The 60,948-nt window shown below is 39.0% G+C and overlaps 2 protein-coding genes across 2 annotated transcripts; one reads left to right on the plus strand and one right to left on the minus strand.

Moving 5' to 3' along the window:
- Nucleotides 1-1,069: 1,069 nt before the first annotated feature.
- GYS2 (glycogen synthase 2) lies at nt 1,070-50,037 on the plus strand (the record flags this gene model as incomplete). Its single annotated transcript, XM_079714735.1, has 16 exons — nt 1,070-1,187; nt 10,952-11,133; nt 15,408-15,599; nt 18,036-18,218; nt 23,386-23,530; nt 27,752-27,869; nt 28,052-28,172; nt 30,047-30,153; nt 31,194-31,253; nt 32,693-32,771; nt 33,545-33,658; nt 41,677-41,803; nt 44,892-44,987; nt 45,886-46,049; nt 47,354-47,434; nt 49,816-50,037. 16 exons carry the CDS (start codon nt 1,070-1,072, stop codon nt 50,035-50,037), a joined length of 2,109 nt encoding a protein of 702 aa, XP_079570861.1.
- Nucleotides 50,038-54,547: 4,510 nt separating this feature from the next.
- Nucleotides 54,548-59,851, minus strand: SPX (spexin hormone). The gene is made up of 6 exons (XM_079714218.1): nt 59,731-59,851; nt 59,559-59,639; nt 59,278-59,335; nt 58,722-58,784; nt 57,394-57,477; nt 54,548-54,678 (listed from the first exon to the last, which is right to left on the minus strand). The coding sequence occupies exons 2-6, from the start codon at nt 59,583-59,585 to the stop codon at nt 54,620-54,622; spliced, it is 291 nt and encodes a 96-aa protein (XP_079570344.1). The 5' UTR covers nt 59,586-59,639; nt 59,731-59,851; the 3' UTR covers nt 54,548-54,619.
- Nucleotides 59,852-60,948: the final 1,097 nt, after the last annotated feature.

Consider the following 60,948-nt stretch of genomic DNA (forward strand, 5'->3'; position numbering starts at 1 on the left):
AAAACATTCACTTTGTGAATGTCTTTACTCCCTTTAGGAACAGTATAGAGTGTAGCTGTGTGTGTAAATAAATTAGCACATACTTGCTTATATACTTACAAACACATGGGGAAAAAATATATTTATAGCATTTATTGACAGGCTGATCCTGATCATATTTCAGAACCTAATGTCTTTTGCAATTTTCTTCCCATATTTGAACACTTTTACATCCATTGAATTATTTTTTATCAATTTGATAATATTTGAGGTAATTGTACAAATATGACTAAAATTAATTTCTACAACCTCATTAAAATGATAGTCTGATGATAATGGGTCAGTCAAAATTACATTCTTTGTATGTTATACTCAAAGACATCCTAGCATTTTCATAGGGAAATTTTTCAGAAAAGTAATTAAGGAAAGGAGGAACCAAGATCAATGTCTATCATCAAAATTAGATTTCTCAATGTAGAATAAAATAAGTAGAAATAATTTTTCTTAGTGATCTAGAAATGGGAATCAAGAGAAAAAATAATACTTACTTAGGAAACCTAAAGGGATTTAGAGCTTAGAAATACATCCCAGTCAATTCTACGTGTAACGTACAACGGTCTGCAAAATTTATAAGGGGAACTGCTACTCCTGGATCACTTTGGAGGTGAAGAAATAAGTACTGGTGACTGTGTGAGTCTAGGAGTTTGGTCAAGAGGACAAGGGCTAAATGTCCGGACTCACATCATGATCAGCCTGTGAAGATTCCATTATCCCAGAGGGTGCTTACCTAAGCCCCAAACTGGAGGGTTTTACTTGTGATTGCTCTGGGTTGTTTGGGTAGATATTGATCGGAGATAGTGTCCTCACTGGACCTTCCCAGAAAGACTGTAAAAGGCTCCGAGAATTCTGCCTTCCATTGGAAATTCTCTGGGAAGGCCATGAGATTTCTTTCTGCTGGTTTATTCCTATGAGAAGCTACCAAAGCCTGTGATCTACCAGCTCTGAACCTCTGAGTCCCTAACGTGCACCACTCCTAGGATTACAGTTCATTGAAAGAGGAATTCAAAAGTGCCAGAGAACTGAAGGAAGAATGCTCCGAGGCCGATCCCTATCTGTGACATCCCTGGGTGGGCTTCCTCGGTGGGAAGCCGGCCTCCCTGTGGAGGATTTACTGCTCTTTGAAGTCGCTTGGGAAGTGACCAATAAAGGTTTGTACTGCTCCTGAGGTGGTTATTTACCAGACTGCTGAAGAATGTAGATTAGGATTTCACAGAATGCTCTCTAGTAAGAATGCATTGCCAGTGAGTGAGGAAAGTATTCAAACCGAGTATGTTTAGATTACGTTTAACATTGTCTATTTCGACAAGGTTGAAATGAAAGGCAATGAAAACTTAAACTGGGGTATGTGTTGAAGGAAGAGAAAATTGAAAATATTAGTCATGGCCAGAGAATGTGCATTTAAATTAAAATTTGAAATCCGTGTTATGACAAAACAGGAATATAGAGTTAATATTTACCTTTCTGGTCTTATGATTTTTCTCAGCAAAGAAAAGCACAATTTTGTACTTTATTTTAGGAAGAACTGTGCCTGATCAGGACCAATTAGAAACTTTAACCCCACACTCCATGAGCGATTATATGAAATATTTAACAACATTTCTAATAATTCAAGATTAGCTTGGGATTAAAGTTTTAACTTAGAACCAGTTCAGAAGGCATATTATTGAGCTCCTATTAAGAAGAATGCATGTAACTTTTTCTTCAATACTATATAAACATAGAAATTATAAAATAAGAAAGGAAATCAAATTGCCAAAACTAAAACAATTTCCTAATAAGGTATAGTATCACTTATGCTGGATTGGAGATGGCAAGGCAGAGAACTGTGACCTAAATGATTTTTATGATAAAGGTATCTGTAAAATTATTAAAAAAACAATTCCTCATAGATTGATATTGTCTAGTTTAAAAGTGTCAAGACTATTACCACTAATATTGAAGGAATATTGGTAAAGAAAAAGGAACCGGGCTTCCCTGGTGGCGCAGTGGTTGAGAGTCCACCTGCCGATGCAGGGGACACGGGTTCGTGCCCCGGTCTGGGAAGATCCCACATGCCGCAGAGCGGCTGGGCCCGTGAGCCATGGCCGCTGAGCCTGTGCGTCTGCTCCGCAACGAGAGAGACCACAACAGTGAGAGGCCCGCGTACCGCAAAAAAAAAAAAAAAAAAAAAAAAAAAAGGTCAGGGTTTTCTAAGACTAGAAAAAAATCCCTTAAACTGTCTGAATATCAGTTTCTTCATGATAAAATGAATGTAGTATGCTCCAGCCATCTTACAATGTTTTGTGGAAACAAGAAAATGTATTCATATCCAAGAAGACAAAAGATTTCTTAGGGGAAAAAAATTCCTTACTGCCAGAATTTTGCCCATGAACAATGGAAATGTGTAAAATATAACAAACAAGAGAGTCATAGTTAAATTATTGGGTGTTAATTCTCAGACGTCAAAATAACCTTTTCTACTTGTTCACATTAACCTTGAAATTTATTGCTCTTATTCAATAAAGATTCATCAAGTGTCTACTGGGTATCAGACACTGGAAAACTAGGGGCTTAGAATTTAACAATACAGAATAGATTCCCAATCTTCCAGAATTTACGAACTTGTAGGAAGATGGTCATTGAACATGCAATTGTAGTCAAATGTAATGAGTGTAAGAATGAGAACAAGGTGCTCTAGGACTATAAAGGCAGACCTCATTTTATTGTTTCACTTTATTGTACTTAGCCAATGTTGCATTTTTTCTTACAAATTGAAGGTTTGTGGCACCCCTGCATCAAACTTTGTGTCTTTGTGTCACAGTCTCATAATCCTCACAATATATCAAACTTTTTCATTATTAATGTATTTGTTACGGTGATCAGTGATCTTTGATGTTACTACTGCAAAAAGATTACAGCTCGCTGAAGGCTCAGATGATGGGCAGCCTTTTTTAGCAATAAGGTATTTTTAAATTAAGGTATGTACATTATTTTTTTTAGACAAATGCTATTGCACGCTTAACAGATTGCGGTATAGTGCAAACATACCTTTTATAGGCACTGGGAAACCAAAAAATTCATGATTCTCTTTATTGCAACACTCGCTCTATTGGGGTGGTCTGGAGCACAGCCTACGATTATCTCTGAGGTCTGCCTGTAATTTGGTGGGGATGGGGGAGGTTTTTACCTAGTTGGAGGCTTGGGAAGAACCTTTGATGAAAAGACATTTGAGCTGACACCTGAAGGATGAATAGCTGTTGGGTAGACATGAGGAGGTGGTGATAAAGAGGGAACAGAGTTCTATGCGTGGGAACTGTACTTGCCAAGGTGCAGAGGTGAGGAAGTATACTCTGTTCAATGATCTGAGGGAAGCTCAGAGGCAGAAAAGGAGTGGAGCATGAGAGGAGACAAGAGAGACCAGCAAGGGCTGGACTGTGGAGTGTATGGAGAGTTAATAGCCATAAGGAGTTACATTTCCAATCCACGAAGGATGGGAAGCCATTGAAGTTCTAGATAATGGAAAGTGTTAAGGAGTCAGATGTGTTTTTTTTTTTTTTAACTGAATGAAAAATTCTTTAAATTCTAGAGTGCTTTACCGTTTGCAACTTTCACACACATGATTTCATATAATCCTATAATAACTTTTTCCCCCCACCCCTACACTGCTCCTCCCCCCTTCCGTCTCCCCACTGGTAACCACTAATTTGTTCTCTATGTCTGTGAGTCTGCTTCTTTTTGGTTTTATTCACTAGTTTGTTGTATCTTTTAGATTCCACACATAGGTGATATCATACAGGATTTGTCTTTCTCTCTCTGATGAATTTCACTTAACATAATGCCTTCCAAGTCCATCCATGTTGCTGCAAATGGCAAAATTTCATTCTTTTTTCATGGTTGAGTAGCATTCCCTTGTATATATACACCACAAAAAGCACTATTACTAGTTGTGGGACAGGCTAGCAGGAAAGTAACTGTGCCATGGTCCAGGATGGAGAGTTTTGCCCCAATATTGGAAATAAACGTTACTTTCAACTTCTTTGCTACAATCATTTCTTCTATACAAACTTGCCCAAATCATTGTAGATTGTGGACCAATGACCATGTTGAGGATATTTAGGGTCATTAAAAAGAGTTTAATGAATGTTGTCAAAAATAATGTATGCAATCTAATAAATGTGAACACTTCTGAAATTTAGTCACTAAATGGATGCTTCCCTCTAAAAGTTGACTAAAAACAATTTGTTTTAGCACCAAGCCAGTGTCAACTGAAAAAAAGATTGCACAACCTAAAAGTTGAGAACTGTGTTTTATTCAGCAGACTTTCTGAGGACTATAGCCTCTCAGTTCACTCTGAGGGACTGTTCCAAAGAGTTAAGGCAAGAGCCAGGATATATAGCAATTTTTGCTGAAAAACAAAAAAAAATGAACACATAGTCAGACATCAAAAGCTTACTGCTAATTACAAAGACAGACATCTCAAGTTAATGACTTTAAGTATTTTCTATGTTTGGAAAGATGCAAGACTCTGGGCTCATTGAAATCATTCCTTTGAAATGCTTCTTAACTATCTAGGGCCAGTATCCTGTTTTTCTCCATCCTGAATTCCCCTCAGGGGGTGTACCATCGGGGCAGGTGCAGTGGCTGATGACTTTATGCACAAAACATCCTTTGTTTACTGAAATGGCAGGTGACATTCTTTGTCCACACCAGCTTATTGCCTGACATAGTATTTCTTCCTGCTCCCTCCTCAAACTGGACACCATAGGTCTGGGTTACATGGTACAAAAGGCACATGGAATAATTCAGAAAACTACAGTCAGAAAGATGTGGTAGAAACTGATTATGATCAAGCCCAGTACTGCATTCTGAGGCAGGAGTTCTAAAGGTGGAGACCTTGATGAAAGTGAACTTCCAGGAGTTTGCAAACCTTCCAAAATTGTACGTGAAAATTGTGTGCTCATATGTGTACGTGCTTTGTCAGAGAAAAGGACTGAATGATTTCATCAGATTTTCAAAGGCCCCTGTGATTGATGTGAGAACCACTGCTCTAAAGTTCCCTTAACCTTGGGTTCCTTTTTATTTTATTTTATTTTATTTTTTAATTTTTTTGTGGTATGTGGGTCTCTCACTGTTGTGGCCTCTCCCGCTGAGGAGCACAGGCTCCGGATGTACAGGCTCAGCGGCCATGGCTCACGGGCCCAGCCGCTCCGTGGCATGTGGGATCCTCCCGGACCGGGGCACGAACCCGTGTCCCCTGCATCGGCAGGTGGACTCTCAACCACTGTGCCACCAGGGAAGCCCTGGGTTCCTTTATATTAACCCAGAATGTTTAGAGCCAAAACAAAAAAGCTCTTTCCCCTAAGTGCTGTTTTCCAAATGGCCTTTCTCTAGAGCAGAGTAGAAAGGATACCATCCTCCCCAAGACTTAAAGATGCTTATCTCTGTGTGATGCGGCTCACCTCCCTCTGCCCCTCCCACCACCATTTTCAAAGATTCAGTATGTTGTTCAATAGAGTTACAGTCGGCCGGCCGTATCCACGGTTCCACATCTGTGGATTCAACCACCTCTGGATCAAAAATAGTCGAAATAAAATTCCAGAAAGCTCCAAAAAGCAAACCTTGAATTTACCACATACCAGTAAACTATTTACACCCCCATTTACATTGTGTTAGGTGTTATAAGTAACCTGGAGATAATTTAAAGTATATAGGAGGATAGGCATAGATTATATGCAAATACTATGCATATAATGTATGGGACTTGAGCATCCTTGGATTTTGGTATCCACAGTGGTGGTTGGGGAGTGGTGTCCCACAACCAACCTGCTGTGGGTACCAAGGGACAATTATACTTACAATCCTGCTATCTAAAGCTTGTGGGCTCTGGAGTCAGACTGCCTGGATTGTAATCCCAAGTCCATCATTATCTTTGTAATATTGGATCCATCTCATAGCCTCTCTGTGTCTCAGTTTCCCCATCTAAAAATAAAGATAATAATAGCATCTTCCTTAATAGTGTTGTGAAAACTAAAAGAAACACCAACTGTAAATCAGTTAGAACTGTGCTTAGCATCTATTAACACTCTGTTACCTTATTATTATCTCTTATAAAGTTTATTCATAAAATGGGGACGTTGGGTCATTCATTTTCACACTAGCTGTCACTTCGAGCAATTGCATGTTTCTATTTTTAAATGCAAAAGAAGAAAGAGAAAAAAAATACATGGATCAAAGTTACTACAATCATGGGCAACGCTGTAATTAGAGTTTGGGGTTTCCTTGCCTGGTGTGGATATGCAGTGGCCATGTCATGTCAAAAGCATCCTGCACCACACCACATGAAACACGGTCTCTGTCAGAACCATGCTTATCACACACATACCTTCAAGATGAACACTGGTCTCTCCACTTCCCTTTCATCCAGATTGCCATGACTAAGCCCTTCCTGTATAAATTATTCAGAGCTGCCGTTGTGGATGCAATCAGGGTGGAGCATGCTCTTAGTGTATCATCTCCCACTGCCCTGGACTGCGGCTGCTTTGATTTGAACCACAGACCCAGCTGACTGCTAGGCACACAAACATTTGGTGGCCATCATCACCAGTAGCATTTAATGTCTTTCCTACCAAGACCTGCTGCCTCAGAGGATGATGTCTAACTGTGTAATGACTATCCCTGCTTCTGTAACTATGTCTTGGGACAGGAGGGTCAGGTTAGTAGCTATGCACACTGAAATCATAGACTTCTAAATTCTCTTTTAACCATTTAAAAATAGTGAAGAGTCTATATATATATACTTATATTTATATATTATAACATATATCTCCTTTTTTTGGCTGGTGCCCACCTTCCATACTGCCTTGGAATTCTGCTTTTAACAATATCAGCAGTGTTTCTAGATAAAAACTTGAGGTTTTAGCTACTTCATTGACATATATGCTATGATAGCTCATCTTTTCTTTCTGATGAAAGACTTGATACTTTGCCCTCACACTAAAGACAGCTTCCATGTTGTTTCAGGAAAGTAGAGATCAATAAAAGACAAAGTACATGTTTGAAAGTGAAGGGTAAGTCCAAATTCAATGACCTACACTGTGGTAAAACAATAATTCATTAAAAAAATATGTGTTGGTGAACCTTTGGTTTGTACTCCAGATTTGAAAATAGGAATGACCCCATTTCTCAGCTATCATACTCATCTTTAATGAGCATGCTGAGGGAGGAGTTTGGGGTATAAGGTGGTAAATAGAGTGAAAATTAAGGAAAGTCGTTGGCATATAAATCTGGGAAGGAGAGAGAGGGGCTGAAATGGAGCTTGAACATGTGAAATAGCAGTAAGAGGACCTCCCCACAGAAAGACTGTACAGGGAGAAGCCTGGGGCGGGGTGGGGGGAGATTTATTTACAATCAAACCTCAACCAATATGGGACGAAATTTTTAAAAATTTTATGTTTTTATTCCTGATAGACTGAAAGAACAAAGCCATAGTATTTGTAAACACTCTAAGGCTATTTGGGGACTATTTATCTCAAGGTTGAAGGCCTCAAATGGGAAAAAGAAGCAGCAAATTAATTGTGTTTATCTTTGCATTTCAATTCTCAAATCTAACCATATATATTTTTTGAAATAAAAAATTTCTCTTCTCCCTTACATCCTTTAGCAAATAAAAATGTGTTTGCATTAACCCAAGTGTATTTTAATTTGCAACACATAGTCTAACAAACAAGGATGTTTGAAGGTCTCTGGGCAAGGTACACAGTTGCAAATAAAAGAGAGTTTTCAAGACTAGAAATGTGAATAAGACATTTAATAAGGGTATGCTGTCAGAACCCGATAACATAGTCCCCTGGATAATATAAAGATGAAGGAAAATTGTCTACAAAGAGGAGGAATTATTTGCAGATTTTCAATTTTTATTGACAGTGGGCTTGAATAAAGCTTATATAAATATATATATACTTTTAAATATGTTGCTAAGATGTGACTCCAAGACTTTAGAGAAAAGTTCTTTTTAGTTGCTCTTGCAAACTATTTCTCTAATTTTTTTTCCTCTACAAGTGGTTTTGACAGTTCCTAAATTTTTCTGGAATTTGGGGAAATATTTAGGCATCCTTGAAGTTGGCATCAATTTATGTAGACTCAGATTCGTGGTTGAATGGTTAAGTGAATCCTGTCTGTTCTGGTGCAGTCTGAAAGGCTCTGCTTGCAGGTTTGCAGAGCCTCTTCCTGGTCCCGTGCTGTCCCCATCAGCCACCTGAGCTGAGATTGATAGTGTCCTTATTACCAGATTCTGCTCAAGTGACAGTTTAAATTTCTTTTAAGTATGGTCAAAAAGTTTTTTCTGAGCTTCCCTGGTGGCGCAGTGGTTGAGAGTCCACCTGCCGATGCAGGGGACACGGGTTCGTGCCCCAGTCCAGGAGGATCCCACATGCCACAGAGCAGCTGGGCCCGTGAGCCATGGCCACTGAGCCCGCGCGTCTGGAGTCTGTGCTCTGCAGCGGGAGAGGCCACAGCAGTGAGAGGCCCGCGTACCACAAAAAAAAAAAAAAAAAAAGTTTTTTCTTAAAGATCAAGTTTCTAAGGACAATTTTAAAAATTACATGTAATATTTACATTTTGAGAGTTACATTAGCTCTTTTCTTTTATAAATTAATGAACCTGGTTGTATCATGTAATACTATTAACATTTGCCTTTTGTGTCTCACCTCTCAAAAGGCAATTTACCAAAATGTGTTTTTTTTTTTTTTTTTTTTTTTGCGGTACGCGGGCCTCTCACTGTTGTGGCCTCTCCCGTTGAGGAGCACAGGCTCTGGACGCGCAGGCTCAGCGGCCATGGCTCACGGGCCCAACCGCTCTGTGGCATGTGGGATATTCCCCGACTGGGGCACGAACCTGTGTCACCTGCATCGGCAGGCGGACTCTCAACCACTGCGCCACCAGGGAAGCCCCAAAATGTGTATTTTGAGTGATTCAGACTTTTTAAAAAATATGCAAATGGCAATTCTACCTTTTGGCTGTCAGTTATGACTACCAGTAAGATTTATTATTTAAGGTCTAAGTTATTGAAATAAGAAATTTAAGAGATGCAGTAGCTATCAAACCCTACATCCTGAAGAATTGAAATACCTTATGAAAAACCATGATGTAAAATAAGACTTTTTCTTCTTAATATACAAGTAACAAAATTGTCCTTGGAAGTGGAGTTGATGATTGGTGACAGAATCTGTACTGGCTTGGGAATTTTATACAGGATTTCTTGAGTCGTTCCTTTGCCTGTGGTTCATGGACAAAGTAATGCTCAAGAAATTGCTTCACATTGTTTTCATATTCTCATACGAGGTGATTGCTTTGAGCTGGCACGGGAAATATCCTGTCCAGTTTACTGAAGGTCTTTTTCCCCCTGGTCCTCTCTATTCCTCCTACCTGTTTACTGAACCCCTCCTTTTGAAAGCCTAGGACTCTCTGCTTGTACCCTCTGCTCCCAAAATAGAGCCTTGGCTCTGACTGTTCTCTCTGCCTAAAAATTTCTTCCCCATGATATCCACTTGCCTGATTTCCTTACCCTTTTAAGTACTTACTCCAAATATCATCTTTTCAATGAGACCTAATTTTTTTGCCTCTCCCGCTGCGGAGCACAGGCTCAGCGGCCATGGCTCACGGGCCCAGCCACTCCGCGGCATGTGGGATCCTCCCGGACTGGGGCACAAACCCGTGTCTCCTGTATCGGCAGGCAGACTCTCAACCACTGCACCACCAGGGAAGCCCTAGGCCTAATTCTTAATACTGCTGCTCCAACCTGCCCTTCCTCCCCAACTGATGTACTGTTTTAGCCCCCTTGAACAGGTGAGCTAACTGAGCCTTAGGTTACATGAGTTAACTAGTTCAATTTAAGTTGGTTACAATTTTTCACCACCATAATTCTTTAATAAATATCCTTATACACACATCTTCTTATTTTTCCCCCAGGACAGTTTTCCAGATGTAAACATGCTGGGTATAACAGTATGCATATTTTCCAAGAGTATACATATTTTTTGGCTTTGTGTTTTAATAGTGGTAGCAGCAATGCCAGAGAGGCAAAATGAAATACCATATGAAAACTTGGATTTGTGTCATTGGGTTTGACATGAGGAATGGGCCAAGCATCTCCCCTCAAAATCCATCTGCTTCTCCTTGTCAAAAGGTACTTGCTTGAAGGGAAGAGGCTCTTTATCCTGGGAGACTTATAATTTGAGCAGTGGCTGTTACTTGGACCACTGTTGGAGAAGGGGTAAAAAGTGATTACTGCTGCTGAGGGCATGTGTCATGACAATAGCTGTTTATTTCACTTTTGACACTTCCATGTGGATAGAGGTTTAAGCCAAGTACTGCTTTATTCCAATTGTCTTTTCAGGTTTCTTTGAAATATTTGTACTTCTCTGCTGCTGCCAACCTGCTGCTTTCTGACAAGCACCCAGCATGAAATTGAACAAACTAGTAACTCTTTGATAATGTCCCTTAAAATTTTTCTTTTAGGGCTTCCCTGGTGGTGCAGTGGTTTAGAGTCCGCCTGCCGATGCAGGGGACATGGGTTCATGCCCCAGTCCGGGAAGATCCCACATGCCGCGGAGCGACTGGGCCCGTAAGCCATGGCCGCCGAGCCTGCGCGTCCGGAGCCTGTGCTCCGCAACGAGAGAGGCCCCAGCAGTGAGAGGCCCACGTAATGCAAAAAAAAAAAAATTTCTTTTAGAAAGTTAAATAAACCCTTGCGCTTGATGGATCCCAAATCCTAACTTAAAAATGAGTACAAACCCAATATTGTATATCAACTATACCTCAATAAAAAAATGTTGACTTAAGTAACATAGAAAACAATGAAGACTCGTGTCCATTCCTTCATCACTTAAAATGAACTACTAACCTGAATGATAATGGGACCTTTTCTTTTTAACAGTTGGTGGCATCTATACTGTGATTCAGACAAAGGCCAAAACAACAGCAGATGAATGGGGAGACAATTACTTTCTGCTTGGTCCATATTTTGAGCATAATATGAAGACTCAGGTGGAACAATGTGAACCTGTAAATGATGCTGTGAGAAGAGCAGTGGACGTAATGAACAAACATGGCTGCCAGGTAAAGGATACTGTCTGACACTTCATTAAGCAAGCCTTAGTAAACTGTTGTGGGAAAATGCCACCATTTACACGAACTCACAAGAAAAGGCCACTCATCTTCTTAGGGGAAAAGAGTTGGTTTAGAGAAAGATGACGAACTTGATTTTAAATAGGTTACATTTGAGGCACTTTGTGAAAACCATAATATATCCATCTAGAAGTATACTAGGTTTGGAACTCAGCAGAGGGTATAGAATAGAGATGTTTGGGGAAAAGTGATTTGTGTCTAAACTGTAGTTGACATTATGGGTGTTGATAACATTATTCAGTGGAAGATTATAGACTAAGAGCAAAGGTTTTGAGCCAAATCTTGGGCAATGTGAACATGTTAGAATATCTACACAAAAAGAAGTCAGAGACTGCAAAAGCAGAAGTTCAGCTGGTGATTAGAACCAAGGATGTCCAAGTGTTAATCCTCAGAACCTGTGAATATGTTACCTTATAAAGCAGAAGGACTTTGTATTTGTGACTATGTTAAGGTTCTTGAGATGAGAAGATTATCCTGGATTATCTGGGTGGGTCCAATGTAATTACAAGGGTCCTTATAAGAAGGAGGCAGTAGAATTAGAATCAGAGATGAGACGTGACAATGGAAGCAGAAATTGGAGTGATGAGAGCTTTGAGATGGAGGAAGGAAGGGGCCACAAGTCAAGGAATGCAGGTGGCCTCTAGAAGCTGGGAAAGGCTAGAGAACAGATTCTCCCCTAGGGACTGCAAGTGGAATGCAACTCTGCTGACATGTCGGTTTTAACCCTTGAGACCTGTTTCAAAGGACTTGCTCCCAAATCTGTCAGATTACAGATTTGCGTTGTTTTAAGCTACTAGGAAGGCAGTAATTTGTTGCCATCACAACAGGAATAGAGATGTCAAGACAAGGAAGGAGAGAGTTTCAAGTATAGAGGAGGGACTGACTCAACAAAGGATTGAATTGGGGTCAGCTTGGTTTAGCTATATTCAAGCCATTTGTGGTCAGCTTGCTAACTACAGCTTCAGGGGAAAAAGGAGAGTTAAATCAGATTGCAGTAGCTTGAGGAGTGAATGAGTGGTGAGATAAAGGATACAGAAGTGTGGCTATGACATTTTTCTATGAAGAGGAAAGATAATTAAGTTGTTTCAGAGTGACATGGTTTTGAGAGTTGGTATTTTCTTAAATATGAGTGAGCACATTTATATGACAAAAGGAAATATCTAGGGGGGCAGAGAGAAGCTGAAAGTTCAGAAGGAATGGATGATTGAAGAGAGTAAGATCACTGAGGACAGGAGAGGAAACGAGATCCAAAGCGCTACTAAAAGGATCGCTCTTCACTCCTCTCACTCAAACTGGAAACAAAGGATGAATGCAAACAGAGATAAGCTGATGAAGAATTCGGGATGGTCTCACTCAGTGTTTCTGATGATCTTAAGAGCTAAAGGTCATCTTCTGAGAGTCAGGAGGCAAGTGTTAAAATAAGAGAATATGACAAGAAACGTTCAGAAAGTGTTCAAGGAATAGGGAAAAGAATTTCTAGACATTTTTAAGGTTCAGTCGTGACCTTTTTTTTTTTTTTTTTTTTTTAGCTATACAGGCAAGTACTCTCTTCAGAGTATAAAGATTAATCATTTTCTTTTTCTTTTCTTTTTTTTTTTGCGGTACGCGGGCCTCTCACTGTTGTGGCCTCTCCCGTTGCGGAGCACAGGCTCCGGATGCGCAGGCTCAGCGGCCATGGCTCACGGGCCCAGCCGCTCCGTGGCATGTGGGATCTTCCTGGACCGGGGCACGAACCCGTGTCCCCTGCATTGGCAGGCGGACTCTCAACCACTGCTCCCCCAGGGAAGCCCAGTTGTGATTTTTTAATGGCACAAATATACACAACTGTGACTTTCTCCATCAGCTAGAGTGAAAGTGAAGGAAGTAAAATAGTTGGAGATTTGGTGTTGTTTAATTTCAGCATTTGTGCAACGGGGCAAGGTGGCACAAGTCTTAGAGGTAACTGTATGATTGACTGAATTAATTGTTGAGTTGATGAATTGTTAGGTCTGAAATGGATAGGAAAGGAAGGATGAAAGGAGAAAGATGGGGATGATGTAGGAGAAAATGGGAGGTTCCAGAAACTGGAGGTCTTGAAGGGAGGCATACACTGGGAGAAATATAGTGAGAGAAGTGGAAGTATGGTCGTTGTGGTCCAGGGATACAATGCTAAGGTTGAACATTTCAGAGGAGGAACAGCTTGGATTTTGAAAAGGATAAGATTGTCATGAAGTTCTTTGAAGTCAGTAACATCAAATAGCTATGATGTAAGTGTGTAGCATACAATCCTGGATTTTAAAGTTGCCCAGAATAAGGTAGAAAAGTAACCAAGAGATTTGTAGGACAAGGAAAGTAACATTTTGCATAATGAAAATTTCAGAGACGTCTTTATATACGAATAAAGAATAAGGTTTTAAAAGTTTCAGTGTAATTTAAAAAATCCTAACTTTCCTTCCTACTCACCCCAGGAATATAGTTTCTGGGGGTGAAAAAATGAGAAGTTCTTCCTGAGATGTCCATGTGAGTGGTGATGTCTAGGAGATATATACAAGGTTTAAGGTGCAGAATATTTAGTTTAAAGGGGAACTTGAGGTCCCAGAGGGCACCATGGAAGCATATCACCGTGTGAGTAACATCGAGAATTAGGAGAGTAGGGAAGGTTGCATGTTGTACTGTTGGGATGAAATGAGTGAGATGTTAGAAGGGGTTCGCATTTGAAGCACTTGCAAAAGAAGAGGGAGGTGACAGCCATGGTGGAACTGACTGGTCTCAAGATTCTAAATGGATTTCTGATGTAAGGATGTTTCCATGTCAGGGCTGAGAATGCACTGCAAGTCAAGACAAGCTAGCTTACATTCTCTGTTCAGCACTTCACTGTGTCTTAGCTCACTGTATCATATGTCACATATTAGGCAGCCAGTAGCTATTTGTTAACTGAATACATAAATCAATGAGTGTCCCAAAGGGAAAACTATTGAAAGGTTGTTTGGGGCTCAGGAAAAGTCAATCTGAAAGAGTGATAAATACTGAATTACAGTGGAAGCGACTGACACATAGTAAGGGTCTTTCAATGTTGACTGAGGCATGGATGGGAAAGAGACATCACCATACATTCCTGAGTCCCAAGCAAGGGAATGGTGATCAAACGGGTTTTCACGCTCTGTAAAATTCAGCATTGGGTGGAGTCATAATGTCAATGTAAGCAGTGTAGACACATTCAGTTTACTAGAGAGGTCTGGATACCCAATGAGAGAAGCTCTTAGCTTCTGCCAACTTCAAAAAGGGTTTGAAGTGATTTATGGAATTGCCTTGCATGTAATAGGAGAATAAACATAAAATAAAGAGCATGAGTAAATTACTATAGAAAAATAGAGACCAAAGGGGAAGTTAAAACTTGGATATACAAGTGACTAAATAATTACAATTGGAAAAAATTTGAAATAGCTACTGCATTAAAACTTGCACAAGGTAAAACATTTAGGAATAAAAGAATCAATTTGATGAATGTAATAGAATTAGGTCTTGAGCTGCTAGATTAAAGAGAAAATGCATCTTGGGTAATACATTTAGTTGCAACCTCTGGCAGCAACCATATTGGGAAACACTTGGTGTCACATTTTCTTTGATAGGAGGAATAAGGGAAACTATACACATTTGTCTAGAGAAACAACTTTTTTTCTGGCAGGAAATATTGTAAGTCCTGTTGCATAAAGGAAAATAAGTGACATGGTAGACATACCCAACTGTTGTCTAGAGAAACAACTTTTTTTCTGGCAGGAAATATTGTAAGTTCTGTTGCATAAAGGAAAATAAGTGACATGGTAGACATATCCAACTCCAGGTTGTTAAAGATACAGAGCAGTTCACCTTATGACTCTATCATAAAAACATAGACCATAATATTAAATCCTAAAACCATGGGCTCAAGGTCACAGGAGGATAATGAGGGACAGAAGAACAGAGATGACATGATCTAAATACTTCATTTTAAAATAACCAAATTTAATGAAGAGCAGGAGCTTGGAGATTCTAGATGAATGGGTGCCAGCCCATTCCCTCTTCGGGCTCAAACATCAGATGCTCTGTGTTTTCATTATGGTTTCCTATATGGCTTGTGTGATCTGCTTTTGAGTTCTAAATACAGTTTTTAGCTTCTAAACCCAAATACATTGTTCTCCCTTGCGTTGCCTAGTATTACTCCATGGCTGTGTGTTCTTTTATGGCAGGTGCACTTTGGAAGATGGCTCATAGAAGGGAGTCCTTATGTGGTGCTCTTTGACATAGGCTATTCGGCTTGGAACCTGGACAAGTGGAAAGGTGACCTCTGGGAAGCATGCAATGTTGGTATCCCTTATCACGACCAGGAAGCCAATGAAATGCTGATATTTGGATCGCTAACTGCCTGGTTCTTGAAAGAGGTACTGTTTACTGTAGAGTCGTACAACAGAGGAGAAGCACAGTTGCTCTCTGTGCCCAGCCATGATCCTCTAAACTTTAAGCCAATTTTGAGATGATGCCGTTATTAATTGTCCTAAAACGTTTCAAAGGAATCTGAGAAAACATTCAGCCTTCCCATAGCTAAACACCAGCTTTTGGAACAGGGTGATAATAATGCTTATTAATATTTACCTCATGTCAGGTTCAACTAGAATGATGTGGATAAAACACCCAATTATATTCCCAGTTATGTAGATAATATTCAACATATATGCAAGAAAAAACAGTATACATCATGCACTATGTAGTTGAGTTCTAGCATCATGGGAGTAGAAAATGGCCTGAAATCTTTGATTTTGTTTATGTGTGAGTGCTTGTGTGACTTCAGTGGCTCTTAGATCTTTTAATCATTTGCTAAAGGCTGAAGTGGTCTCAGCAGTTGCTAAGGAGTCCACAGCAGTGAAATAGTCCATAGATGTAAAAAAAAACCAAGAGCATTGGAAATCAGTCCTTGTTAAATGAGCCAAGCCTGTACTCAATTCCTGAAAGCATAGAAGTAGGATTTCTTCATATTCCTTTCACTACCTCAAGATGATTATGCCTCACTTAAAAATCGGAGAATGAAGAGCATCCCTAGCAAAGTGGGACTGTGGTCTAAGGACAAATCACAGAACTGTATGTTGGGAGTGTGTCCCCTTGACCAGTATAACATCTTTCTGATGAAGTCAGTCCAACAGCCATAAAGGGCTGCTTTGAGGTGAAGGGGAAGTGAAGGGGTGGTCCTATTGCTTTGTCTTGGTGACACCGTAGGAGAAGAAGAGTGAGGCTGCTGACAGGATCTGGCCTAATGACAGATAGATGCAGTCTTGTTTAACATCAGTTGCTGAAACCAACTCTTCCTCTGCCAACTGCCCCAGGGCTGAGGCCAGCCTCCAAGAGCACCCACACGTGAGTGCATGTCAAGCCTTCCAGGTGATTCTGATGTACCCTAGGTATGAGAACCGCTGCCTTAGGTTAACTCTCCAGACTTCCCAATTCTCTGGGCAGGCTCCTTGAACACAGGTGTTTTTCATTATCGATGCTACTCCCCCACTAGGGTAATAGTCATTAAGGGGAGTGGAATGTAAATATTAATTTTTTGTAAGGGTGAAACAAAGTAACATTTTTTATTGAAGTGCAGTTGATTTAAATATTGCATTAGTTTCAGGTATACAGCAAATTGATTGAGTTATATATATATATATATTTTTTTCCATTAAAGGTTATTATAAGATACTAATATAGTTCCCTGTGCTACACAGTAAATCCTTGTTGTTTATCTATTTTATATATGGTAGTGTGTATCTGTTAATTCCATATTCCTAATTTATCCCTCCTTCCAACCCTTTGGTAACCATAAGTTTGTTTTCTATGTCTGTGGGTCTGTTTCTGTTTTGTAAATAACTTCATTTGTATTATTTTTTAGATTCCACATATAAGTGATATCATATAATATTTGTCTTTCTTTGACTTACTTCACTTAGTATGATATTCTCTAGGTCCATCCATGTTGCTGCAAATGGAAATATTTCATTCTTTTTTTATAGCTGAGTAATATTCCATTGTATATGTATACCACATCTTTATCCATTCCTCTGTCGATGGACGTTTAGATTGCTTCCATGTCTTGGCTACTGTAAATAGTGCTGCAATGAACATTGGGGTGCATGTATCTTTTCGAATTATGGTTTTCTCTGGATATATGCCCAGGAGTGGGATTGCTGGATCATATGGTAGCTATATTTTTAGTGAAACAAAGTAACTTTTAGGTTAAGAAACTGGTGCCCTGACTAGTGTTAGAATTAGACCTGGAATTAGACCTGGATCCTCAGTGTGTTATTAAATTTCTATTTGATTCTAAGCAAGTTATTAATCTCTTTCCCTAGTTCCAAATTCTTAAAATAATAGTATATCATTTAAAATGTTTTTGGCTTCAAGGAACAGAAAGTCCAAATGAGACTGACTTAAAACATGAAGTCATTTATTGTTTATTAAATAGAAGCTTGTAAGTGGGTGGTCCCAACTAATTCAGCAGCTCAGTGAATCTTCAAGGATAATATTGCTATTATTCATTCATCCTTTTAATGAATATTTATTGAGTGCCTACTGTGCATTTATTCAGGAGTCCCCTCTGTGGATACAAAAATAAATTTGATCCATATTGAAAGAGAGGATTATGCCATAAACATATATGGGCTTTATGAACATGCAGCTAAATTCTATAAAACCGTTATATTTGCTAAATCTGCCTGCTTTATCTTTAGATCCCTTTAAATTGTGCTAAAATTTACAGGCATGATAACTTTCCTTATGCTATGGGCCATGAGCAAGATCAAACTACACCACCAACTTTTCTAAAAGCTTCTTTTCTGGTGTAGGTGACAGATCATGCCGATGGGAAACACATCATTGTCCAATTCCATGAATGGCAGGCTGGGACTGGACTGATTCTTTCTCGAGCTCGGAAACTTCCGATTGCTACAGTCTTTACCACTCACGCCACACTGCTTGGGAGGTATCTCTGTGCAGCAAACATCGATTTCTACAACCATCTTGATAAGGTAATTAGTCCTTCACCTTCTCCCCTCACCACCTTTCTTTCCGATCCTTGAAGCTGAAGGATGGGATATATTGACCTTCGTCTTTCATCTGTCATCCAGATGGCAGAAATGCCCTTTTAACCAATCAGTATTCATGACAAAGCCTCCCCTGAGGTGACTGAGAGCTCATATAGTTTAACTTTGTTCAGAGTGCAGTAGAGTGTAGCAGGGAGAGGCCAGATGGCTGTCCACTTTGGAGCAATAGACCCAAGATCCAAAGAGATCTTGTGGGAGTCAGACACTGAGGATGTGAGGTCAGGCTGCTGTCTACTCTGAAGCTTGGAAAATGCTGTGAGGACCCTGGATCTGCACACAGATCTGAGTGGCAGGTGCATGGAAGGGAATCTAGCCATCAACTTGTTCTATGAGCCTTACTTCCTCCACCCTTCAAGTGAGCAAAGGTCAGATTTCTGCTGTGACTCTGCAGTGAGTTATAGGTGGAGCTTTGTGGGGGTCTAGTAAAACAGTTATCAAAGACAGGGATGTGGGGCTTCCTTGGTAGCGCCGTGGTTAAGAATCCGCCTGCCAATGCAGGGGACACAGGTTCGAGCCCTGGTCTGGGAAGATCCCACATGCCGCGGAGCAACTAAGCCCGTGCACCGCAACTACTGAGCCTGTACTCTAGAGCCCATGAGCCACAACTACTGAGCCTGCATGCTACAACTACTGAAGCCCGCTAGCCTAGAGCCCATGCTCCACAACAAGAGAAGCCACCACAATGAGAAGCCTGCACACCGCAACGAAGAGTAGCCCCCGCTTGCCGCAACTAGAGAAAGCCCGTGCACAGCAACGAACACCCAACACAGCCAAAAATAAATTAATTTTTAAAAAATCAAAAAAAGAAAATAAAAGAATAAATGAAACAAAATAAATGCGGAGAGTATTAAGATGAAATTAGTACAAGATAATGAAAAAAAGATGAATGAAAAGATCTACGAGTAAGAAATATATCTCTGAAGAAAAGAAAAAACAGGGATGTGGATCCTTGGTGACTAAACAGTTGGGTTTGCTTATCTTAGAAGACTGCCTTATTCTATGACCCAAAGTCATTCAGTTTTGACTTCTTTCTTCTATTTTCCATCAGTTCAATCAGATTAATAAAAGTATGTTTCTCACATCATCCTGTCAGTAATAGTGATCAAGCATTTGAGTACCATAAAGTCAGGAGTTTTGCAGATTTGGTATCTATGTTGCCAATTAAGTCAATTTAGTATTTTAGGGTTCTGTTCCACTATCAGGAACATTAGGAAGTTGGAAAGTTGATTTCTAAAGACTCCCCCAGTTTAAAAAAGTTCTAGAATTCTATGAAACAGAATGCATGCTTGTGTGAGTGTGTGTATGTTTGTGTGTGTTTGTAACATATGAATAATACTACTCAGATAATGAGAGCAGAAAAGTATACTACCATCTCAGAGACATTTTGAGCTCAGGAAAGTTCTTTCAGACAAACTTTAACCTTTGCAAAACAATGAATGGTCCTAAGGAGAGCTTGCCTATAAAAAGGCCAGCTGAACCTGAAGGTCAAATTGTAAACATTAGATGTATATTTAAAATAAAGTCACCAAGGAATTCAAAAAGTCAGGAGATCAGGGACATTTCCTAATGGTAGACTAATAAGGGCAAACCATGATCTGTGATAAACTCAACCACCATGTTTTCTGGAGAAGAGCGGACTTTGATTTTTGTGAAAGAGAAAATATTACAGAGGCATATCAAATATTTCACAGCAGAATACTTAAGAACATTGTATAAACAATTAATAAAAACAACCAATAATATTCATCAGATTTTATTCATCGTTTTTAAGGAACAAAACCATTATAATATATAGTTATATATTATAACTGTATCTGTTCAGTAAAAGGTCAGTGTTTATATCACACTATCTTCAAATATGATTATATATCTCCCTAGCTTAAACCCCTCACTTGTTGAAATATGGAAGCTTAGTCAGACCCCAGCCCATCTCTCTAGTAAAAAGTCCTGCTCAGCAGTGACTAGTAAATAAATAACAAGTAATTAAGAACTAGGTTTTAAGTTAAAAACTCATAATCATTATTCACAGGAAAGGCCCCCATATCAATTTCTACAGCAGACCTTCCAATGCTCACAGTAGGTTTAGAAATTCAGTGAAACAGCAAAACACCAAATTATATGTATGAAAAGTTTTTAAAAGTTCAACGTAAGAAATGAGTCATAAATTAGTCTTTGATACAGGATCCACAGTCAGTTTCAGTGAGCTCGGACTCAGGCAAGTAGACATCAGGGGAAAATGAGAACAAGGATGAAAGCATTTAACTTTGATAAAAGCAGAAAGATTAGAACTATTTTACTCAAAGATATTAACTGAAAACATTTTTGGTTAATAGCCGATTCATAAGGACCTTGATGTTTGTTTATGTTTTGGCTTAAATGCATTAGTTAAAATAGCATTGCAACTATTTTCAGCCAGCGTATGAATTTTCTGAGACTCTCCACGAAGATATTTCAAAATTCATTCTTATCGGTCCTGCCATTGGTCAATCGTCTCCTCAATGATAATGACTAGATACCTAATGCTTTAAATAAAAGGGGGATGGGCGTTAGTTTTCTTATGTTTAGGCCTCTCTTTTCTTGATAGCAATAGGATTTCATAGATGGGAATATGAGGACAGGGCTGTTTTGGATTAGAAAATGGTGAAGAAAGCCATAGACAATTGTTTGGTGGATTTTTTTTTTTTTTTCTGGGTTCGCGGGCCTCTCACTCCTGTGGCCTCTCCCGTTGCGGAGCACAGGGTCTGGACGCGCAGGCTCAGCAGCCATGGCTCACGGGCCCAGCCGCTCCGCGGCATGTGGGATCCTCCCGGACCGGGGCACAAACCCGTGTCCCCTGCATCGGCAGGCGGACTCTCAACCACTGCACCACCAGGGAAGCCCTGTTTGGTGGATTTTAACTCTTTCCTCTGACCAAGTTTTGAGCTGGTCAACTTCAATTATAGGGGATCACAAGGCCTCTGCTATCCTCTCCCTGTATTTTTGCATACTTGGTTTCCTCATTTAGGAATCCTATCTTCTCACCTCTAAATAGTATTCAAATGTTAAGTGCTACCCCTATGTGAAATCACTATTCTCTACAATAACAACAACACTACTACTAAATAATTACAATAGCTGAAATTATTGAGCCCTTTCCATATGCCAGACACTTTTCTAAACATTTGATATGTGTTAACTCATTTAATTTTCCCCAAACTTAATGAAATAAGAAACATTTCATTCCAGAGTTATTTTTTCTCAAACATAGACTATGTCTTTACCATACCTCTAACTGAGCCCTTTCAGTGCTTGCCATTGTATCCAGGACAAAGGCTGAATTTCTAGCCTTGTCTTCAGGGACTTCTGGGATCTGGTCCTATTACCAGGATGTCTCTCTATTATGTGTCCTACATTCTACACCCAATGCTATAGTCACATCAGATGTCCTGCTATTTTCTGCACATACAGTTTGACTTTATATATTTGTTCTTTGGGGCAACTAAATTTTTCAGTCCAAAATAACCTTTCCCCAAATTAAACTTTCATGACTCAGTCCAAATGTCATTTTATTTATCTAATCAACTTAGAAATACAAAGATTAATAAGTCATGTTCCTTGCCCTTGAAAATCGTACATTCTAGAGGTGATATTGACAATATGAACACTTGCATAAATATGAGATACTTTTCTCTCTCCTCAGCCAGGATGAATCAGACCCTCTCTGATCCTGTACCTTACTCAGACACTTATTCATTTCTGCCCAATTTTTACCTGATTTCTCATTCATAAGCTCTTTGAAAGCAACAAAAGTATGTAAATTACCAAACCAAATGTAGGCTGAATGAGAGATTTGGTTGAATGAATGAGACCAGCCATATAGAGCTTATCTAAGCATGCCATATAGAGCCTTGATTTAAACATTTTCAGAGAGATGGTTGCAAATATTACAGTCAAGAAAGAATGCTCTAGGAATGTCCCTGTTGTAATCTCTAGAATCATCTAATGAGTCTCTTTTAATACATTCCTCTATATGGTACAGTCGTTATTGGGATTGCCATGTTGATTGAGCTGGAATCTACTTGATATAAAAGCAGGCAGGAGCCCAGGTGTGGAGTCAGACTGATTTGGGATCAATTTAAGGCTCTGCTAAGATACTTAATAGGAATGTGACCTTGGGCCAGTTTCTTAACCCCTAAAAGTTTCCATTTTCCCCTCTGTAAGATGAAGACAAAAAATGTGTCTCTGGTTTATGAGGATTAAAAATGATATCGCTCTTAGAAGTGTCTGATACATAGACTTGAGCTTCTAATAATCTTTATTACAAAAAGCACCCTACTAATACAATGCCAGAAACTTTATATACTTTTTTGTCTTAGACACTGCTAGTTTCATATGCAGACACTGCTAGTTTCATATGCAGCTATAGAGACATAACATTCAGTAACTAAGCAAAATGGCAAAAGCCCGCAACGGTTGCTAACTGTGTTAAGTAACTGTTGGGGATTTGGCTTTTTTTTTTTAAAGTTAAGATACCCAGAATAATGGATGATTACACAATCTAACACACCATCTAATTAAATTAACTGTACACTCCTTGAAGTTTCACGGTGTTGGGAGTTATATAGCATGGAAAAGCATTTGTCTTTTCTCTTTGTCAGGTTTCCTTTAGTGAATAGGAAGGATAATACTTATCCTTACTTTCAGTATCAAGTTTAATGTCAGCTTTGTTTCATTGCTTATGGAAAAAATATGATAAAGACCTTGGGGAAAGGAATTAGCTCAACATTTATAAAATAAGTAAAAGGATAATTAAAATGCCAAAAAAATCAAGAATTCTCTATGATTATAGCAAAGGGGAAATATCATTTACATAGGGGGTTAAATGGCAGTTTAGAAGCACAAATGAAGTAAACAGCACTTTTTGTAAGCGTAAGTAGCTATGTGCTTTAGTAATGGGTTTAATAGAAATTTATCATTATTTCTTTTGTGATCATAAAATTTCACACAGCCTTGAGGAAGAACAACATGAGAAATATGTGATTTTGTTTTGCTCGTGTAGAAAGATCGGTGTAAGCAAATGTGTATGTGCATGTGTTTTGTTTTGTGTTCACAGTTTAACATAGACAAAGAGGCTGGGGAAAGGCAGATTTATCACCGGTATTGCATGGAGCGTGCCTCAGTCCATTGTGCTCATGTATTCACCACTGTTTCTGAAATAACAGCAATAGAGGCAGAACACATGCTGAAGAGAAAGCCTGGTAATTATTATCCCTGAGTTTGTCACCAATCTATGAGAATTTTGTTTGAAACAAAAATGTGTAAAATAATAATAAGAGGAAAAATTGCATTCACTATTACCACTCAAATCTTTACACTTTTTTTTTTTTTTTTTTTTTTTGCGGTAGGCGGGCCTCTCACTGTTGTGGCCTCTCCCGTTGCGGAGCACAGGCTCTGGACGTGCAGACCCAGTGGCCATGGCTCACGGGCCCAGCCGCTCCGCGGCATGTGGGATTTTCCCGGACTGGGGCACGAACCCGTATCCCCTGCATCGGCAGGCTGACTCTCAACCACTGCGCCACCAGGGAAGCCCCTTTACACATATTTTAATTCTCATTTTCAGTAGCTTTGTTGAACACTAAGCTATATCTGGAACATAGTAGTGTACAATCTGTGCTTGTCGAATAGTCTATGCTTAAAATGCCCTAGTTCTGAACCGGGTTGTCATAATGACTTCCTGTGTGTAAGCAAGCTGAGTTGATTTTTCTATTTTAAGAAAAGGAAAGTCCAGAAAATATCAGAAATGTGAGCGATACTACCCTAGTCCTGCATCTTAGAACATCGCCTCATTGGTCCTGTTTAGTAGAAACCTGTTGTTTTACTTCTCCCAAGATTTTCTTGTAAGTTTTTCTGGGAACTATCCCCAGACCCATCCAGAGGTTGCTAGGCCAAGAGGCATGTTCATAAGACATGACACTGTCACCTGACCACAGCTGATTGGTCCAGAGGTAGACATCTGACATAAGCTGGACCAATCAGAATGCTCTCATAAGAAGGAGTCTAAACAGATGAATCTGTTTGAATGCACTCTTGTATAACAGAAATGTCCCCTTGGAAGCTGTTAGCAGTGTCCATTTTCCCATTATGTTGCATGAGATGCAAAGGAAGTTAAACTACAGTGAAGTACAATTAGAGACAAGATATTTTATTTATTTTTATTCTTTTAATATTTTTAAAAAATTTATACAATTTTTAAAGGTTACTTTCCACTTACAGTTATTACAAAATATTAGCTATATTCCTCTTATTGTATAACACATCCTTGAGCCTCTCTTACACCCAAGAGTTTGTACCTCCCAATCCCCCATCCCTATATTGCCCTCCCACCTCCCCATTGGTAACCACTAATTTGTTCTCTACATCTGTGAGTCCAAGCAAGAGATTTTAGACTAGAGTAGTTCTGGTTTCCACAATGCAGTTGTTCTTCAGTTTCTACAATGTTTTTCAGTTACAAAATCTTTTTTTAACTCAGGTGCTTTACTACCTAGAGAAAAAAAGAGAGGATCCAAGGAGCTGGATTAGCTATATGTAATTAAGAATATCAAATTTCTGGGCTTCCCTGGTGGCGCAGTGGTTGAGAGTCCGCCTGCCGATGCAGGGGACATGGGTTCGTGTCCCGGTCTGGGAAGATCCCACATGCCGCGGAGTGGCTGGGCCCGTGAGCCATGGCGGCTGGGCCTGCGCTTCCGGAGCCTGTGCTCCGCAACGGGAGACGCCACAGCAGTGAGAGGCCCGCGTACCACACACACACACAAAAAAGACACATACCACCCAATGTTCATTGTAGCACTATTTACAATAACCAGGTCATGGAAGCTACCTAAATGCCCATCAACAGACGAATGGATAAAGGAGATGTGGTACATATATATAATGGAATATTACTCAGCCATAAAAAGGAATGAAATTAGGTCATTTGTAGATACGTGGATGGATCCAAAGATTGTCATGCAGAATGAAGTAAGTCAGAAAGAGAAAAACAAGTATCGTATATTAACGCATATATGTGGAACCTAGAAAAATGGTACAGATGAACAGGTTTGCAGGGCAGAAATAGAGGCACAGATGTAGAGAACAAATGTATGGACACCAAGGGGGGCAAGTGGCAGAGGGGTGGTGGTGGTGATGGGATGAATTGGGAGATTGGGATTGACATGTATCCACTGATGTGGATAAAATGGATGACTAACAAGAACCTGCTGTATAAAAAACTAAATAAAAGAAAAAAATTAAATTATGTAAACTTACAATTAAATGTTATACTAAAAACAAAATTAGTACTCAAAAGACATCAATTCCTAATTATTTTACTACATTTTACTGTGATCAATACTCTCGTTTATGTCTACTGCATTTGTACGGTGGAAATAGTATGTAATGGTGTTACTTTGTATCTCTTTCCGATTCTGAATTCACATTATTAGCTTGAAATCAGTCATGGTGGGAGTATTTACGCCATGGAGATGGGCAAATACTACTAATAAAACATCTTTCTCTCTCTCTCTCTCTCTTTTTCCTGGAGTGCTGGATACCACTGCATGTAGGCCTCTATGTGGGAGGTTATTCTGCACTAGAAATACAGATGTTAAAAGACCTCATTGACCTAATTCTTTAGGCTAATAAACTGAGACAATTAATTTCAAGACACATCTTTTTTTTAAACTTATTTTCTTGAAGTATTATTGTTCGTTTCTGCTGTATGGCAAAGTTATTCATATATATATATATATATATATATATATATATATATATATATATATATATATATATATTCTTTTTCACAGTCTTTTCCATTGTGGTGTATTATAAGATATTGAATATAGCTCCCTGTGCTGTACAGTAGGACCTTGTTGTTTATTCATTCTATATATAATAGTTTGCGTCTGCTAATCCCAAACTCCCAACCCGTCCTTCCCCCACCCTCCACTCCCTTGGCAGCCACAATTCTGTTCTCTATGTCTGTGAGTCTGTTTCTCTTTCGTGGATGAGTTCATTTATGTCATATTTTACATTCCACATATAAGTGATATCACACAATATTTGTCAAGACACATCTTTTGTTTTTAATTGTTTGTGAAGCAGTGAGAAAATTCCAGAGGAATTAAAGTCATAATAATGTGGGATTCATATACAGTCTTGCCTTCTCCATCTTTGTGAACAGTACAGCTGCCTGACATAGAGAATAAGGATGTAGACACTGGAGCTAGGCTGCCTTGGCTTTAAATCCTACTTCTGTTACTCTGTACTTAATTGACCTCTCCGCAGGCCAGTTTCTTCATCTGCAAAATGGGGACAGTGAAAAGAACTTACTTCATATGGTTTAATGAAAATTAAATTAATAGGGTCTACCATAAAGTCTGGCTCAAAGTAAACCTGAGATAAATGTTATAGAAAGAGATACATTGTAAGAGGAGTTTGTCCGCTATCCTGATCAGTAGCAAATGTCCAATTACTTAGTAAAAAATCATAAGAACAGCAGTTCTTTAAAAATTTTTTTTTCACAACAAATGACCAAGAAGCCTGGGTTGATTTTGTGGAAGCATTTCAAGGGAATAACCTGTTAACTGCAAAATATTCTTCAAAGTGATAGCATACTTATACTTCTAGCTCAAATCTCCACTGCAAAAATCTTCATCGCCATGTGCTAATTTTTTTATTCCTTTTGTTTTTACTGCTACTAAATGCAATAACCCATGAATTCAACTCAGTAGGTGATTTCCACCATATACTCTGAGCAGTGTCTCTCTTTCTTATCACAGACCAATATTCTGGAAAACCAAAAATGTCTCCCTGCCCAAGCAACAAAATCTTCTAGGTAGAAAGACTCAGTTACGTATTAGGCCTAAAGGGCTACTTTTCCAATGTTCCATATGGACAGAACACTTCCCACACATTTGACCAAAATAAAATGACAAGAGGTAGTTTAGTGCACAGCACAGTTAAAGCTACAACAGGTGGAAGCAGACCGCACGGACGCTACTGGTCCTCCTGACACGTGTGCTCTGGAACAGATTCTATGGACAACTCTGTGCCTCAGTTTCTGCCTCTGAAAATGCAGATAGGCACCCTGGCTTTATTGGTTGTTGCAGGGATTAGATGAGTTACTTGCAAGGTGTTTAGAGCAGTGCCTGGTACACAGCAAGTGATCAATAAATGAAAACTCTAACAATGACTATTTTTTCTATTCGTGTATTTCATAATACCCATCATTCAATGTTATTTCAGTCAGATAGTCCTGATTTTCTATGTCAGCAATTTATTATAAACTTTTGTGAATTTTCAATTCTATGATAGTCAGTGACTAGAAATGTTAATAGACACCTAACTTGATAGATTTAAAACTACTGTTTTGTTTTGTTTTTTTACAATGCTACCCTCTCTCAAAAGAGCTTTTTCGTGATGATTTTACTTTGCTTTTCCAGATGTAATTACTCCAAATGGCTTGAATGTTAAGAAATTTTCAGCAGTACATGAGTTTCAAAATCTCCATGCCATGTACAAGGCCAGGATCCAAGATTTTGTTCGAGGTCACTTCTATGGGTATGCTTTTCTTCACTGAAATAAAATTAGAGTGTGATGTTAGGGATCTGGGGTATAGAGAAAACAGGGTTACTAAAGTAAATGTTTATCTTTCCTAGTCTCCTTTGTACTTTAACAGAACTCATGTGTACATTTTGTTGCTGTTGCTTTATTTCATTGGAACCTGTTTTGTTTTGTTTTAGTCATCTGGACTTTGATCTTGAAAAAACGTTGTTCCTCTTCATTTCTGGGAGGTATGAGTTTTCAAACAAAGGAGCTGACATCTTCCTAGAATCCTTATCCAGGCTAAATTTCCTGCTGAGGGTAAGAATGATCTAGAACGCCGTACAGTATTTTTTTTTATAGGAGGACTTTCTTCTGTGGGAAGTAAAGAACTTTCTGGCTTCTTAAATAGATTTCAAAAGAATATATGATTTTGAAGACTTAAAATGACAGCCTTATTCTAAAAGTGACTTTGGTCTTTCAATTAACATACTAGGATTGCCACACTGTTCGCTTGTGTATTTGTCTATGATATAAGGTATTTTTTAAAGAGAGCCACAAACTTATCACATATGTGCTATTTTTTTTTCAAGAATCATAGGAGCAAAATTTTATTGGAAATGCTTCTAAAAGAATATTTTTATGTTAATTTTAACTTTTTCAATTTTTATTGAAATATAGTTGATTACAATGTTTCAGGTATACAGCAAAGTGATTCAGTTATACACATATATAAATATATATATTCTTTTTTTACATTCTCTTCTATTATAGGTAATATATGTGCTAATTTTTTTTTTTTTTTTTTGCCGTATTTCTCGGACATAGATTTAGCCTTGCCTTAGAGCAGACATTGTACCAAGTATGCTAAAAGATTTACTAAAACTACATTAATAAAAACACAAGCCTGTAAAATAAGATTGAAGGTCAGAAAGATTATTCAAGAATAAACTGCAGTAATCTTATTTCACAGTATTTCTTGATACGTATCTATTCAACAAGCTTTACAGATGGACTCACAACTCTATCAAATATGTATTGTGTTTAGAGACATTATTAATCAATTTATCCATACCTTTATTAATTATTCACTTTATTCTTAGATGTCAAGAAAAAGCCAGTTTCTCTTTTTCTAGACATCGAAGACAATTAGTCTTTGGAGAAATTAAAAGAAGGCATTCTCTTTCCATATAGTACATTTATTCTTTAATGGCACATTGGCTACTTGTGGGGTGAGTTTCCTATTCTATGGCTCCTGTAAATGTTCAAATAGAATATCAGGTCCTAGAGGGCAGAGACCACAGATTAGATGGTAAAGTGTCTCACATTCAGGAGTGAGTCATTTCAGAATACAAAAGCATTCATCTGTTCACAGTTTTAAGTTTATGCTTTCATTCCCACAGCTGTTTGGCATGTCATTTCCTTCTGAGAAATTCCAGGTCAATGGTATTTATTGGAATAGGAAAAGTAAGCAGATTGTAGAGTCAAAAAAACACCAGTTGACTCCCAGTTTTGCCAATAACCTCTGATAGGAGCTCAGACAAAATTTTGAAACTCTTGTGCCTCTCCTTGAAATTAATGAGGATAATGATAGCTATTGTGCAGTTATTACCAGGCTTGGGTTAAGTTATGCATTTAAAGCACCCAACACAGTGCCTGCCACACCAAAAGTTCTGGGCACATGCTCGTTCCCTTACTTTAGGGCTAAAAAACCCAAAATGCAACATCATGAGAATCAAGACATTTAACAGAAAAATGTAAATAATCTATTTGTGCAAATCCATATAAATTAGCTATACGAAATAGAATAAACCCAAACGAAATTCTCATTAACTTTCCAACCTGAAATTTTAAAGAATATTAGCTCACATTTATGTTATTTTTTTAACCACAGAAAAGCACAGTGATATCAATAGCAATTGCTCTATATTTTAGATGATCAATGTCATGAAAATATTCTATGTGTGGATCTTTAAATTGTTAATTGACAAATCTTGATTGAATGCCATATTTAAATTAAAACTTCTGAAAAAGCCTCAAGACAGTGGGTGTAATTTTTTTGTCAATCATAAATAACTATTCTTGTTATCTCAAGATATTCAAAGCACTCTTTTTCACGGTTTAAGGTCCATCTGTCACATGGTTTATTTTATCTTTGATAGTTGACTCTGTTGTGTTTTCTAATCCTTCATTAGGTGCATACAAGTGACATCACCGTGGTGGTGTTTTTCATTATGCCTGCCAAGACAAATAATTTCAATGTGGAAACCCTGAAAGGCCAGGCAGTGCGAAAACAGCTATGGTAACCTCACATCTTGTACATGTTCTCAAGTAATAGACCTAAAGGGATTTTTTTAAGTGCATGATTTCTGATCTGTTTCCTTAACCTGTTTTTTTTTTCATTAAGATTATTATAGCACACATACTACTTGGTTCTCTTCTCATTGGGCTACTAAATGTTAGATTATGTCATGCCTATAAAACTGTGTTAATATAGAAACATTGGAATGAGCTACCATGGAAGCATAAGGCCTCTATAGCTATTTTTAAAGATGGGTTGAATTTTTTTTTTTTTTTTTAAAGGCCTCTGTTGGAAACTTACCTCCGGGGCCTCACTCTTTTTTTTTTTTTTTTTTTTAATTTTTTTTATTTCTTTATTTATGGCTGTGTTGGGTCTTCGTTTCTGTGCGAGGGCTTCCTCTAGTTGTGGCAAGCGGGGGCCACTCCTCATCACGGTGCGCGGGCCTCTCACTATCGTGGCCTCTCTTGTTGCGGAGCACAGGCTCCAGACGTGCAGGCTTAGTAATTGTGGCTCACGGGGCCAGCTGCTCCGCGGCATGTGGGATCTTCCCAGACTAGGGCTCGAACCCGTGTGTCCTGCATTGGCAGGCGGACTCTCAACCACTGCGCCACCAGGGAAGCCCCAAGATGGGTTGAATTTAAAACAAAAGTTTATTATGGAAATGTTAAAACATATGCCAAAGGAATGAGATTAGTATAATGCTCCCCTACCTGCCCACAGCCCAGATTCAACAATTATCAGCGTATTCCCGATATTACATCGATACCTCCATCCACTCCCCTTCCCTTCCCCCCACCCTCTCCTGATTATCATCAAGCAAACAAATGTTACATTGTCTGCACTGGTCAGGGTGTTCAGCTGCCTCAGCTCTGGAGGTTTTAACTCAGGCTAGACTGGCAAATAGGAAAAGAACAGAGGAGGTGATACAAGAGAGACCTGTAATTTCAAAGACCACACTGACAGAACAGCAGCACTGTCATGACAAAGGAAGACTTAACATGGTGACGTTGTTTAAGTTGTGAACCTTTCTGCTCCTACAGGGACACTGCACATTCTGTGAAGGAAAAGTTTGGAAAGAAACTGTATGATGCATTATTAAGGTAGGGGCTTGGAACACTGAACACTTCAAACGTTTAGGGCTTCACTATTCAGACTTAACCATTTAGACATTGTATTTATTTTGTTCCAACTATAAAGGAATTAATAGCCTTTGAAGATGTTTTACATCATGTGCGCAGATTTTGTTTAATCCTTCATCTGACAAATATTTGTAAACAGTTTGCACAAATGAGAACTTATGTATATATACAGATAGGTTCTAGTTCAATGGAAATCTGATTAAGGGTGAATATGTCAGTCTGAAGCTGAGGGAGATTTCATGAGGGTTTTTGTTTGTTTGTTTGTTTTTGCGGTACGCGGGCCTCTCACTGTTGTGGCCTCTCCCGTTGCGAAGCACAGGCTCCGGACGCGCAGGCTCAGCGGCCATGGCTCATGGACCCAGCCGCTCCGCAGCATGTGGGATCTTCCCGGACCGGGGCATGAACCCTGGTCGCCTGCATTGGCAGGTGGACTCTCAACCACTGCGCCACCAGGGAAGCCCCGAGGGTTTTTTAAAATAATTTATTTATTTATGTTTGGCTGCATTGGGTCTTCGTTGCTGAGCCAGGCCTTTCTCTAGCTGCAGTGAGTGGGGACTACTCTTCTTTGTGGTGCACGGGCTTCTCGTTGCGGTGGCTTCTCTTGTTGCGGAGCACAGGCTCTAGGCACGTGGGCTTCAGTAGTTGTGGCACATGAGCTTAGTTGCTCCGCGGTATGTGGATCTTCCCAGACCAGGGCTCGAACCCGTGTGCCCTGCATTTGCAGGCGGATTCTTAAACACAGAGCCCCCAGGGAAGTCCTTCATGAGATTTTAAGTCAAAATATATATTGACTTCATGTATATTAAATATATATTTACTTATATATTAGATTAACATATTTATTAATTAACATATTAATGTTAACTAACACATTTACTTAATAAGTAATATATAGTATTTAAATAAATAATAAATAAAATATATAAAATGTATAAGTAAAATAAAATCTAAATAAAAATCAAATTAAAATGTATTATAAAATAATAATATGTACAAAATATATGGATTTTGTTACAATATGAAGAGAAAGCTGTGTTGTCTCCCGATGCATGGTGGCAGGTGTGCATCATTTCTTGTTACTGGTAAAAATATCAACTTATAGGTGGACAAGTTATGCCCACTGTAGAACACAGTACTTAGGGGTGGGCAAAATACAATGAGAATGTCCTCCTGATCATCAACATGAATGCTTTAAAAATTAATTTCAATTTTCTTTTATGCTAGCAAAGGTGTTCTTTTATCAAACTTCCTCAAACTTTAGGAATTTGTGAGCTTCATCAGGAACCTTTGTTTGCTTTACATTTATTTTTAAATTGCTTGAAACGGTGTCTAACACATAGGAAGCAGTCAACTAGAGCCAGCTGTTTTTATTTTTATTATTAAAACTGTTTTCCCCACAGAGGAGAAATTCCTGACATGAACAATATTTTGGATCGAGACGATCTGACAATTATGAAAAGAGCCATCTTTTCAACTCAGGTAATAAAGGAAAAAGTGCCCATCACATCCCATAGTTGTTAAAGTCCATTTACATCAATATTTTAATGCATTGGAGTGGGCTGATTTGGGAAATTTTTAAACCTGAGAGCTAGAAAAGTCATTCTTAGGTATTTACCTAAATGACGCCTTTGTAAGTTCTCTTTCTTCAGTGTATTTTCAGTGCTCCTTTAAAAAAAATCTCGTGGAACTTTTCTTTGTATCTATTTAAAAAATTCATTTGGAACAAATATGTCCAATTGAAAAATGATGTATATTGCAATGACACCAGAAATACCTCCTAAAGTTTTCAAAAAACATAGAATTCGGAGTCACTATAGAGAAAAGGTGAATGTTTCTCAGTCGAGTGGAACTATTATAAAAAAGGAAAGATAAGTGTGTTAAGCTTGTACGGGAATCTTGTCAATAACAGCGAGGCATCAGAGGACAGCCCCCTAGTGGGAACAAGCAGAGTAGCTCATCTGGAGTCAAGCTTCCAGGACACTTACTCCAAATAAGTCCCAGGAGAGCTCAAGAAGTCTAGGCTTTTCATAGAGTGGCTGCAGGTGAAAAACACAAGTACCGTGTGTTCACACTATGGGAAGAAATTTCTTTACCCTGTTTTCCTCCTCTTAGTGGCATGAGAGACTTTAGTGGCATCTCAGACCAGAAGGCATAAAGGTTGGATATCATGTCGCCAATGACTTATTGTTGAAATTAGTCACACTTGTTAATTCTTTTCACAAACTGACATTTTCTTCTCTCTGTTCCTTCAGCGGCAATCTTTGCCCCCCGTGACGACTCACAACATGATTGATGACTCCACCGATCCCATCCTCAGCACCATTAGAAGGATCGGGCTTTTCAACAGCCGTACAGACAGAGTCAAGGTACAACTAATTGTTTACGTGGGGCACTTCAAAATCATACAGAATAGATTTTTGAGAATTTATTAGAAGCATCCTTTTTTGGTTGTGACGTCTATCAGAAATATTGTAGGGCCTCCCTGGTGGCGCAGTGGTTGAGAGTCCGCCTGCCGATGCAGGGGATACGGGTTCGTGCCCCGGTCTGGGAGGATCCCATATGCCGCGGAGCGGCTGGGCCCGTGAGCCATGGCTGCTGAGCCTGCGCATCCGGAGCCTGTGCTCCGCAACGGGAGAGGCCACAACAGTGAGAGGCCCGCATACCACAAAAAAAAAAAAAAAAAAAAAAGAAATATTGTAAATATTATTTTGTTTCCTGTCTTGAACAATTAAAGAATGACTATTTTGGTATCATTCTTAAAAACTGAAGACTATTTATGGCTCTGAGTTGTAATTTAGCTTTCATTTTCATTGTACAATACTGTCAGTAAGCATCAGGAAATGGCCTCATTTTTAATGAAACATATAGTCTAAGAATTGCTTTAATTAATGAATCTCTGAGATTAACATGAACTGTCTTTGTTTCTTCTTGATAAAGTTCAACTTAAAAGCAGAGTTATAACGAGCTTCCAGTTTCAGAGAATATGGCTAATGATGGTTTTATGTAATTTTCTACTGGCCAATTCATTCTTTTGACTCTTGGGTTTCTATGATGACGAGGGACAGGGTTAGGTACATGAATAAGACTTGGTTTCTGCCACCGTGGAGCTTAATCTCTGTGATGTTTACTGAGAGAGTGTCATGTTCTAGGCATGGTGCTAGGCATGGTGCTAGGCATGGGAGACAAGGGTGAACGTGGCAATAGATAATTGCTTATCCTTACTCACTTCCATTCAACAGCATTCAAGATCAAGTTGTCACAAGCTTTTACCAATCTTTTCAAAGGGAAAGGTCTCACTGTCACTTCTTTCTTTCACCTTTAGCAGATCGTATGAGTCCCTTCATACTGGCCTCGAGTATAGATTTTGACCCATTCTTACTTCTTTTCCTTCAGATTCTAAGGGTTTTTCTGGGATCTTATTTCCTCCCACATTCTGAGGAAATGTGCCCTCTTTACCCTTCTTCATACTGTAGGCTTACTAGCTCCTTCCCTTGCTGTCTACAAATATTTCTTAAATTTTTCCACATGAAAAAAACAAACTTTGCCTAAACCCTGTCTCCTCTTGATGTTTCTAAATGTTTTTCTACTCTTCTCTGCAAAGTTTCTTGGGAAAAAGTAGTCTATTCTTAAATGTATTTCTCATCCTGCACTCACTCGTTAATGTAGGTATGAGTGGATATAGTGGAGACAAATTAAGAACCTACTGCAACAGTACAGGTGAAGGATGCTTGAGGGCCTCTTCCAAAGGCCTTATCAGAAGTTCTGGAGAGAATGGAATGATGGGAGAAATGGTTGCCTGCAGAATGAAGCATACTTCAGTGACCAGTGGACACTGAGAGTGAGAAAGAGGGTCATTTTTTTTTTTTTGCGGTACGTGGGCCTCTCACCGTTGTGGCCTCTCCCGTTGCGGAGCACAGGCTACGGACACTCAGGCTCAGCAGCCATGGCTCACGGGCCCAGCGGCTCTGCGGCATGTGGGATCTTCCCGGACCAGGGCACGAACCCGTGTACCCTGCATCCGCTGGCGGACTCTCCACCACTGCGCCACCAGGGAAGCCCCGCTGTGGGTCATTTTTAAAGTCTTTATTGAATTTGTTACAATATTGCTTCTGTTTTTTTGTTTTGGTTTTTTGGCCGTGAGGCATGTGGGATCGTAGCTCCCCAACCAGGATTTGAACCCACACCGCCTCCACTGGAAGGTGAAGTCTTAACCACTGGACCGCCAGGGAAGTCCCCACAGTGCTTTCTTTCTTAATACTAAAGATTCTTATTTGTGTGTGTGTGTGTGTTTTGGTTTACTGTTGACTTATTTTAAGTATCTTAGTGTTCTTACATACATTTTCCTTTATTGAACAACCTTTTCTTTGTGTTTCATCTTCATGTGTCCTTTCCACCTACCAGAAGTTTCAGGTTGGCAGGCAGATGGGTGCCTTACTCTATGAACAATTCAATGCAATGGTTTTAACAGGGATTTCCATTAATAGGGATAGGGATTCCCCAAGCAAAAGTTGCCCATTAAAGGAATCACCCAGTGGGCAGAAATGGGTTGGCGCTAGTACCCATCCCTGCTGGTCTTACAGGCTAGGAGCAGCCAGTGTGATGGATGCACAGGTGAGGCACTTAGGGCTGTCAGTCAAGATCCCCAGGCCAGGATCTCTTGAAGGGAATCTGAGTGGCAAGTTCAGGGCTGCCACACACATCTATAAAGGTAAGTGAAATCCTTTACGACTGTACTCACACTGCCTGGTTTTAAATCTCTGCCACTTATTCAATGTGTAAGTTTACTTAATCTACTTGTACCTCAGCCTTCTCCTTTGTAAAGTGGTGAACATATAGTCCCACTCATAGAATTGTTGGGAGGATTAAATAAACCATAGGTACCATGTTTAACACAGTCCTTGGCACAGAGTAAATGCATAATAAATGTTAGCTTTTATTAGTACTAGTCCAGTCCCTGGCACAGCATACTCCATATATTTTTAGAAGTGTGAACAGAGTTTGATTAGAGTAGAAGACAGAGGATTGATTTTTACCTGCAGGATTTCATAAAATGTTTTATAAAAGAGATGATACGTTAGCTACATCTTGATAGATGAGCACAAGTTCATCAGCAAATAACAGAGGGTTGGGCTCACCAGGCCAAAGAAGTAGTTGAAAAGGCACAGAAATATAAAAAAGTCCATGAGTTACGTAGAGTGAATGGAGAAAAAAGTTGGTCTCATACAAATTGTGTTTATGCAGTTAAACTCATGAGCATTTTCAAATATCCACTGATTAATATCTTGAAGCAAACATACACAAAAGAAATAAAAGAATAACCCCTTTCTAACAATATACACTAAAAAGCACTGAGATAGACTTTGGTCAATTCAGAATTAGGTATTTCATTTTATTAATAGCATCCTTTAAAAGCTTGACAGTAATCCAGGGCCTGTGTTAATATAAGTACCTATTTGATCATCTGCATATTTATAGATGGCTATAGAATGGTTCTTAACTCTCCGACTAGATTGACAAGTTTTTTATATGAATATGACTATTTGATTCAGGTTTAAACTTGAATTTATCATCCATCCTGCCTCAGTTGCAAGGTATAGTGAGAAAAGTCTAGACCGCAGATTTCAGGTCTGGACCCTGTGCTGCCATGCTGTGAAAGTAAACTAAGTTCCTGGGACCTTACTTCCCTCCCAGGATAAATACAGTCTGACAAGTTTTTGTTTATTTGTTTTATCCCCACTGATCCAGGTACTGCTGTGAACCAGGTGCTCTGCTGGGGGGCTTTGCATACAGGATCTCATTTAGTCCTCCCTGTAACCTTGGGCTGACCTCTGGCATCCTTTCCTCTGCCCTGAGCTTCTGCCATTGGCTGTTCTAGGACCCAGGGCAGCTGTTTTCTTATTTTAGTCGTGCTGTCATTATCTTTGGCTGGGAACAAAACGAATGAGCCATGATGTTTTCATGTTCCAAAATGGGCTTTGGAGAGTACAAATTTTCCTAAGTTTGGAAATGCCAAAGTAGGCACAATGCCTTTTAAATCCCCCTGTGCTGATATTTACCAACAGAGTACAATGGGCTTCTGACTTGATGGTTGCCCAGACTCAGTCAACTGTCTACATCTTTGGTCTCTTTTCCTAGTGCAATATTTTATATGTAATAGGAATTAAAATTATGTTTTGTGGAGGAAAATATTTTATCCATTTTTGCTTTGGAATCTGTGATTCTTGTGATTGAATAAACCATCATTTGTAGGTACTGGTTTTGGACATTTTTACCATTTTATTCCTTCTTGAGTTTAACATGTCTGCTATTTATGGATCTGCTGAGATATAACCAATGCTTCTAAAGTCTTAGCTTCCTTATTTCTAAAATTAGGACAATGAGAATGTCTACAGTCTCCATCACACAATTCTGCTAAGATTAAATCAGGTAACATGCGTGAAAGTGACTTATAATATATATATAAAGTATTAGACAACTCTTGTTGTCTAATACTTTTGTTGTTATTGTTAAAAAAAAGTTTATTTTTCCTCTTCCTTTTCCTCTCCCTCTTTTGCTTTCTCCTTCCTAAACAGTTCTGTTCTAAAGCCATTAGGTGGGTCAGCACAAGGTAGGCGTCTACACTGGAAGGGGGGGCATGCTGGGGTAGTCCATAGAAAGGAGTCAGAGCCCAGGCAAGGTGGGGAAGGTCCACGCAGTGGGGAGAGACACTCACAGCAGGTGTCAGAGCCAGAGTGGAGTGAGAGAGAGGCCGTGGAGAGACGAGTTAAGTGGAAGGGGATTGTCTGAGTCTGTTCAGGCTGCTGTAGCAAAATACCACAGACTGGTTGTCTTCTAAACAACAGACATTTATTTCTCACAGTTCTAGGGACTGGGAAGTCCAAGATCAAGTTGCCAGCCTGGTCATGCTCTGGTGAGGGCCCTCTTCCTGGTTCATAGATGGCAGCTTCTCACTATGCCCTCACACAGTTGAAGGGGCCAGGAAATTTCCTGGAGCCTCTTTCATAAAAGCACTAATCCCATTCATGAGGGCTCCATCCTCATGACCTAAGTACCTCTTGAAGGCCCCACCTCCAAATACCATCCATCTTTGGGGGTTTATGACTTCAGTATATGAACTTTGGAGGGAACACAACATTCAGATCATAGCAGGGATTGATCCAATAAGTATTAAATTAAAGATAATGAAACTAAGTATAGATGTGTGTGTGTGTGTGTGTGTGTGTGTGTGTTGTATATTGTGTCTCTCTGACTGCTGAGAGGGCCTGTAACACCCCAATAACAATAAGCACATCTAACTCCCAGGTCTTTATATCATTCTACACTAAAAGGAACCAGGACTCACTGAAGAAATTGTTACTTCTAGGGCTGTGGCAGGAAAAGTAAAAGATGAGCCTAGAACTTCTTCTTGTGTGAAAAAATTAAAGAAATTCTCAAAGAATGATGGAGATCTGTCAAAAGTTTACAGAAACCAGTTTGAAGGGGCTCCCACTGGTCAAATCAGGCACAATCTAAGTATCAAAATAAATAAAGATAGCAATGAATTAGAATACATTGAATAACACAAGGAACCATGAATCCAATGCAAGTATAAGTTTATTGAGGAATGGGATATTTATATAGTTTCAAAATAACTCTCCCCCAAATACTTACTAATAACAAAGGAGAAACAGAAGAAGATTTTACAGTGGAGAAGCCAAAAAGACATGATTTTAATCAAGAGATCAAAGTAAACATCAGAAGTAATGAATAAAGTGTAAATCCCTTGCCACCTGATGAAATGCAGTGAGAAGAACAGAGTATCACCTCAGTGCTATGTCTACCAAAGATGCATAACTTACTCTAACCATGAGGAAGCATAGGACAAGACCAAACTGAAGATCAAATTTCAAAATAACTAGACTGTAGTCTTCAAAAGTGTTAAGGTCATGAAAGCCCAAGAAAGTCCTCAAACAACTCTTCCAAACTAAAGGAGACTAGAGAGAAGTGACAACTAAATGTGACATGTGACTGCGAACTGGGTCGTTTGGTTTAAAAGACAGTATTTGAACCACTGGAGAAAGTTGAATGGGATTTAAGGATTAGATGGTAGTGATGTATCAAAGTTAATTTTCTGATTTTGATGTTTATAGTGTGGTTATGTAAGAGAATGTTCTTTTTTTAATTGAAGTATAGTTAATTTACAATGTTGTGTTAGTTTCATCTGTATAGCAAAGTGATTCAGTTATATATATATACATATATATATATATATATACATATATTCTTTTTGGATTCTTTTCCATTATAGGTTATTACAAGATATTGAGTCTAGTTCCCTGTGCTATACAGTAGGTCCTTGTTGTTTATCTATTTTCTATATAGTGGTGTGTATATGTTAATCCCAAACTCCTAATTTATCTTTCTTCCCCCCACCACTGTCCCCTTTGGTAACCATAAATTTGCTTTCTATGTCTATGAGTCTATTTCTATTTTGTAAATAAGGTCATTTGTATCATTTTTTAAGATTCCACACATAAGTGATATCATGTTTGTCTTTATCTGACTTACTTCACTTAATATGATAATCTCTAGGTCCATTCATGTTGCTGCAAATGGCATTATTTCATTCTTTTTTTTATGGCTGAGTAATATTCCATTATATGTGAGTGTGTATGTACATATATATTAATATATATATGGTATGTATATATATATATATATCTTCTTTATCCATTCACCTGTTGATGGACATGTAGGTTGCTTCCATGTCTTGTCTATTGTAAATAGTGCTGCTATGAACATTGGGGTGCTTTTCAAATTATCTTTTCAAATTAGAGTTTTCTCCAGATATATGCCCAGGAGTGGAATTGCATTATTATATAGTAACTCTATTTTTAGTTTTTTATTTTTTTTATTTATTTTTATTTTTTTAATTTATTTATTTTTTATTAGTTTCTGCTTTATAACAAAGTGAATCAGTCATACATATACATCTGTTCCCACATCCCTTCCCTCATGCATCTTCCTCCCTCCCACCCTCCCCATATTTTTAGTTTTTTAAGGGGCAATGTTCTTGTTTGTAGAAAATACATGTTAAGTATTTGTGGATGATGGACATCCAGTCAGCAACTTATACACAAATGGTTCTTGAAAAAATATTAATTCTCTTCACATTGTACTTGCAAATTTTCTGTAAATTGGGGATTTTTTTCAAATTTTATATACATATACATATACACATGTATTTATATATAATTATAGATATAATTCATATAAAATTAAATTTTAATATAATTTTAAAAATATATAATTTATACATAAACATATATATAATTCTCCTATTTCCCCATTTTATGAAAGTTCTCACCAAACCAGTTTTCTGTTATCTGTCAGCCTCCCCCCATAGCTAAGTAAGTTATTAAAAATAATTTCTAATAAATTTTTAAAATCAGATTTTAAAGTACTGGGATAATAATATAATTTATACATTATAATTATATTATAATTTATAATTCATCATTTTAATAAATAGGAGAAATAGAACTCAGTCATGTAGGTGACCAGTTAAGTAGCTATTCTATTCACAACTTTCCAAGTATAGCTGGCTGTCTCTGGTCTCTGCCTTTGCAGAAAATTACAGGCTGTGCAGTCCAAGAAAGGACTCACACCAGTGCATGAGAGCTAGTTGCTGAATTTTCAGAAATGCTGTAGGCCAGTTTTAAACAAAACCATTGTGTAAAATTAAATTACATAAACTTAAAAAAATCTATTATGCTAAAAAGAAAGGTAATGCTCAAAACTCATTGCACCCTAGTTGTTTACTGCATTTTCCTATTACCTATGCTCTTGAGGTTATTTATGACTATTGTACTCACATGGTGGAAATATTCTATAAGGAGGTACTGCTGCTCTTCCCATCTCCATTTCAGTGACATCACATTAGTAGCTTGCAATTAGCCCTTAGTTCCATTTCACTTGGCTAACTTATGCCTGGGGCATATAAGGGTAGCTCCCCGTTTTCCTGCTCAAGGTGGGAATAAATTGAGAAACAAGACAAGGGCCAGCAGAGAACCAAGTAAAATCTTTATTGTCAGTAAAGTCTGGGTTGGAGGAGTTTAGCATGAGAACAAAAATGGATACATTAACTCCCTATCCTCTAATCTAGGCCTGGGAACCTGAGGGAAAGTTAGTACTCAGAATAGATATTTACAGAGAATGGAGAGAGGAGAAAAAACACCTGGACATTTCCCTTTTTCTTTTTTCTTATCTCTCTCTTTCTTTCCCCAGAATCTAGGACACAAGGATTCTATAGTATTGAAATATTGAAATAATAAAACTAGGAGATTTTTTGCTTTAATTTCTTCTTTCTTTTCTCTTTTTTCTCATTGGAATTTTTCTTTTTCAGTTGATTTTGCACCCAGAGTTCCTATCCTCCACCAGCCCCTTATTACCCATGGATTATGAAGAGTTTGTCCGAGGTTGTCATCTTGGAGTATTTCCATCATACTATGAACCCTGGGGTTATACTCCAGGTATGTGACATGTATAGATTGTGAAGTGTTTTAGATTTTATTAGTGTATTATTTTATGCACATGTATGTAATATTTGATATGTCATTTCTAAATGATATGTCATTTAAAACTACAAAACCAAAACCTTAGTAGAAATGGTTGGATCTATCCCAGGGGTCCATTTTATGTTTTGTAGCTCCTGACCTAAGAGTAAGGACATAATACATAATCTTTATGTAAGTATAGGAGATTGTGGTTGGGCATATTTTAGGGGGTATCTGAATAGTTGCCTCATTGCATTCCAAAGAAAAAGGATGTTTTATAAAGATTATATCTTCACCAGTCCTACCCATTAATATGAAGGAGAAATTAACTGCAAGGAAGTTAATATGAGAAACAATTTTTGTTTCTAAAATTTATTTCAGAATTCTTTTTTAACTGAAAGGATATATGTATCTTTTAATTAGATAACACATTCATATGGTTTTAGACACAAATAGTATAAAGAGATGTACAGTGAGAAGTCATCTTCACACCCTTGTCTTTCAAAAACGAGGTACTTTTAACATAGAATGCCGGTTCAGTGGTAGGTATTATGCCCAATGACATAGTTCAATTTAGACCCTCCACCTGCCCCCCTTTCTGTTCGGATGGTGGATTCTCAGATCCACTATCTATTTTTCTTTTCTGGTCCCTACTAGCATGGTTGCCATTAGCATCAAGAGCCATCAATTTGTATTTGTACTGAAATGCCTAATTAGAAAAGAAACAAGTACTTTAAATAATATGCCAATGCAAAGAAGACAATGATGGCTTTTCCATCTTCTTGGTAAACAGCAATTTTCCTCCTAGTATAGATGTAATTCCATTTATAATTGTAAAAGAAAAGGCTCAGAAAACATATTTATTTATAATGAATACATTTTTCCTTCTGCATCTCAATGTCATTATAGGCCAAGTAAAGGGCAGTGGCAGTCAGGGTTAGAGAGGTCATAGACTGAATTATGAAGAAGATTTTTTTCTAATCTTTACATTTTGATTCCAGAATTTTAGCATAGAATTTAAAATTCTGTATAAATTGGGTACTATAATCTTTACAATAGGAGTGACATGAAGGCTCTTCATCTTTTGACATAGATCCTATTCTACTGTTCTAGGCTCCACCAAGAATAATTTGCCAGCAGCTGTAAAACCATTAGAACTTTTGGGGGAAGATTGAAAAAGAATTATCCATTCTTGAAACATGACAGAGAAAAGTTATTGATCTAACTCCTACAGCTACCTCTCTTGTAGTTCTAAAAATTGTTCTCGGCACAAGTTCCACATTTGTTAAGGCAGTGTCTTCTTACCTATGAAATGCCCACATAGTTATCTTAAATTGCTTATAATAGAGTATCTATCTTTTGAGATACACTAAAACAATTCACTTGATGAACTTAAAACTTTGTTATATGCTCTTATTCTTATTATTTCTAGGAAGTAACATAATTTACGATTGGAAATATTGAGAGCAAAGAAGTACAAAACCAAAGCATGAGTGACCAAGGGAATGTGGGAAGTCATTTATATTGGGTAAAGAGAATGTTATCTAACTTACAGCAGCCTTTCTGCCAGAATATCATTTTATAGGACAAAGTTAAACTTAACATGAAATGATAGAGGAAATATATTTAGTGTGTTAAGATAAAGGTCAGCAAATGTGTTGTGAAAAATAAGTAGATGGAAAAAGGGGTGTGAGAAATATGTACCCTATAGTGAATGAGTCATTCTCTGTTTTAAATTAACCAAAGGGGAATTCCCTGGTGGTCCAGTGGTTAGGGCTCCATGCTCTCACTGCTGAGGGCCCAGGTTTGATCCCTGGTTGGGGAACTAAAATCCCACAAGCTTCATGGTGTGGCCAAAATTAAATAAATAAATAAATAAATAATAAATTAACCAAAAGAAGTTGGTCCCTCCTTATTTATAGAAACAGCAAAACCTCTGGTGGTATACATTTGGCATTAGCATATAAGATACCTCTCTAACTCTTTTTACGTAATTGTTTTATGCTGTACTAACTCTCACTCCAGAAAGTGTTAAAATCTGTGTTTTGTGTTTTGAGAAAACCCAGTGAAGATAAACGTTGACTTCATTAAATTCACTCAGTGAACATATACTGAGTTTACAAGGGTCCCTGGCATTTTATTATATGGGTGTCAATGAGTATTTAATAGAAATAAGGATCTGTGAAGTTCCATAGAATTGTAGGCAAAATTTTTCTGGGGAGGAGTTCCAGAGTTTTCATCTGATTCTCAAATGGGTCAATAATCCCCATCCCACCTTCCTCTCCTCTACCGTCTTCCCCCAAATTCGGAAACCACTGTTCTCTAGAGCTAAACCAAGAGGAAATACTTGCAGAACAGGAGTACATGGGTCATGAGGAAATCTCTTTTTATCCACCCATCCCCACTAGCCAACCAAGAGAAATTCCATAATAAAATATAAATTTCATGTTAACAATTCAAACATCCTTCAGTGTGTTAACATGTCTTAAGACACATCTGATATTGTCTAAAAACAGGATTTTGACTAAAAGGTGGTAGAGGATTGAAAGAAGCCATGGGTTTGCTGAGCACCCGAGAAAGTGGAAGGGGTTGGTGGCAAGAGAGGTGAATATGTTGGAGGAGCTGGTTCTTTCCAAAACATATTTACTTACCCTGTAAACTTGCCAAATACTTAGTGACACAAGCTTAGAACAGAGCAAAAAACAAAGCCAGCTGGAATGAGAGAGGCAGTGTAGGGTAGCAGTTCTGAGCAAGGGCTCTGGAGCTGGGCACCTGGCTTCAAATCCCAGCTCTACCACATTGCCTGGCTTGGTGAAGTTAAGGGAGCTATTTCACCTCTCTGTGCCTCAATGTCTTCGTCTGTAAGATGGGGATAATGGTAGCCTCACTTCATAGGGTAGTTGAGAAGATTAAATTAGTTCATGCATGTAAGGAGCTTAGTACTGTGCCTGGCATAAAATAAATGTTGCTGTTACTAGGTGGACTGGGGCTTTTCCTCCTCTGCATGTGTAAGAGAATATTGTTGCTTGTTTGAAGCCAAACCTTTGTCTATTTCCCCTGGCAGCCGAATGCACTGTGATGGGTATCCCCAGTGTGACCACCAACCTCTCTGGCTTTGGCTGTTTCATGCAGGAGCATGTGGCTGATCCCACTGCCTATGGTGAGGCTTTTCATCATGAACCCAACTGGGGGAGAAGGGACTTCTAACCAAACAAAGCACGGGGTCTTTACAGAGCCCGACTCTAATGCTATCTTGATAATTAAACTGTTTATACTTCTTGTTTAATTAAAAGTAGATTTCATTATATGGTCCATAGAAAAGATTAGAATGATATTAATATTGAACATATTGCTCAAAAGACAAACTAAAAAAGGAGTGCTAAACTTGGACAAACATTGCCTTTTCACCTTTTTATTTTCTGAACTGATTTGGTCCTCTATTACCTAGAAGTGACAGTCACAATAACCATGGCTTTAGAGTACATGTATTGATCAGCATAATTATTTTATAAGTTCCATGCCAAGTTATCAAAATTCACATCTAAGATGGCAGATGGTATCACCATCTATATGTCCATGCAGCCTAGCAGCAAGAAAAGTTAGAATGGGCTTCATGCTCTGCCTGGACATTGCCGATTCTCTGGTCTTTTAGAATTACATTGTCACTGTTGTCTTTCCTTGGTTGACAGCTCTGGTCCTCACCCGTGGCTGCATGGTGGGGACACTGGGGAACCTAAAAAGCACTGAGACCCAGGTCACACCCTGGAGATTCTGGTTAGTGAGCAGCCCCAAGGACGATCACTGATCCGAGGTATCCCTGTACTGCCAGATTTTCTTTAGCAAGATCTGTTTTGTTGGCTGTGTGTTGGTGATAATTGTGAGCCATTAGAAGGAAATCACAGGAGAAATACAGTCTCAGAAGGGAAAAGATAAAGCAGAGGCAGTACGGGAGCCAGGGAGTGGATAATCACGCAGTTCGTGATAGACCCTAAGGAAAAGTAGGAGTGCTTTAAGGTTAGCCTTATCTTGACTTGTGCTCTGGCTTTTGTGCCCCTCAGGTATTTACATCGTTGACAGGCGATTCCGCTCACTGGATGATTCTTGCAATCAGCTGACTCAGTTTCTCTATGGATTTTGCAAACAGTCACGCCGCCAGAGGATTATTCAGAGGAACAGAACCGAGAGGCTTTCAGACCTTCTGGATTGGAGATACTTAGGCAGAGTAAGCAAGATTATGGTACACACAGAGGACCCCTTTAAAAATCCCACTGGACGATAAAAGAATTGATTCAAGTTGTAATCTGCAAGGTCAAGTCTGTATCATCATTGTTAAGATCTCAGTGATGTTTTCACGTACTTAATATGAGTACCTTTGAGCTTGATATGAATTTGCAAAGTCCCAACCCCAATTTTTCATATTTAGTTTGAGACCAGAACAGCCAGTCCAGCAGCATCTAGCCATGATCTTACTAATTATTCTATCACCAGGGCTTAACTTGATGCTTTACAGGTTTCATGATGAGGAAATCAAGAGAAAAGTCCCTATTTTGTTTCACTCTAAGAGAGAATATGATCACATTCCTCAACTACAGTGGGGAGTGGAAATAATCTTGTTTCTCAAAATGACAGGTACAGGAAATACCTCCTTTCAATCTGCTATTAGTTTATAAATACTCAGACTTTCATATATCTTAGCAGTGGATGATTTTGTTGTTGTTGTTGTTGTTGTAGTACGCGGGCCTCTCACTATTGTGGCCTCTCCCGTTGCGGAGCACAGGCTCCGGATGCGCAGGCTCAGTGGCCATGGCTCACGGGCCTAGCTGCTCCGCGGCATGTGGGATCCTCCCGGACCGGGGCACGAACCCATGTCCCCTGCATCGGCAGGCGGACTCTCAACCACTGCGCCACCAGGGAAGCCCAGCAGTGGATGATTTAATAAAAACTAAGTTGACTTTGCCTTCACATAATGTATCTGCTTAGATACTGCTCAACTCTGGCTGACAAATGACAGATACGGCCATCAGCTGAGTATCTACACACACTAATGCCGTAGTCACGCTCATTTCCACCCAGAAAGATTAATTTTGCTGTCTTCATTTTATAATGAAAGCAGGATGATAAGCGCCTTAGGAGCTATGTTTCTTATGTAAGGTCGGAAGCAAGATTTAAAGCCAGTGTGTCTGATTATTCAGGCCCCATCTTTTTCTCTGTGCCATACTGCTTCTCTATAGAGTAAAACCAGTGTTTTCAGTTGCCTTAGTGCTCAGTTCAGAGTTCAGTAAAGCCAGTATGTCCTTCCCCTCCAATTTTTGATAGTGTTTCTTTACTTATTCCCTGAAAAGTGATAAAGCTATAAACTGTCATATTTTTTCTGATTCTTAAATTTAGGATGAATAAAATCTGCCACTTAAAAAATATATATATTTATAAGTAGGAAAATAAGATTTTATATAACAACTTGGTTATTGAGATATAAATATATAAATATACATCTTTTTTAACCCATGGATTGGTTTTCTATCATAGTATTACCAGCATGCCAGGCACCTGACATTAAGCAGAGCTTTTCCAGATAAATTCCACACGGAAACCACATCGCCACCCATGGTAAATATTTTATGTATTGTTTATTTGTTTTGAAAGCTAAATGTCTTACATATGGTAAGTCCTAACAATACCTTTTATTTGGAAGTAGCTAAATTCACAAACTATTGTACTTTTTCATAGTGTTGCTACAAAGCAAATAGAGAAACTGACAAATCAGACCAACTCTACGCCCTCAGTTCAGAGTTAGCTTATACACAGGCTGAGCAGTCAGCTAATTCATATCGCTGGAGAAGCACTTTCATATGAAAACTCTCCTTGCCTTAGTGCCTGAAACCTCTCTTAGACATCCATTCTTTTGAGGGTTGTCAAAAAAATAAACTGGCCTGCTCTCATTGGAAGCGAATTTGCTATCCAAAGAGATGTTTAAATGTAGGGTGACAACTTGGCCAGAGTAATAGTGAATTCGAGCACCACAGGAGAAATTGGACTAGATGAGCATTTATGCATGGAAATTCAGCAGTGCCTACCAGGGAGTCTTCCTCTAATATTCCCTTAGACATTTATATTCTTTTTTTTTTTTTTAAACAAGGGTGTGTTGTTGGGAGGCGAAGAGCCACTTTATTATTTTTTTTTTTACTTTTTTTTTTTTTTTTTTTGCGGTACACAGGCCTCTCAGTATTGTGGCCTCTCCCGTTGCGGAGCACAGACTATGGACATGCAGGCTCAGCGGCCATGGCTCACGGGCCCAGCCGCTCCGCGGCATGTGGGATCTTCCCGGACCAGGGCACGAACCCGTGTCCCCTGCATCTGCAGGCGGACTCTCAACCACTGCGCCACCAGGGAAGCCCGACATTTATATTCTTGAGGCTAGAGCAGATTACTTGTCATCACATTCACTTAGAAGGAAACACAGCTTGAAGTAAGGCAGTATCAGGCATTTCTCTTCAGTGGAATTAGTCCTTACAGCAGTCTACACAGCGGTCCAAGAGCTAAACTTCTCTGTTCCCTACCCACCAGGTGAAAACTTAGGTGTAAAAGATGAAACCCATATCATTGACTATGAGATCCATTTTAGCTTAGTAGTTCCACACCCCACAGGACCCAACATCTCATGTAAATCCTCACAGATAAGCTTCTATGGTCTCCACAAGGAATGTGAGCAATTACAAGAGTCATCAAATTCAAGGATTTCCAAATACTAGAGACCTTCATCAAGTATTTATAGATCCTTCAAAAGCAGACGTAATTTTCCAATCAGGAGTCACTTTCACTATAAACAATTTTGCCTAATACCTTATATTCCACCTCTATTTGGTGTCTGGGGACCAGATCTAGAAAATTAACCCAAGGGAAAATTTGCTCATAAAGAAAGTGAAAGAGTTTTGTAAATCCCTCAGTATACAAATTCCACTTCCCATGTCCATGATTCTAACAGAGTGACTTGCTTAGCTTATTTAGAGGTGGTCATTGCCCTTGATGATAATTCAGCTATATTCATTCATTTATTCAACTAATTCAAAAAATAAGTATTGAGCTCCTATGCTCCCTAAGTGTAGGATTCAGCTCTTTTTTTTTTTTTTTTTTTTTGGTATTGCTTTCAGGTAAAGTATCTGAGCCTTGAAATGAGCGTACATGTATGACATAATAATGTCTAAAAATAGTTGAAATTCAGAGTGATAAGTGCTGTAACAATTTTATACATTTGTCTTCCTGAGTGATGAAGCATCTACACTCCTAGAGAGCAGGGATCATGTTTTTCATCTTTGTTTCCTCCTTCCCCATAAGTGGTGCTTAGTATGTGTTTATCAAATGAGTTATCTCAGAGCATCTTAGGTAGAAGGGCAATTGATTAAAACCTAGTGATGTTTGCTCATTAACCGAAATAAAAGGAACTGGTGGAATTTTAAGGTCAGTGAAGTGGCCTGACTTCCAGGAATCTTTCTAGTGGGTATTGTCCATGGAATATCCAGGCTGCTCATGTTCTGGAATTTGACTGAGCAAATCTGAAGGATGACATAGAAACTGATAATCTCAACAGTGTATCATGGCAGTTGATATTAAAGGCTCTGGGATGATCACAACCCTGGAACCACTCTTTACTCTACCACTTCCATGCCGTTTGACCTTGGGCAAATCATTGGTCTCTTGGACCCTCAATTTTCTTCTGTCAGCGGAAAGAACAAACTGGTCAGAGATTAAATAAGATCACATGTATATAGCTCCTGGCACATTTCAGTGCTTGATAAAAGAAAACTATTTATTTAAGGAGTCTCTCTTGAGCTTGGTTGGACCAGAATCAAGATAAATCAAAGTTAATAGCCCCTGAACAGACCAAAAAAATCCAACTGTATTTTTTATTAAATTCACATGCCAAGTGTGTACATCACTGAGAAATCAAAAAGCCATTCTAATGTTTTGTGTCTTATTTTTGTCTTTGGCAGACAGAAGGGTTTAAATATCCCAGGCCTTCCTCAGTACCACCTTCTCCTTCAGGATCTCAGGTCTCTAGTCCTCAGAGCAGTGATGTGGAGGATGAGAACGAGGATGAAAGATACGATGAGGAAGAGGAGGCTGAAAGGGATCGGTTAAATATCAAGTCACCATTGTCTCTGAATCACGTTCCTCGTGGGAAGAAGAAGCTGCATGGTGAATACAAGAACTGAATTCCACTCTGGTCGAACAGGCTAATTCAGTGAGAACATAGTAAGAATGATTATTGAAAGAAATGAAAATGCCACATGTTTCATTCTCTTCTTGTCAGTATAACAATGGGATTTATTCTCTGTCTAAAAAGTGGAGGAGATTAAGTGAATGGCAATTTTGTAATTTATAATAAAATCCAACTCCTTTTGCCCCCGTCAGTTCAGGCTCTAGGAAGAGTGTTAAAGGAGGAAGACTGGAAGTGTTTTTAAAATGGTTATTTTAAGCAATAAGAATTTTCATTTCCTAACGCTGATTCTTTAGTTATCATCACCGTAATCCTTGGCTTAGTGTTTATACAGCTTCTATACCTGCTAAACCAATCTGCCATTTCCCCCACAAAGGATCCTGATCTTAGCTATGAATGTGTTCTACCTTTATATTTCAAGTAATTTCGTCTCTAATGATTATTTTTATTTTTCACCTGAGGCAGAACCATGAACTTATACCTAGCTTTGCAGACAATCAAAATCCATAGGACAGTAGCTATCCTAAATCCAGATGTTGATACATATTAATGCATATGTACAAGGTCACTTCTCAAGTTAAGGATCGGGAGATGTTACCATCTGTACTGTACCATCTGACTAACAATTTTTTTCTATTGTTTAAAAGAAAAGCCTTTTTGAAAACTTGGTCAGTCTTCCATAGGTGATAAATTGTTAAATCCATATGAATAAATACATCAATATTTAAAGATTTAACTGCATTGATAATGTTTAAAATTCTTTTAGACATTTAAATAAGATAATATGTGCAAAAACACCTACTATAAAATAGTGCCTTATGAAGGATAACATTTAAAACTATCTTTTAAAAAAAGTAGCAAAAAGAAAATAGAGAGTCTACTTAATTATAATAAGGACAATGTCTCTGAGACATTGTTGAATGATTGTAGTTAAACATATTAATGCTTTAAATGTAGTTCAACGTAAATCAGCAAAAAACAAAACAAAACAAAAAACAAAACCCAAACCCCACATTCACTCATGGATTGCTTTTTCCATAACTGAATGTTGTTACATTTAGATCACAGTGAGCACCTTGGTTGGCATATTGGTTGGCCCAGGTCTGTAGGGGCTCTAAAAAAATTTAGGTCTTCTCAGTGCTGGGTTGTTGATGGCAATAAGGGAAGAGAAACAATGACAGCATGTCATGGTGCAGGACCAGTGGAAAACTGCACTCCAGCTCTATCACACCGTTGTTAGGGGAGAGTAGAAGAATGGCAGATACAAGCAACAACTCAGGTCAAAATGGAAGATCGTTGCAAACGCCCCTAATTTAGAGGTTTGTAAGGAAGGAAAATAAATTACCTAAAGCCTAATCCTTAAAAAATGCCCAATGGATACCAATTAACCCAACTCTCCAAGCTCTGCAGAGGAGATCAAAAAAAATATGAAATAGATTTGTATTACAATCCAAATACTGCTGAAGTGCCAGAAAGATCTCATGATAAAATGGGTTTCACTTTTGCAAAAACCATGAAAATATATCCCTAATAAAGTGGTGCAATGTGTGTATTCAAGTGATACTCTTGATTGGTAACTAGTTGATCCACAGCTACTGAAAGCATGAGCTATGCAGAAGCTATAACTTCTTAATAAAAAACTTGAAAATTCAAGTATTTTTTCTTTTAAATGAAAGAATAGTTCTTTGATTAGAAATGAGTACAAATGGTATAGAACACATGGAAATGACTGATGTTGCAAACACCTGGCTTCGAGTGGCATGTGTAAGAATCAGTTTCTACCCTGCACTTGGTCCTCTATTCAGACAGCTGCTGCCACCTGACTCTAACCTCTTGCTCCAGTCACTTAGTTGTCCTTTCCCCAAGACTGACAAAGCCTGGTGTCTAGTTGCTCTTTCCCCAATATTGACAAAGCTCGGTGAGGAACAACCAATAGGATTGTTAGGTGACTGTGTGTCTAGCACAGCACCTTATACACAGTAGTTGCATAAATGAATGGTTTTATTGGGAGAAACATAGATACAAAAAATTGATGCTCTTAAAGTATGTATAAAAAAAGAAAAAATAATAAATAATGTATGTATCCATAAATTGGAGGACAGGAACTATGGAAAATTGTGTGTGCCTGACCAGCTGACAGCAAGACATTTTTTATGCATTGTACCACCCTTCCTTCCATGGTAAGGGCTAGAATGAACAGAGCTGGCTTTATATATACAGATGGGAATATAAAATATTACAAGTGCTATACTAGTAGCTTTCCAGGACACAAGGAGGTCTCAGAAGAGGGATTGGTTAAGTGTACTTGAGGAGATTGAAAGCAACTTCCTAGGATGATCCTAAATTTCTATGAAGTAATGTGGGAGATACAACTGCCCACTTCACATTGTGGTTGTAAGGGTAAAATCAAATTAGACATGAACATTTCCTTAAGGGATTTATAGTCCAGTAGGAGGAGACCAACAGGTTACATTCCCAACTCCTCTTTCTCCCGAGGCCAAGGTAAAGTAATGTAACTCAGGGTTGGTAGGATATAGACTTTTATTTCTCATCAGCAGGTAAAGAAGAAATGCTAGTTGGAGGCTGATTTTAACCTCTCACCTTCTCTCCTTGCTTAGGATCACTATGGTGGGGGAGAGGAGTCATCCACTGGGGAAATCAGGGGAACAGAGAGTAATTGAGAGCCCACCCTGGAGGCCACGTAGCCACAGGGGAAGAAGGCTATAGAGGCAAATAGGGGAAGAGCAACTGGAACGGGGTGAAAGTGGCTGCAAGTCCTATCTGGAGGTGGGGTATTCTAGTACATGGACATGCACAGGAGGCAGATATTTTCCAATTTTAAAAGACAAGACATACAATGTGAAAAGTTTTGAGCACTGATCATTATTCATTTCAGTTTTGAACAAGATAGAAATAAAGAGAATTGCAAAGACACCCCTGGAGATATAGAAAGTTATAGCAAACCGGGCATATGCAACTACTGGGTTAATGTGCACATCTGTACGGCAGAACAATGTTCAGGAAATTCAAGTATTGTAATATTGTAGCTGATATTATAACAGCTGTTGGTCATTTAGACAGCTTTTACAAACTCTGTTTTAGTGTTCTAGTTGTGGAAGAATTACTTTGTAAGATAGACTTTAAATGTATTCTGGGACTAGACATAGTATTTAAGTAGTCCATATGTACAAGTCTATGTCAGGTGAGTACATAATTCTCAATAAACTGGACATATACACTGTCTAGAAAATCCACTTTAAAATCAAACAATAATTAATGACAGGCACCTATTATAATGCCACATAGATTTTTTTTATTGCTAGCATATTATTTTTTGGGCAGATATCAATGTTACATTAACTTGAATACAGTTTCATTATTCAATTATGAAATGAGATACAGACAAATCTTATAAGCAGGGTTTTGATTACTTAACACAGTAAAATTGTAATTCCAAGTTACAGAGACATTCACATAATGATATTCTTTAGCTACTGACTAATAGCTATATACTGATGACAATAAGAATGGACAAGACTTTCTACTTGTGACATTTATCAATAACAACTCTCAAGTAATTAAGTCAAAAATAATGAACATGATGGTTGTATTGTAATTCCAAGTAAATATATTATATGCTTGCTGTAGGTATGTGTGTATTTTATTTTTCAGATAGTACTGAACCTTAGTTGAGTTAAAAAAATGAATAAATTAGGCATATTACCATGCATTTTGTATCAGGGTGCCTTTATGTTATGTTTTTATGTCAAATAAAGCCTAGAGTTCTAGTCAATTAGAGTAAGTAGTGTTTGAGTCTGTGTAGCCATGGAAAATGGGTTACCTCTAAAAAACTGGTTTGTTTCTTTTGTACAAGAGCAGCGTGTGTTTCCATCTGCTTATTTCCCAGTAACTTTTAGATCCTTGTTTCTAAACTGAATTCAGGGAGATCCCCAGAGAGCACAAGGGGGAGCTTCCAGCTGTAGAACCTTCCACTGGCTCCAGTCTCACCAAGGGTCCCCTCTCTCAGCAACCACACTGCAGTGTCTGATCACAGGGCTTCTTCCCAGTCATCCCTTCCCTCTTCCCTTCCTGACAACTTACCTCTCCTGGATACTAAAAGAATCACACTCTACTCGAATCTTGCCATGCTTCCCTGTCTCACCCTCCTTGGAGGTGAGAAAAGGGGGAAAAGGAGAGGAGATTCTCTGCTGAGTGATAAGACAGTGCAAGTGGGTAACAGAATGAAAAAAAGCAACTAAGAATGATTAGATCAAGATGGGTATTTGTTGTCACAAAATGAAAGGACACTCTAAAGAGTCTTCAACCTAATAATTATAAATGGGCGAAAAAATTCAAGAGTAAGACACAAGGCGATCTAAACAGGACCTGAAGCAATGGAAGAAAGCAACGATGTTCTCACTAAGAACTCAACATCACTTTAGCTTCTGAAAGAATAAAAGTGGCTGCACATGCTCCTAAGATTACAAATGAACATAAAAAGGGTCCACAGGCTTTATTCACATGGTTCATGTTTTCAACAAGAATAGAACTATAACTGAATGGAATCTGGTATATTTTCACCAGTTTAGCAGACTGTCTTCTAGGAATCTGGTTTGATCAAAGTTTTCTTCTCCAGCTGTAAGGATAAAAAAAATACATAACATGAACATGTACCCTGTGTTTTATAAGAAGAAAATATAAGATGAAGAGAACCTCAGGAGATAAACATTTGCCCCCCTACATTATGTCAATTCAGGCACTCTGCTATGGAAACTACCCCCAAATTGGATTTTGATTGATTTTGTTTCAAAAATTTCCCCCTCAGCTTGGTATGCATTGAGGAATTCACATCTGACATGTGAATCTCTACAGTGAATTTAATTATTACATGGTGTGTTTGGTAGAAATCTGAAAAGGCCACATGTCTTGCTCTAAATATGCCTCATGTCTAAAATAACCCCCAGTAGAACCATTCACTTGCATCAAGGTACTGTTTCTGTATTTCCTGTTAAAATGCATTTTAGCTGTGAAAGATGACAGAGGAACACATTTGCACATATTCTCTTACAAGTTGAACTAGACGTCTGGGGTGGAAGTAAGACAGAAAGAAGGGACACTTGTTAGCTGGGCAGGATTGCACAACTTCAGAGCAGGAGGAATCACCTCTGGGGTGGGGACAGCGGACTGAGATGACAGCAGATTCCTGGGACTAAAAATGGGTTGAAGGGTTGAAACTGAGGATGGGGAAGGGAGAGGAAGCTGCCAGAGGCAAAATTCCGCTCCTCATTTTATGTAAGGTCATCTCTAGAGAAAACCACTTTCCCCTAGTTAGCTACAATATGGTTGGAATATCTGAGTTACAGTTTAACCTGAATTGGTAGCAAACTTCAAAATACTGCAGATAATCAGCTACTCTACTTTTTAAAAAATTTTTATTTTTCTATTTTTAATTTTTCTATTTTTATTTTAGCCCTGAGTTAAACTCCCCATATCACTTCCACTCTATGTGGACCTTAGGAAAGTATATACAGCTCAGGAAGGGTCAGTTTTCTGAGCTATAAAGATTAGCATTAATATCTGACACACAGTAGATGTTCCCATATTGTAGCTATTGTAACTGCTCTTATGGTTACCCTATAAGCAATAACCAGTTTCATCTTCCTTCATCATGTCCTCTTTCTGGTAAAAATCCATGGACCATCTGATTGATTCTCAGAAAAAGAATAAGTTACCCCCCGTTCTTTATCCCAGTACTAGTATGTACCTGCAATGTGATAGTGGGCAAGCTACTCAATCTTTCTGTGCTTCTATTTCCTCATCTGTAAAGTGTAGATAATGACAGTGGGTAATCCTAGGAAGTAATTCATTTGTTATGGATTAATGAATTAATAAATGTATTAATCCATATCTAGTGCTTGGAACAGTGCCTGACCCACTACATTATAGTAAAACCCTCAATAATTATTAGCTAGAGAGAGTAGTAACAGTAGTTGTAGTCATAGCTATAGTATGGCCATGACTCTCACAGTCTACTGTCCTACTGACTATTCACCCTGCCTTTTCACTGCAAAGGCCACTCTCATTCTTGCTTTTGTTTAATCCATTTTCTTTTCCACCTGCCACAGTGCCTGGTACCTAGCAGGCATAAATGCAGATTTGCTGAATTCAGTATTATAATCCCCTCCACTCAACCAAGTCAGCCGTGGACTTTCTCTGATTTCAAAAGACCTCTTTATCCCACTCTCTTCCATTTGCTTCTCATAGGTTTTTTGTTTGTTTGTTTTTGTTTTTTCACAACAAAGCCATAAGCTAGAAGCCAGAAAGAGCCCCCTGCTCTCTTCCCCTCCCTGATGGGGCCCGTCCAATAACAGGCAGGGAGCACACAGGCTTTCTCCACTAGCACAAGTGTCAGAGCCCAAGGCCAGCAGCCTATGCTTTGACCACCAGACTACTCACGATATTTTGTTAAATACATTTTAACATTTAAATTATGTCATAAATATGGCATCATTACAATTTTTGAGAGGGAAAAATCTAGATCTGTTGAATATGCTTTGATGATCTCTATTGTTAATGCTAATAGAAAGTACGTACTTTGTTTCATTTGGCTCTTAGAGCAACCTGCCCATTGATGTCATTATTCCATTTTACCCGTAATGACACTAAGGCTCAGGGTCACCCAGCTAGTAAAGCAACAAGGCCAAGATTTGAACCCAGTCCTGTTATACTCTAAAGCCCTGGCTAATGTGCAACAAGATGCCTTAATGCAATTAGTGGTTTTAATGCTACATGGACAGAGAGCCTCTATTTGAAGAACACACCTAATCCTGGTATGGAAGAAGCTATATAGTATAGTGCAAATCACACAGGCTTAGAATCAGAACTAGCCCAATCTCTTAGGGTGAACCATAAGAAACTGCTGTGTTTGTAAGTAAAAAATGAGTGATTTTCAGCTTTTTCATTTGGTTCAAACTTTAATAGCGAGTAACTGGATTTGTGATTATTTAAACCTCTTTTGGCCTCAGTTTTTTCAAATATAAAATAATGAAGTTGGACTTTCTGGAGTTCTAACAGAAATAAAAGCTCCAATAGGCTATGGATTATGGAATTAACATGAAATCCCCTCGTCTCATCAAAGAAATGTTTTTACATTCTTGGGAAACACTTTAATGAGCAGCATGCTAGTATTAAAATAATAAACATCTCTGTGAATTTCTGGTGGTGTGGGCAACCGTTAATTATTTTTTTAAATCTGAATAAATAAAAGCAACTTTGTTGTACTCAACAAAGAATGCCCAAAGCACTCAAAGCTTCCCTGTCCTGCAGTTAAAAGAGGTCACTATAATTATACCTTCTTGCAGTTTCTGCAAGGAAGCCAATAGCACAGCTGCTGCCTCTGGAAGAGTTAGTAGTTGGGGATTTGGGCTTCGTCTTTCTGGAGAAACGAAAAAATAAATACAGATTCTATTACCATTTAAATATTCATATAGATAAATCCTATTCCAGTATGCTATAATACTAGAAAATCTCTGTGAAATACCTCTGTGAACCCTCAGCAAAGAGCCCCTTACACAGAATGATTTTTACAAGTTGAAACATTTCACACTTCCCTTAGACATTGCTTACAACTGGTTATGTTGTGTATTACAGGGAATGGAAGAAAATTTAAACTATATACTACAGAGAATTTCATGAAAGCAAGGAGGATTAAGATAAAGAACCCATGAGAAATCTCCCCCTCAGAGCTTAAAATGGGATGTCTGGGCTGAAATGTTTAGATGGGACCCTGCCTGGAGCCTGGGCTATCTTCTCTCTTGTTCTTTCCAAAGCAGTTTGAGAAAGTAATCTACATTCTTGGCCACATGTAAGTCAATTATTTGACTGAAGGAGAATCTGCAAAATATTCAAAACTATTTCAAATCTAAGCTGACAGAAGACAAACCGTCCTGATTCAACACAAACCATGATTTTTAATTTGGGAGCTGCTGAAGTGGGAAAACAGAACTTACCCTCCTACAGTAAAAAAAAAGGTTAATTACACTGCAGGCTTGAAGAAGGTAAACAAAAATTTGATAAGCACCTATGTGCTTAACACAGTGTTTGGTATTTATCACAATGAGTCTACTTGGTATTCTTAACAATCTTGAACGTTTATCAAAATGAATGGTATTGTTATTTTTTAATCCAATGGCATGGAAAGGTTTATCACGAAACATAGTCTCTGGCTCCATCCTTAAAGGCCCCCACTTCTTCACTATGTCTGGTTTTGAACCTTTTGATAGTTCTTTTTAGTAATATAATAGAGCTGTTTGAAGTTTTTAGGCAAATCACTATTTTAATAATGATGATGATGATGATACCAACATTGGCAACAACAACAGCGTTTAAGAGAAATCTTGTAAAGATCATGCCCTAAACGGGAGGCCCATTTCTCGGGCGGGGCAGGCGCACAGCTCTCATATCCATCCTGACGCCCTGGAGCGGAACCCCGGCCCCCGACGCCCATCTCCATCCTGGCGGGGCGATGCGATCCCCAGCTCCGCCGCTGCCAGCGGGGCCGGGCGGGGCCGGCTCTCCCCCGGGAAGGCCCACGGGCCAGCCTTCTCGGAGGCGGAGCGCGCCCCTCCGGTCCTGCGCGGTCCTCTGTAGCCCGCGGCCCCCTCACCCCCGCGCACTCACCGGGCGGCGGCCGGTCGGCGAGGTCCTTCCTCCGGCTCTGGTCGGAGATGAAGCGGCGTCCCTCTGCCAAGGCGAGACACGGGCTCAGCGCCCTCCCGGCCCGATCGATCGGGGTTCCGGGGCCGGGAGCGGGCGGGGCCGGGTGCCCCCGGTCCGGTGCGCGCGGGACTGCCGGGGTTGGGGCGCCGGCGCGGATGAGGGAGGAGACCACGGGTGAAGCCCGCACGCCCCCCGCCCCCGGGCCCCCGAGTGCGCTTCGGAGGGGGCGGCGATCTCGCTCACCAGCCAGGGCGGGGCGGTGTGTCCCCGGAAATCCCGGTCTCCCTTTGGGCAAGAGCCAGCAACCCTCCGGTTTAGGGTGGAGGATTTCTGATAATCCTCCCCCCGCCTCCCGACCTTTCTCCTTGATTAACTGAGACCAGGACGACCTCGATTATTTATGGGAACAAACTCGATAGGATTCTCTCCCCACAGCTCTACATCTATCCCACCGATTCACGCACCCCTACGGATCTCCCTCTGTTGCTGTCGGAAGAGCAAAGTATTTGGAACGTACGTGCACCCTTCAGGTAGAGCATAGCTTGAGGAGTCCAGTTCCTTCTCTCAAAGAGTCTCTATAACCCGGGGAGAAGAGGAAAGCAGTTAGTAAGGCGTTGCTGCCCAGCCCACTATTAGGAAAAAAAAAGAAGGGAGGGGAGGGAAAGAAAGAAAGGGAAGGGAAGGAAGGAGGGAGAAGATATTAGGAAAAGAAGGGAAGAAAGAGAGAGAAAGAGAGAGAGAGGTAGGCAGGCAGGCAGGCAGGCAGCGCACGGAGTCCCAATTTTTGCGTTTGATTACCTGCGGAGCACTGTTGGAATTTCCCATGAAAGAAAACACCAGGAAAAGAGTCAAGGTTGTTACCACCAGACTTCTGAATCCCTGTATGAAAAGATCCAAGAAAGTCGTTTCTGTGCCTCTATAGGATCTTCTGCTTCCTTCCCTGGCGCCTGGACAACTACAAATCCCTTACTTTTTGCTATGTTCTGTTTTAGCGCTCAGAGTGTGGGGCAGAAGCGGGTTCCCCAGTTTATCGTCTAGTTAATCCACAGAGAGTTCTTTTTCTAAAAAAATTAATTAGAAATATATTATTTTTATTCTTGAACCCAAATGAGGATTTGGGTGAATTAGTGAAACTTTTTCTTTGTAAAATCAAACGATTCTGATATTTTAAAGGCATAACGTTTAACTATCCTTTAGCCTCTGAAACACTTATTAAACATAAAAGAGGTAAAAAGCTATACAGCTTTTAAATAAAATAGCTAAAAAATCTCAAGTATATAAAACCTTTACTTACCTTCATGTTCTACACCTTTCCAGAAGCTGCAATAACTATAACTTAACCTCTGAGTTTTCTAATTTTGTTCTGAAGGTGGGGCTTTTAAATCTTAGTGTCAAGGATCCCTCCTGATTTTGCATAGAGCTAGTGTCCACAGGGACTTCCTGTCAGTCTTCAAGATTGAGAGGATCTGATGACTCCTCCAGGGAGATTCAGTTGCAGGAAGTAGAGGAATGATTGATGGGTGAATATCATTTAGTGTCCACATCAGCCAGGAGATATTCGGAAAATATCAGCATCATGACCTTTGATTTTCCTATTAGCTTCCCAAGCCCGTATTATTATTATTATTATTGAAAATGATTAATAACCCCAGGCAGAATCAAAAGTAAATGAACAAAGTAAGAAAACTTGTCTTGGGTAACTAACTAACTATCAAGCTAACACCGGTGAGTAAAGATGAATCATTTGGGTAGAAATGAAAAGGTTAGGGAATCTCAATGGATTTGGACACCAGTCATTCACTTAATTATCCATTCAACTATTTAACAAGTATTTATGGAATGCCTACTATGTAACAGACATCTTTCCTTTTAGTTCAAGGGACACAGCCATGTATTAAAAAGACAAGTCTCTGCTTTGATCATGCTTATCTTCTAGTCAGGGGGGGAAACACTCCAAACCGGTAAATAAGGTAATTACAGAATTTTAAAATGCTTTATAAAGGGAAAGTAAGCAAAATGATGTGATAAGGTAAGTGGTGGGCTACTTTAGGGAAGGTAAGAATAAAAGGGGGTCTGGAAAGATAAGGTGGAGTCAGACATGGGATAAACTGGGGTGGGGATCAGTATTGCTGACATCCTCAGGCAGAAGAAAAATACAAAATCTTGGGATGGCAAGGAGCTTGGCTTG

Source organism: Hyperoodon ampullatus, assembly GCF_949752795.1.
Source record: "Hyperoodon ampullatus genome assembly, chromosome: 11".
Classification (NCBI taxonomy): Eukaryota; Metazoa; Chordata; class Mammalia; order Artiodactyla; family Ziphiidae; genus Hyperoodon; species Hyperoodon ampullatus.

Excerpts from the sequence above, each read along its gene's own strand:
- SPX (XM_079714218.1), bottom strand. The coding sequence starts at position 59,585 with ATGGGAAATTCCAACAGTGCTCCGCAG. Across the intron at positions 58,785-59,277 it reads GCTCTACCTGAAGGGTGCAC|AGGGACGCCGCTTCATCTCC; the intron begins GTACGTTCCAAA and ends TCGCCTTGGCAG. Across the intron at positions 54,679-57,393 it reads CTTGCAGAAACTGCAAGAAG|CTGGAGAAGAAAACTTTGAT; the intron begins GTATAATTATAG and ends TTATCCTTACAG.